Source organism: Paramisgurnus dabryanus, chromosome 1, assembly GCF_030506205.2.
Source record: "Paramisgurnus dabryanus chromosome 1, PD_genome_1.1, whole genome shotgun sequence".
Taxonomy (NCBI): domain Eukaryota; kingdom Metazoa; phylum Chordata; class Actinopteri; order Cypriniformes; family Cobitidae; genus Paramisgurnus; species Paramisgurnus dabryanus.
In genome coordinates this window covers 24,496,215-24,568,303 of record NC_133337.1, presented here as the reverse complement: position 1 = coordinate 24,568,303, position 72,089 = coordinate 24,496,215, and the positions used below count along the sequence as shown (strand labels likewise).

The window sequence follows — 72,089 nt, the reverse complement described above, 5'->3', positions numbered from 1 at the left end:
AGCCTAATTTTCTGTGCATAACACCCATTGAGATATGTTTGGAATGTTTTTCCATGCTATTATATTTTTTACCAAGGGAACCTGATTTACTGTGCTCTGTACTACAAGAGGCAGAGTGTTCACAGTTAATACAGGAGGGTACTGAGAAGTGTGGGGACCCGTAAAAGGCGGATACAACCCACACTCCCCAGGAGGGCATACCCTGATAGGGCTTTATATATATATATTTGACAATGTTGGAGGCTTTAGGGATGAAGCCACTCATGGCAACATAAAAACATCCTCTAAATATAGCTAGCCTATTATGTTTAAAAGCTAGCTGAAGTGCTTGTGTAAACATGGTCAGATGGTCTTTTCCATGACTTGCATAATAATGGAGCTCAGGAAAGAAATAAAGCCTCTGGTGTTGAGATTGCACTTATTTTGTAAGAAAACTCTCATCTAATTTGCTGGATGATATAGTTTCTTTTTTTTTATATATATTTATTTATATATTTTATATTTTATATATATATATATATATATATATATATATATATATGCTGGTTCATACATATTAAAACTAGCAGTTACGAGAAACAACCTCGATAAACTTCTCATTTAATAGACCGGTCGAGGCGGGCCTCGAACCGCAACACACGCGAACATCGTCTGACACAGTCAAACAGTAAAGCACGGGCTACCGATCGGGGCGGGAGAAACCGACATGCGGGCTCCCGAATCCCTCCCGATAGCAATGATAAGTGCACACCGCCTTAGCGGACGCGGATCTGAACCGGTCGGTGAAGAGAAGGGCTGTGTTTACAACATATATCTCCTCGGAGGTAAAACATTGCATAGAGCTCCCGTTCGGGTTGGAAGTGACCGCAATGCGTGCTTCCAAACCCTCCCGAGGCAGAGCTTTCACGGTCAAAGTACACTTACACCACCTCAGTGGACGCAGGACTTAAGCCGCGAGAAACGCGATCGTCTTGACTCATCAAAACAACGACACACAGCCGGAGTGGTGTGTGGCTGAGTTTAAACATTTTGGAAGTGCTCTGGCAGCTTATCGTGCGGACGCTCTTCCGGCCATTCGGATTAAACTTCGACACATGCAGCTCGTATACTGAGCTTGATTAAATCATTACATTGCGGAGGGAGGATAGCTATGCGTCCTCACCACCCTGTACTCGAATACATCAAACCCCTCGGGGGAAGATTACACGAGATCACGTCCCTCTCAATGAGGGGAAGTGACTGCAGTGCAGGCTTCCACACCCAGAGGAGGAACAACGGAGCATTTTGAAAGGTAGATTATCATAATGAACACACGTCACACCGCTCCCTCAAGAGCGGCGTTAGCGTGCTCAGCTCCTAAACTTTCTGATTTCTTATTTTCCTTCATTATCAGCCACACAGTTAAACTATTCAGTCACACAGTTTTTAAGCTATTCAGACACTCTTTGACACACACACACAGATAGCCGTCTGAGGCAATAGAGATAATGTGGGCGTGGTTGTACGTCGCCTTTTATGCTTTCCGGCTCCTGCGTCACCCCGCCGGTGACGTCACGCCCCACCATTGGTTGGATTTGATATACACATTCAGACGCACTCACACCTGAAGGCGTTCCCATAGCGTCTCTATGGCGACGCAGCGCGAGTTCCCTCGAAAGGGAACCAGGGGGCGGGGTTGGAGATAGATCCAACTGCTCCCACTTTATATACTTAGCTCTGCCAAATGAACCAGTACCGGTTGGCTGTACATTATCCCACTTAATACAGGGCTATTTCTACAAAAGTAAATATAAAAACGCAATTTTATTTGATATCTTTTATTAGCACACTTGTAAGAAAAGTAAAGTACCTGCAATGAAACCTAGCTGTTTCCTAATGGCTGTAAGCAACTACGCTTTAAAACAAGTTCAAAGTCTACAAGATAAACACTCAATTTATTAATTTCTAAACAACATGCCATATATTTTAATAATTATGCATATTTATACTGTATACATTCATAGGTATTAAACTGCACGTGGTAAGATTACTCGTAATACGCGAAATGTTTTACTCCAAAACATTTGAGTGAAAAAAAAACTTACATTTTACCTTAAAGGCACTAGTTTTATTGTAGTCATAAGTAAAGTTTGTTCCCTTTTAATACGGTTCACTTCGCATTGCGTCAGTTAGCTGACGCTATGGGGGAAACTCCTGTTTACTCCGTGACTGAAGCTTATTGGTTAACGTCTGTACAAAGTACAGACTAATGACGTTTGAACCCGCGCGCGGGATGCACACGTCATTATATAAGCGCGGTTCAATCGTCAGGGGCTCATTATTTTCTCCTTCAGCGCGAACCACTCGCTGCTATGAAGAAGAAGAAGAAGCCTTACCTCGCCGTTGACAAAAGCCCTGCAGCGGAGTTCAGGCCTAGCGTCTTCCCCTGACGCTTTCCGGCCGAGAACCGAAGATAGCCTTCGCTTGCCGTGGTACGAGCTCGTGCAGCGGACACATGCCTGACGAGGTCTCCCCTGCGGCTGCCCGGTAAGATCAATATTTTTAATATAAAGCTATAAGCTAAAAGAGCAGGCGCTGTTGTAATAGCGTCCAGCACAGCGGCTCGGTGAGCCTCTCTGCTATGAATTCCCCCCGAGCGCGTTACCGGTCTGGCACCTCCCACATCGGGACTGCGCTTATATGCTTTGGTTGTCTTATCCATGTTTCGTGCTCCCCCTGCTGTTCCTCTCTCGCCGGGATGATCACACGGCGAGCCATGAGACTAGATGGATGCATAGACAAGCACACACGGGCTAACCCCCCCTGTGTTCTGTCACATCGCAACCATTCATGCTTACAGAGTCCCTTCGCTCCTCTCACATTCAGTGGCGAGATCTCTGGCACATATATTAATCCCCCGAGTGCATCGGGTGATACCGTTCATACGACGCATGGCTGTTCTGTCTGTTTTGCTGCTCCCCTCTGCCGTTCCTCTCTTGTTGAGATGAACAAGCGGGGGAACCGTGGAACTAGATAGATGCATACGACAAGCAAACACGGGCGGTCTGCCCCTGTTCTCTGTCATAGCACAGCCACTCATGCTCCACGCTCGCGGAGTCCCTCACTCCTTTCCCCACAGTGGTGAGGTCTCTTAACGGCTTAGTTAGCACGCGGTCTTACGGCTCGCTGCCTCTAAATGCAGCTGTCTGGTGTTCAACGATAACAGAGCTTCATGCCCCTCCCCTCCTGGAGCGGCGCGATCTCATTCGTCTGCTCGATAGGGCGGATTCGCCGCTATTGGAGCACCAAGAACACTCATTATAAGAGCTTCATGCCCCTCCCCTCCTGGAGCGGCACGATCTCATTCGTCTGCTCGATAAGGCGGACACGCCTCTATTGGAGCGCTAAAACACTTATTTTAGAGCTTTACTGGCCTGAGCCTGTCTTACTTCGGAGAGCTCACTATTCGTCTGCCCGTTTATTTCTCTCTGGTTTAGACATAATCAGAGGCAGAACGAATTTGTTTATTATATGTTTATGAATATTGGTACATTCTAATATACCCGTTTTTCTGCCCTTTTAATAAATGGCAAAACCGCGGGCCTCACGGCAGACTTCCTCTCTGCGATGGGTTCAGTCTGATATTAAACCACCTAGACATACTGCTCTGCTCCATGAGCCGTTCGGTCACCGTCACTACTGAGGCTCGTGCACCTGAACGGCTGAGCTCTGGTCTTCGCAGCACAGCTGCATCAACAGAGAACGAAACTGTCTGGGAAAAAAAGGGTAAAGTCGCGCCTCGGCTGGACTGCCCTGAAATGTTTTCTGTGTGCTGTTTATCCAAAACATACTGTGTAATACTGTCGGTTATGCAACCTCACTATTGTGGCGAACGGTATTGAATTCCTCTAAAAAGAGTAATTTCCGTGCTTACTATACTGTGTATTGACACCCACGGTTATTTATGGATCGTTGACGTTATCACCTCCCGTGACAATTATGCTCACTCGTGGTTAGTCTACTCCATGTATGGATTAGCTACTCGGGCATGGTCTTAGAGGTTTCTCATTTGACATTTGTGACATGGCCGGCTGGTCCCCGACGTCCACGTTGTCAGTTTACAGCTTCGACATCCCTGCTTCGCGCACTACTGAGGTTTGTTGCATTAAAGGTGCGCCCATTAGCTCACCTGTATGCACGATATGGTTTTTAATTATATGCGTCCACCGTGCGCTTAGAGTAGCTCACATATGCACGCTATAACATTTTGGTATACACTAAGATGCGCTTGGAAAAGCTCACCTGTATACACAGCTGTGTTATGCTTTGTGACACATACATTGTTGTTCATCTGTGTACGTTCACGGTGCGTTGGGTGCCCACTGTTACGTTCATCAATCATATCTGTACACATTCACGGCGCATTATGTGCACTGATTTATCTATACGCATTCACGGTGCACTGAAGGGTTCACCCGTGTGCGCACAATTTATTATCAGAACACATGACGGCACGCTCGAGAATCTTGCTGGCCTGTGCATTATAACACTCTGATTCATCTATATGCATTCACGATGTATTCAAGTGTTCACCTGTGGCCGTGCAATTTATAGTCAATACACATTTACGGCGCGCTTGGAAAGCTCACCGATCTGTGCACTATAATACTACGAATATGCATCCCGATGCGCTCGAGGGCACACCTGGGTTCACACTATTGTGGTATCTGTATAATCCCACGCTACAAACCGTTCTGCCCCATATTATAGTCAGATCGGCCGTTCGTGAGCTTCGCAGATCACTCACTACGTATGTCTGTTGCTAACAGTGGTTATTTAGATGGATCGTTGAAACCAACGCACTGGCTCACGCCCCTCTATGAGCTATGTCCTATATAGAGCCCACTCTGTGCGAGTTTGGCTTCTTCATGGACTTGGTCTACAGGGGTCTCTATATTTGATATCTGCTACGCGGCCGGCTGGTCTTCGCCGTCTACTTTGTCAGATTGTACAGCTTAGACGTCCCTGCCCTACGAGTGCAGGTTCTCTCGGCTCAATCTTGCACGCTCATGCGTTTTATGTGTACACCACGGTTCGCTCAGCGAGCTCACCAACGTGACTCTGAATTTACTTATCTCGCACAGCCGCGGCGCGCTCGGTACCTCGCCGTCTTGTGCTATGTTATGTGCCCCCGGTGCGTTTAAAACCCCACCGTGTGCGCGTCAACATTTTATATGGTGCTTACACATTTGCTTTAAATCTGTGAATATGCCGGGTATAGGGCCACACGCAGTGTCTCTCCGGTAAGGCACTTCAGTACGTTGTGTATGCACGGCGTGATGGGATACTGTTCCCCCATAGCGTCAGCTAATTGACACAATGCGAAATGAACCGTATAGAAAGGGAACGGTTAGGTTACTCACATAACCCCGGTTCCCTGAAATAACCGGAACGAAGCATTGCGTCTTTTGCCGTGCTACAAACGTCTACGCAGCGAGTGTTATTCGGCCGCGCATTAGTAGAATAATAATGAGCTCCTGACGATTGAACCGCGCTTATATAAGGACGTGTGCATCCCGCACGCGGGTTCAAACGTCATTGGTCTGTACTTTGTACAGACGTTAACCAATAGGCTTCAGTCACGGAGTAAACAGGAGTTTCCCCCATAGCGTCAGCTAACTGACGCAATGCTTCGTTCTTGTTATTTCAGGGAACCGGGGTTACGTCAAAAGAATAACTTAATTTAGTAACGACCCAATGCGGAAATGATAACGCAATAACAGGTGTATGAAGTGTCTTGTGATAAAACGGCAGACCAATCAAAATACATTGGGAAGAGATTTCTGTACTGTGATACAGAAAATCCCCCTGTACTTTGATTACATTTAGCACTGTACCGTGTATATTTCTGGGTGTGTTTTTATTTGGTTATTAATGTGGTGACTTGCCTGTTGACTTTATCTTGGTGTGGCTCACTTTGATGATTTTGTGGATTGGTATGTTAGTATGAGCGCCCACCACACACCAGCTTATTAGTGGAGAGGAGACCGAGTGATGTAGACAATTAGTATACATGGGGATGATTAGTAGGCCAATGGGCAAGTTTGGCCAGGATGCCGGGGCACACCCCTACTTTTTTTCAGATGACATCCTGGAATTTTTAACGACCACAATGAGTCAGGACCTCGGTTTGACATCTCATCCGAAAGACATTATAGATGTCTGCTATGTTCACAATCCGAATCGGTGCATTCGTTTTCAAAACTACATTTGTATTGATTTTTTGTTTGTTGAAAAAAATGGGTAACTACACGGTAACTTTGCATAGCTTTTGTGTTGTTATTTTGGAGGTTGAAAGAACATCGGTGTGTGGATGTCAAATAAAAATCACGTTTTTGATGTCAGTTTGATTTGCGTTTATATGTTTGATGTCAATTTTCAACACCGGGGTGCCCACTGGGAACAGCTCAGAAATAAAACACATGTGTGACCTTATATTGGTAATGATTACTAATGAATAATAATAAGATATGTAAATGTTATTTTATAATATCTTAAATATTAAAAAACAAATATGATCATAAATATTTTTTTTATATTTTAATTGTAGTGTGTGGACAAAGCAGAAACAGATGGATGATCCAAATACAGCTTTTAAGTTTATTCACACACAAACAAAAAACTAAATCCAGTCATGATAAAAACAAAGCTAAACCAAAAACAAGCCGGTGCGCATGTAACGTTTATAAAAGTCAACACCAGACAAAGAACCCAGGGCCTTTACCATGAAGATGGTTAAACTCAGTGTAGGTGCGTGATTGTCCATTTTGAGGTCTTTGTTCTGACGGGTTGTTTGAACTTGAAAATGGATAGGCAATAAAACAATGTCCATTACTTACCAATCCATTTATTAGTATGTCCTCACTTTGATTCCAAGATTAATCAGCAATAAACAATTAAGAAAATAAATAAGCATCTATCTACTCAAGTTCAGAATCAGAAATGGTGACAACGGTGAAGGTCATTCCCTAGCTCCCAGGGTCGTAAACCAGTATATCGGGCACTGGTAAGATCACTAGCTCACTAGACATTGGGACACTGTTCACATATTTTTCTGTCACGTGGCTGTGCGTTATGTTCACTCACAGCATCAACATCTGGCAAAATCATCATCTTTCTGACTTAATTTTTAAACAGGACATTGTGAAAAAACGCTGTCATTATTCTCTTACATATCCGTGCAAAAAAATGGAACATAATTACATTTTAAATAGATATTTTTTACAATTTAAATAAACATTATTTTAAATATTAAGTAGATTGTGGTCCCACTGTGTAGCGATGTGTGGTTGGTTATATTTAAAACTAAAACAAACGTTTGTCTTCATAAAAGTTCTGTCACATTTCATAAAGTTTATTGAGTTGGATCACATGATTTTCAGTTGGCGAGCTTCAGAAAAGGTCATGTGATTTCTGGTAAGGGAACATAGGGACCATAATTTTTTTGTTGCATTGTGGGAATTTTAGGGAACGAACATTCTAGTGCACTGGACAGATTTTGTAATTGAGACAGCCCTTAAAATGGCCGACTCCCTGATCAGTGCCCTGACTCCTGAACAAGGGAGATGATTGAGATACCATCAATACATTAAGCGCCCTCTATTGGCGTGAAAGAAAACTACAAACCCAACATGACCAAATGGCTCCTACACTCAGGATTATATAGGATTCATTTCGAGTTGACAAAACTACTATGAAGCTGATCACCAACCTTTCCTGTCAACTCAGGCTTCGATCTTTAGCTTATAATTATTAACATTCATTACAATTAAACAAACCTAAATCATTCACCACAATTTAACAACCACACATTGTAACAAACATAAAAAAGGTTATTTGATCATGTGTATAAACAAATATTAAATCAAACAGCTCCTTTTTCCATGCCAATTGTAAAGTTATCCCAATCAGTTCAGCTCTGCCCAAACCTGAAAACGGCTTGTTCAACACATGAGGAATGCAAAGGGACAACTCAATTCTTTTCTGGTCTTTATTTTTCTCTACCAGATGGTTTTGATGACATTATTAATCTTAAATATATTAAATGAGTTGAATGGCATAGGATTAGGGCCTACAGACTAGGGAATAGGCAATAATAGGCAGCCTTAAAGATAATAAATATGCATTACATTACTTAACACAATAAACAATGCATGACAAAGCAACAAAGCATTGCTTTACGTAAAAGGATTGTTTAAACATCTCAATGTAATTACTTTCACTGCCACATTATCTGCCCTTAAAACACATTCAAAATAAGAGTCATCACTACTAGAATTAAACATTTAATTTCTGCTAAACACTGAATGCAACATAGTAAATCATTACATACCAGTCGCATCTTTAGGGTTGAACAATAAGCTGTGTGTTTATGTTTTTTCTGTGTGTTTTTATTTATATTTGTAGATCTATTAGTGAGTTTGTTGACTTTAATGTTTGAGTTAAAGGCGTGTAATTAAACAAAGATTAAAGTTAAAGATATCCCAATGTTATGTTATATTCTGGTTGTGTCTAAACTTGTGTTTTAATAATTGCATAATTTTATTAAAACGTGTTAATCAATAGTGGTGATCAATCAATATTATTTGTTTAAAAAACACAAATGATCTTTCAATTTTTCCATCTTTTTTTTTTAAAAAAAGCAAAAAATCTGAGAAAAAAAAAAACGTTTAATCGTGGATGTTGGTTCCTGTAAAATAGATGTGATACAACAAACATTACTGGGAAACAAGGGATATAAACAGATGTGTTCTAACAAAGGGAAAATAAAACTAAATTACATAAATAATACGCTTCTAAATATTATAAAGACAAATAATCCAATGATTATACAGATTATACACTCATTGTATCCGGTAATTTACTGTAATTTATGTTTATTAATGGCAAGAGTTTGTTCAAAGTTAAATACATTTTAAATATTAACAAATCTTCTTTATCTTTACAGAATAAAACATATATACAATAACAGCCTCATGCAAAGCATTCTGGGAACCAAAAATCATCATCAACCTTTTTGTGTTTTTGCTTCAGATTTTTTTTCAGATGAGGGACGGACATGTTTTCATTTTGTAAAACTGTGCATAATCATATTTTTATTAAGAGATCAGAATGAAAGTGTCGTTTGAGCTTTTATAAAAATACAAGTTTTTAAACAAATAAAAATAAAAAATAAATAAAAGTCAAGGGGTGGGTGTGGAAAAATAACAGTGCAAGACAATGGAGACATAGACAGAGATCATAGTGTGACTGAAACTTTAAGATATTAAATGACTTTTATTAAGGTTTAAATGTGTTACAAAGATTTTTTACAATCAGTACATAACATTTTATAATAATATTTGTATTAATTATTTTTAAAAGTTAATTTCTTAAACTAAATAGTTAAGCTTAAAAGTAACACATAAGCGTCTTTTTAAAAAATTACTATTTAAACTAAACAGTTGAGCTTAGTTACAGCAGTATATATTTGATATGGTTAAATAAAAATACTAAACCAATTTTTAAATGCCTTAGATTATGCACGATTAATTTAAGTAATTAAGCTATATAATAATATTAATTGAAACAATTTTAATTCAGTTAAATTAAGTAAAACATGTGTTTCAAATATATTTCATTTAAATGAATAGCAGTCCTTAAAGGGTAACTAAACCCCTGTTCAGAGCCTGACTCCACCCACTGGCAATATTTGAAAAATGCAAGAAAAGTGGGCAGATCCCAACGGAGATAGAGGGGACGAACTGAGCTCATACCAAGGGTGTGGGGAGATCGTAACAAGGGGGTGGTGAGCTTCAAATTGCTTACGTAGGCTCTAACCACTTACGTCACACGGTACCGCAACATTCAATAGGAAAATTCAAGTGCAGTAGCCACCGTTCAACCTGAAGAGGGCAGCACTTAGATGTTTTTACACCATATATTGTAGCATTGAAACACTTTATACCCAAATGTCAAAAAAGTTACTCAAATCAATGAACAGCACTAATAAAGCCCCATTCTTGCAGATCGTTAACTAAAAAAGTTGGTTTAGGGTTTAGTTACTCTTTAATATCATCAAATCTGGTAACTGTTATATTTAAAAGGAAGGGTCTGAACAGTGTTTTTGGCCCTTTTCACTTTCATGTTTTGATGAGAAAACATTTCCATCTGGCTGAACTCTCCATGTCAATGTTGTGTCATTCCCTATCCCACGATCCTTCAGTTTCTTCTTTATCTGAAGAACAGAATCAATCATGAGTACTGATCACACACACACACACACACACACACACACACACACACACACACACACACACACACACACACACACACACACACACACACACACACACACACACACACACACATGTTGGTGTATGTGGTTTACGGGGACATCTCCATAGACGCAATGCATTTAATACTGTCCAAACTGTTATATTCTATTCCACTAGGGGACACTCTCTGTGTCCCCGTAAACCACCTTCATATCATAATAAACATGTCATTATACACTATTCATGTCCTCGTAAACCACATAGACCAACCCACACATATTTGGCCTAAACAATCCAACTGACTAGATATGTTATAGTAATAAAAACATATGTGTCAGGACTCTGCCTTGAAGTCTTGTTATATTTGTATTTTGTCATGGTGGCAGAGTTCTGGCAGTCCCTGGCCTTGTGTGGAGGTTCATGCCTTGTTTTTGTCTTTGGCATGTGCCTCCCGTGTCTTGTCCTGTGACCCCGCCCCCTCGTTCTCCTGCTTATTAGTAATCATTGGTTTTCTCCCATCACCTGTTCCCGCTCGTTATCTTGTTTGCTTTCTTCTATTTAATGTCAGTGTATCTTTAGTTCTGTGCAGGATCATTGTGTTGTGTCGAGTTCTCTAGTTGCTTGTATATTTAGAGTCTGGTTACCCAGTCAAGTTGTAGTGTTATCTGTTTAGAATTTCGTGTTTCATGCCCCCTCGTAGGTCTTTGTGTTTTGTTGTTAAATAAAGTGTTTTCTGTGTTTCTCCGACATCGTCTGCTCTTGGGTTCATCTGTTCTCCAAATCCTCACAATATGTTTCATAAAGAATGGGATAGAATGGGAAAATCATGACTAAAAATCATCAGTCAAGTATATATCGATTTATTTAACTAGATTTGTTAATAATTTGAACCAGTAGTTGACCAATATATGTGGCGATATATTGTCACAGTTGGTATATGGGCCAATATTTGGGGGTTAGATTAGCGGCATGTGCCTATTATTTTTTTCATGTCATTATTTCTACTCAGCAGCATTAGTGTTTTGTTCTTTAAGAAAATAAACTTAAAACGTAAAAATCCAACCACTACTCTCTTTAATCCCCATAATCCCTTTGGATTTACATAATAGTTTATTCAGAAAGATGAGTCTACACCAACTGTCCGTGATACCCAAATAGGGGCATTTTTGTCATGCTATAATAAATGATCGGTGGGACTTCCCAAACACATTCCGGGCTCACCCGAGACTTATATTACATCTTGTAAAAGTGGTATAATAGATCCTCTTACCAACTGTAAGATTCTCTCCATCACCGCAGGGTCATTTAGATTCTGACTCGATTTCAACTCCACTCTCATGATCTGATTCTTTGTATCTGTTAGAATATTACATGAAGAGAGCAACAAAAACTTACATCTTTAAAAAAATTCATTTTAATGTTTACTGACAGTTGTTATTTTAAATTTCAAAAATAGTTTATACTTAGATGTTTTTAACAGTTGTGACTTATTTAGGTGAATTTTCAAAAAACGTTGACCAGTTTTGATCTTTTAACTCAAGAAACTTACGACGTAAGCAGATAAATGGAAGGGTCTCTGGGCAGAGTCGATCATCAAATCCATCAAGATTTGTAGCGCCACAAAGCGGGTGTGAGCCAGTAATGTTAGGTTGTCCAGCGCTCCAGGTTAGGGGGAACGTGTAGATACTTGTTCCATCTAACCACCACCACCAGGCCCTATAGAGGCCAATCCATGCTTTTTCATATCCTACCATCATATTCACCAGCAGATCATTTTCAGTTTGATTCCGAATCATGGCCAGGTCTGTGTGATACGTTTGGCAGTAACCCAAAGCAAAATTCCATGACATGATTTGAGAGATAAAAACAAACTTGTCTGCTATGCTCACTGTAATAAAATGAGAATGAGGTCATTCGTTACAATACTTTTTTACACTAGATTGTCTTGTTTAAACACACCTGATTCAACTGATTGATTTTTATAAAATTAAGACCTATTTTAACAATCTAAGTGAGTGGTCTGAAGCGTATTGGGTAGGTGCACTTTGTGCATATCTGAATCCACTTTTACTAGTTTAATGACAAAAGAAAGGGTCAGTGTGCCAGTCTCATCTCCCCTAATCTGCTTTAAAAGTCATGTACTTTATGTACACAATGATAATCTTTTACATTGTAATTTTTTATATTATTACATGTTTGTGTGCTGCTGCTGCTGCTGCTGCTGCATGTACCTGTGTGTGTAATAAGCAGAATGTACAGGCATTGTGTAACACAGCCTTTAAATAAATGCAAATACTGCACCATCAACTTTTTTTATTTCCTCGAAATAGTAACATGTGCTATGTGTCTGAACAAACCTCTTTTTTAAACCAGCACGCCTATGGGCAAACAGATGGGCATAAGTGCATTTGCTATTACAAAGGCTGGTCGTGAAAATGATAACAGTGTCAGGCTGAAACTAGCAAAACAGGGCTCAATATTTCTACAATGAACATCACTGTCATGAAGATTTGTCTACACACTCAGATTTGTGCGGTCAATCTGTCTGCGGTCTCTTTGTCGTTTAATCAAAGCCATGCTGATATAGACCAATTTCGTGTTTGCAAACAGAGATGACGTTTTTTGTGGGCGGAGCCAAACTGGTTGCAGAAAGTAACTGCTCCGCAGTAGGGTTGTGAAGTGTTTTAGCATTAAACCGTGATTTTTATGGATCCGGTGTTCTGTCGAAGTCTGATTCCTTTATGTTTCCCTTTAGTGCAATGTTTCTTATAGCGTTTTAATCACATTACGTTTATTTTTTTAGATAGATAAAAAGTTTAAATGGCTTGGCTACTGATATGCATGTATGTAATGTATATGTATTGTTCTTTTTTGCTAAATCAAATATTTTTACAGTCTGAATCGCTAAAGTACATGTAAAAGCAATACTATCATGTATTATATATAATAGCGTTTATTAAATATTTCATAATTTTCCTGTTTTTTATTATTTCTTCCTTAATAAATTATAATTGTAACATGATAAAAGCGCTATAAGAAACACATGGAGGGAACAGACTTCGACAGAACACCGGACATCTTCTCTACTTATTTTCTATTCTAATTATTAAAAGATTTCCAGATGATTTCCTTGCTCCATTCTGTCCGTTTAAGGGCTTATTGTAATCATAAACACCTACGTTTATCTTCAAATGATGTCTTCGACGATGGTATTCTATAAAAATGAAAGCCATCTTTTTTGGCATTCTTATTCTGACACTTAACAGCACAACCGGACATTTTCTAGTGAGTTATCTTGCTCTTTTCACTCGTGTCTAATTCATTTCCACTGTTTTTCTGCAACCGCATTGCGCGCGCAGCTTGCAGTGACGTCTACTCTAAATTGGTCTATACAGACTTATTACACGGCTCTCTGGAATGCTTGATTCTGATTGGTCAGTTGAGACATTTGCAGGTTCGTTCTTTTCAAATAATAACCGCTCCAAAATAATAACGCATAGCCGGACTACTTGCACAAGTAAAATCGTTCCGCGCCAATAAAGATCAATAAAGATTACTGTCTGTTTGGCGCCATCTTGTGACAAACACTCGACAACCACGACAAGACACAGACAGCTTACTGAGACTGAACTTGACAAAATAGAGCATGACAGCTACGAAGCCAACACACAAAAAAATACAGAATGGGCATTAAAACTTCTCAAAGACTGGCTAAAAGAGAAAAAATGGAGACAAGTATGAAGCAGAGGATCTTAATAAGGTATTACGATCATTTTATGCATCTGTGCAAAGTTTCGCGGAAGGATAAAAATGTTAATTTAAAACAAATATGCCAATAAAATTTTTCATATTCATGTCCAGTTTTTTTTCTTATGTGGCAAGTAGCCCCTTCAGTGTGATACAAGACCCTCCGCTTCGCGTCGGGTCCTAATCACACTGTCGGGGCTTATTTCCCAATAACTACCGGCTGCCTCTACATTATCCCTTACATATCACACTTCTACAGAAGCAATATCGCTTCAGTAAATAGGATTCACCAGTCACAATATATACATTATATAGACATGTTTCTTACCATTGTAGCAAAAAAATGGAAACAATTGATCGCATGCCATATCCTCCCATCCACTGGCACTGATGACACCACAATCCTCTTTTCCACTGGGGTTGTCTGGCTTTCCAGACTTCCAGAACGTGAATGTCAATATATTATAAGTCCACCACCAAGTGTTATTGTCTCTGTACATTCCAATCCAGGCCAATGGAGGCAGCGCAGCGCTAACCGCTTCTCGTAAACTTGTCTGATCTTCATTGCTTGCAACCGTGGCCAAGTCAACGTGATAATTTCTGCAGGCAACTAGTGCATCAGCCCAGGTCTTATTCTCCTGGATGAGAACAAATTTATTTGAGTTGCTCTGTATGAACGTCCAAAATCCTGTTGAGGTAAGAAATAGTAGACAGAAACATCTGAAAATTAACTGTGTCAGACCTCCTTAAATGAATCTTTCTGCACAACCAAATCCCAGATTTTAAATATGTGTTTGTATGAGTCCACTATACAGAGTATTTAAAGTGACAGTGCACTGACCTGAGAAAAGCAGAAACTGAATCAACCTTTCCATTGTTGATGGATTAATAGAATGCAGCAAATCTTAAACAATAAACAAAAACAGCATAATAAATCAAACACATTTATAAACTTTCATTTTGTCCACTCCTCGTTTTTGGCTGTCCACTGGTAGTTGGTCATTTGCGGTAATGCTCCTAAATTATGGAATTCACTACTCCATACACTTCATAATATATCATCTTTGCCTACCTTCAAGACCCAGCTAAAAACATATCTTTTTAATATATATTTTGGATAATGTGGCAAAATGTTGCCCTATTTGTTTGTGTATGTGGCCTTATGTGTTCTGCATTGTGCATGTGGATATGCAAATAAATTCGTGATGTTAACCTAAAACAATCAAGAAGAATGCTTAAAAAATAATTTGTTGATACAGTCATCAACATCTTACCAGAGGATGCTTAAAGGGGGGGTTTAATGGTATTTCAAGCATTCTGACTTATTAACACAGTTATAGAGTTGTTTCCTCATGCTAAACGTAGGCAAAGTGTCAAAAATGCAGTTGGGCGTGTTTCAGAGTATTTCTGTGCCGAATGCACTTCGCCAGGGTTCGTACAAGTTTCGGCTAATTTTTTTCGATTACGGTTCTAACTGACGTTTCAGGGGTTTTCGATACGTATCACTTCTTTATATGGGCTTCCGCCGGAAAACTTCCCCCGGAAAACCCCGCCCAGCCGTCAGTCAGCGGGAGACGGTAGAGCTTGCTAACAGCTTATCACGCCACTCAGCTTTGTTTAATTTCAAAAGTCAACAATGGCACAACAAGAAGTGTGTTTTTGGATGTAAGGAGAAGACATCCAGCCTTATGGAAACAATGGATATAGTTTATTATCCGGATTAGCAGCGGAGTTTTGCGTGTGTGTTTGATGCGGTGGATTTTCATGACGAGTTACACGTGGTAAGTAAGACTTCTGTCTTATGTTGGAAATAGGCGCGTGTATATTATATAAATGACACGAACATGTAGTGAATCATAAGTTAAAACAGTGTTGTATAGTGTTGCATGACTCGTACTCGCTCCTCCCGTGTTATAACTCCTCCTTCTTCATTTTTTCGTATGTTATCGGAAAGATTCGGTAAAGCTAATCTTTCTTTTATAAATCTGATTAAACTAAAGACTCTTCAGAGATATAAAGGATGTCATACTACTCTATAGCTACTTGGTGGTGGTTGAGGAGATTCCCCCGTTCATATGTAAAGCGCTTTGAGTACTGAGAAAAGCGCTATATAAATGTAACTAATTATTATTATTATTATTACTCCAGATTAACATCAGAAATGCAGAAACAGCGTGTGTTACGTGAGCTTTAAAAAAAAACACCCACCATAACCATCTTCACTTCAGTTTGACTTCATTTAATAAATGCACAAACGTCCTTAATGAGAATTAACAGAGGATTAACTTTAGATTTAGTTTAGATTATATTGAAAATAAGTTTTGTCTGAAGTCAATATTATGGTGATCAATGTTTCTGTTTAGTTGTGCAGTTGAATTTCATTAAAATAATCAAATGTTTGTTCAAAACATTTGTACATTTGTACAAGTTACTGTCATTGTTGAGTTCAAAATATGCCTTTTTTTAGGATTTAACACTTTATCAACATCTTAATTCATAAAAATACTTAACAGTGCAATAAACGTGAAAGTTTAGCTAACCTAATTCAAATCAAAGAATCATTTTTAACAGTGAACTAATAAATCAATGCTATATCTAAAAAAAAACTCTACACAAGTTTAATGAAAGTGTGCAACACTAGCTTACTATTACTATTTTAATTAACTAAGGTTTTTGAGCAATTGGCTTGCATTATGTTTTTATAACTTAAGGTTAACTTAATGTACTTTATAGTGTGCAACTACAACGATACAGTAAAAACAATACACAAAAACTTTTTGAATGATAATGAAAACCTTCATGATTACCTGCAGGAACAGTGAAGACTGAAGCTGTGGTGGTCTGCACTGTTTCAGTCTCTACATTTAAGGTTTTATTTCCTTCAGAATAGCTTCTTACACAAATAAATTATATGTAAAACATTTATTTGAAACTAATTTCCATTCAGATTTACAGATTTTACATTTAGATTTCTTTTCAAATGAACACGATTCAAGGAAGTGCAAGACATTTACACAAACTCTGACTTGAGATCAGTGGTGTAGTGGTGCTTGGAGAGGTGGGTATACTCTTAATTTTGCCCACAATTTTTTTAAGCGTCCAAAAATAGTTAAACGCCCTTTGTTATAAACAGCATGTAAATAGTCTTGCATGTAGATCACCACAAAATGGGCTAGTAGTATTTTCACATCGTCACTTAATTTCTGATGCTTGACTTCTTAGAGCAAGGATCATTGTGAAAATAAACCCACAGAGAGGTGCAGATTTTTCAGAAAATAGGCCTGCTATAGGAATAAAAAACTAATTATGGATTGTGAGTACTTTTTTAGCCTGTTTACACATTAAAATTAAACAACTATTCTCTCACCTTGCACATAGTCTGGTCTAGTAGTTATTAGTTACAGTTTATTCGTTTATTTTTTAACAAACATTAATATACTGTATACTTTGTAATGCACTGTAAGTCGCTTTGGATAAAAGCCTCAATTTTTCATAAAAATATAAAAATAACAGTATTTAATCTGTATTTAAATACATTTTACAACATATGACACTCTTAACCCAATGCAGGGTTTCTAAATTGATGCTATAGGTTTTCTTGACTAAAATATATATGTCAAGTACTGTAGTTGGGTAGTGCAACACTATCTAAATATAATATGTCATAACAAATAACTGATTTAATGATTTTAGCTACAAGAGAAAGTGGGTATACGGCGTATTTCCACTGGACTACAGCACTGCGTGAGATTGACATAAAAAAAGACTGCTACAAAAAAAAACCATCAAATATCCAAATCTTGATACCCAGACTATTTCACATCCACACACGCATATTATTGGCAGAATCTGCTTCAAAAACATTAACAAACCATGATTTTTGTGATTTGTTTGTTATTAGTCTTTTAACATAATGCTGAACACTTCATCTTAGCAGTTGGCAGTATTTGCACCTAAAGCTGGCTTGCCAGCCACCATAACCATTAAAAAAAGAAGAAAAAGACTTTAGGTGCGTTCAAAACAAGATATTTCCCCCTTCTAAGGGCACTTTAGGAAGGGGATGGCACAAACTTTACACATTTACAGGAACCTGTGTTTCACTGAAATAAGACTGATTTTCGTAGTTTTTGTGTATGCACGGCTGTACTGTGGTACAGAAAATCCCTCTGGATTACATTTAGCACTGTACCGTGTATATTTCTGGGTGTGTTTTTATTTGGTTATTAATGTGGTGACTTGCCTGTTGACTTTATCTTACTGGTGTGGCTCACTTGAATAAAACTTATTTTGTGAATTGGTATGTTAGTATGAGCGGCCATTTTGATGCTGTAGTTTATAACAAGTAATACAAGTTATTGCATCTTATCCAGGTGCTGTACAGCAGTCAAATCCAGCATCATCTGAGACTGACATCAACACAAACAGATCTGTGGTCAGATACGGCCGTATGGGACACAGAAGGACCAGACAGTTATAGATGTCTGCTATGTTCACAATCAGAATCGGTGCATTCGTTTTCAAAACTACATTTGTATTGATTTTATGTTTGTTGAAAAAAATGTGTAACTTTACATGGAAACTTTTCATTGCATTGCTTTTGTGTTGTTATTTCGGAGGTTGAAAGAACATCAGTGTGTGGATGTCAAATGGACATCATGTTTTTGACAGCAGTTTGATTTGCGTTTATTTTATGTCGATGTTTGATGTCAATTTTCAACATCTAAAACACATGTGTGACCTTATATTGGTAATAATTACTAATGAATTAGATATGTAAAATGTTATTTTGTAATATCTTAAATATAAAAAAACTAATATGATCATAAGTAGTTATAGCGGGCCACCTTTCGTCAAACTTTTATGACCCCCTTGACAGGTCGTGTTCTGACGGCTCATGTTTGACAGGGGGCGGGACTATCAATCAAACGGTGTACAAGCTGTCTACTTTAGACAGCGAGTGTGTAATCGTTTTACGACGTGTCATTTAGTGGATTGTTTTTCCCTGTGTGTGTTTTATGTCAAGTGTATGCTGTCATGTTTAATGACAGCTCGTGTTTGACAGGTTGTGTTTTGACAGTTGCCGCCTGCGTCTCTCTCACCCATCCCCCCTCCTTTATCGCCCGGGGCGCGTTTCAACACTGCCTGTCTCACAGCGGGTGCGTGTTGTAAACGAGTAGAGATTTCTAAAACTCAATGTTGGTAAAATAATTTACCATTACGGTGACAAAAAGTAAATGTTTATTTTAGATTTAAACAAATCATGAACAAGGCTCTGATTAAAATTTTTGGTTGTAACATCACAAGATATTTAATTAAATATTCCGTATACGTGTATAGTTTAACCAATGACCTGAGCCATAACCTTCGTCGCCGTCAATACTACAATCTTTAGACGAAAGTCTAAACTAAATAAAATTTTAAACGGTTTATGAGTGCCGTGAATCTTTTCATGACCTGCTCTATAGTTTCACGCATATTAAAGATCCGACGGTGCCTGACAAAGCGCCGGGTGAGTGTTCATATATGCCGTTTTAAAATAACCTTAATAAATGTAATTCTGTCCACTATGGCAAAATAGGGGTTTATTTTAGATTTAGGGGATTCTTTAACCAAGTCTCTGATTAAGACATGTGTATACATGCACCGATGGTGACAGAGAACTTATATTTGACGTTAATAAACTTTTAAATGTTTTTAAGACGTGTTCATCCCATCTTACGGTGTTTATTTTCAATTAAATGATTCTTAAAACCATGTGTGAAAATGTGTATATTATACAATGAGTCTTATATTGTCTGCTCTGACAAAAATAAAGTATTATTTTAGATTTTAGGTGAAGTGCCACCGTGTATGACAAATATAGTTTGATATAAACGTTTGTTTTGTCAAAAGTTTCTTATAGACATTCAAGAAACAAATATTTTAGCTGTATCTGGTTAAACTTAATTCTGATATTTTCTATTGACTATTTTTCTGATCAGACACAAAGTTTCTGATGCTGAACTTATGACCGTATGTGATAGATAATTCACAGCAGGGGCGGTTTGTAATCTAGGTAGAGTCTTTTAAAACTGTAATGGTAAGATGTAATATGGTAACTCTGTCAAAAAGTAAAAGGTTTATTTTAGATCACAACCTATTTTATGGCAAACAATGCAGTATCTAAAAGTTTGTAACAACACAATTTTATTTAATGAAATACTCAGTACGTGTATAGCAATGAACTGTGACAAAATCACAGGGGACCCATCAATACTATATTCTTTAGACTAAAGGGTATTAATTTTAATCTAAATAAAATCTTAATCTTTTCATGCACAATATTCTGTTCACACCATTAGATTGCGTTCCTGCGTTTATAATAGAGAGCATACGCGGATGTGTGTTCATACCCGCCCCCTGTCAAACACGAGCTGTCAGAACACGACCTGTCAAGGGGGTCATAAAAGTTTGACGAAAGGTGGCCCGCTATAACTATTATCATATATTCTTTTTATATTTAAATTGTAATGTGTGGACAAACGAGAAACAGGCGGATGATCCAAATACAGCTTTTAAGTTTATTCACACACAAACAAAAAACTAAATCCAGTCACAAAAGAACAAAGCTAAACCAAAAACAAGCCGGTGCGCATGTAACGTTTATAAAAGTCAACAGCAGACAAAGAACCCAGGGCCTTTACCATGTAGATGGTTAAAGTCAGGGTTACAGGATTATTTTAAGTTGATAAAACACATAAAAAAGAGGTTATTTGATCATGTGTATAAACACATAGTAAAACAAACAGCTCCCTTTTCCATACCAAGTGTTTTTTGTCCATCCACAATCCACTCTGAATATACAAATATATACAAACAACTATGGGAGGAGTACTAAATAATTGTGTTGACAAAATTTGCATTCACAAAGCACTGTATGACCCTCGCATATATGCATAAAAAGTGACGTACACCCAGGTCTTAAAGGTACTGTACTTGAATACATTCATGCACTATTGAGACTCTGGCTTATAGGATTATAGACCACTGGATTATAGAGAGTTCAAAGCACAGCCCAATAATGACTTTGATTCCACAACTTTATTATGAGAGATGAGAAAATGTGCCATAAACTTGGATGTTTTCATTGGCACACTTAAGATATGAATCACTCATTAATCTCATTAATCATCATCATGTGATGAGTGTTCATGTCAGATGCCTAATTTTGTCACTAAAGTTATTTATTTTGGGTCCTGTACAATAGATGCGATACATTACTGGGAAACAAGGGCTATAAACAGATGTGTTTTAACAAAGGGAGACAGACTGAGCGTATTCACCTGTTTCTCTGTATTTACTGTTTGTTTTAATGTTTGCTTTTTAAAATGATGACCAAAAATCAGGGCTGCGTTTCCCGATAACGTTGTCTCTTAGCGCGCTACGAAGACTCTTAAGTTAAACCTTAACTACAGGTTTACCTTTTCTAGGCGTGTTTCCCGAACTGTACCTTAGCGGGATTCTTTCTAACGTACGACGTTACCAGGTGCTGTCCATGGCGATGGTGCTGAATAGGTTGATATCGATTGCTCGACAATCAATTATTCACTTTATGTAATAGGGACTTTGCTGCGTTATGAGATAGTGGTGTTCTTTATTAAAGAAACATTTCAGAAATAGTTACATTTATTAGGAATATCTTGTAAAAATATTTCAAACTGCAAACAACTAAATATAAACCTTGTATATTTTATTTTATATCAAATGCGTGCAAAACCCGCAACTTTATGTCCAAAAGTATCATGCATAAACTGCTCCAATGCATCCATTATTCCTTTACTTTAAAGGATAATTTATATTAGGGGTTCCCAATAAATGCGTTGCACAGGGGAAAGGTGGGTCGTGCAAGTCACCTGGCTTGGCTGTGCATTACACTTAAAATATATAAAAACAAACTGTTGTTCATTAGTTCACGCATTTATTGTGCTTGGACACTGGATGTGCAAGGAGCGCGTTTACAATGCGGATAACGCTTAATGGACGCATTTCTGGAGCCGCGCCTGGCTGTTTACCTTAAATATAACATAAAAATATATATTATATGATATATAAATATATATTATGATTGCTTTAGATTTAAGCTTTGATTAGATTTAATGTGGAAAATTTGTTGACCTATACAACCAGTAGATAATCAAGTGGAGCAGTTTCTTTTGAGTGTTTATAAAGAATATGGCATGCAGTTGCCTCAAAGTTAGAAAACATTAAAAAACTTCGATGCAAAGTCGACTTAAGATCAATAATAATATTATGGAATATCAACAATTATGATTTCGTGATGAATGTGCTCCCGTGGCATGCGATTTTTACTTGATTTGTTTAATTGCAGCTAAAATAGCCGGTAAAGTAAAGTATTAACGGATATGAAATGCACAAATGAAAGGGTAAGATTCGTTGTATAGCTGCCTGCCATAGTTTCACCAACTCCTCCACCCAAAATCTTTTTTTTTTTATAGTTTCTTAAGCCTGTAATAATAGTCCGCAGCTGATGTTTATTTGGAAAAAAGTAATACAAAATCTAACAACCATCAGTTTAATGATGTCTAATTATGTGAATGTTTTATTCTTTAAATTTAAAACTAATTTAACACGGAGTGTACTTCAACTTTTTTTTTACAGATATTTAGTTATATAGAATGCAATCTACACAAACTTTTATCACAGTCATGGCCCCTAGCGGAGTCAAGTGGGATAAGGTATAGCTAAGAGTGCTCCAGACCAACCTTCCGAACGAATGACTTACAGAAGGGATAGGTAACTAAGAACGTTTCGGGGAACACGTATTAACGATAAGGTACAGCTTAAGGTACAACTTAAGAACAACGTAGAGCTAAGAAGGTTTCGGGGAACGCAGCCCTGATCTATAGACATCCTGAAGACGGGACAAAGCTTCAGGAGGTCAACCATCACCGCACCATAACATGAACCATTCAGAAGTGAGGGACGGGCATGTTTTCATTTTGTATAACTGTGCATAATCATATTTTTATCAAAAGATCAGAATGAAAGTGAAGGGGTGGGTGTGGAAAAAAAAAACAGTACAAGACAATGGAGACACAGACAGAGATCATAATTTGACTGAACTTTAAGATATTAAATGACTTTTATTAAGGTTTAAATGTGTTACAAAGATTTGTTTTATAATCAATGGATAACATTTTATAATAATATTTGTATTCATTATTTTTAAAAGTTGATTTCTTAAACTAAATAGTTAAGCTTAAAAGTCACACTTAAACCATACGTCTTTTTAAAAGTTTACTGTTTAAACTAAACAGTTCAGCTTAGTTACAGCGGTATATATTTGATATGGTTAAATAGATAAAAATACTAAACCAGATTACAATTTAATTTTTAAATGCCTTCGATTATACAAGATTAATTTAAGTAATTAAACTATATAATGATATTAATTAAAACGATTTCATTTAAATGAATAGCAATCCTTAATATCATCAGATATGGTACCTGTTATATTTAAAAGGAAGGGTCTGAACAGGGTTTCTGGTTCTTTTCACTTTCATGTTTTGATGAGAAAACATTTCCATCTGGCTGAACTCTCCATGTAAATGTTGTGTCGTTCCCTATCCCACGATCCTTCAGTTTCTTCTTTATCTGAAGAACAGAATCAAACATGAGTTCTGATCACACAACACACACACACACACACACACACACACACACACACACACACACACACACACACACACACACACACACACACACACACACACACACACACACACACACACACACACGCATGCACGCACAAACACACACTTATTTTGCCTAAACTAACAATACAACTGACACTTTAGGCTAAAACATAGAACATACAAATATTTGACAAACTGAACTATAAGTAGATATGTTAAAGTAAAAAAATATAGTTTTCATAAAGAATGGGATAGAATGGGAAACACTAAAAATCAAAGTATATTTCTATTTATTTAACTAGATTTGTTTATAATTTAAGTAGTTGACCGATATATGTGCCGATAAATTGTCACAGTTGTTATTGAGGGTATGTATATGACGTCACCGTCTGCAAGAGGGACTGGGGTTACGCTCACTGAGTGAGATGGCGTCCTTCTAGTCAGACGTGCTTTTCCTTCGTCCTTAGTAAACGTGGAGTTTGTAGCTAAAAACTAACATACTTCCTGGCGTTTATTTTATTTCCTTTAGTATGAAGATGCCTATTATTATCATATCTTAATGACTTAATGAAGAAAAAGACATTTTGAATGGGCAAAAAGAGAAATAGGAAACTCTCCTCTCTTCACAACGCTGATGCTAACGAGATGGAACTTGCTCCCGAGTCCATTATGGAGTCCCGTTCCCTGGCTGATTTCCCTTCTCTGCCTGAAACACGTACCCCAAAAAACTGAATCGGTGCAAAACTGGATTACAAGAACACTTCCGAAATCCTTGAAGCTCTAAATGCACTCAGCTTAAAACTTGATCAAACCCATTTAAAGATTTCGGCGATCGAGAAACTACGGAGCTCACTTCGGCCAAAGTAGATAGTTTAGCAACTTCGATGCAACACCTCATCGTCGAAGTTAACTCTCACGACCAACGGTTATCCCTGATGGGAAAAGAAATGCAAGCTCTATAGGTTGAAAACGCGACGCTGAAGTCTAATATAGCAGAGGCTCAACGTTACACTCGACGATGGTCCCTCAAATTGCATGGCTTGAAAGAGGATGGTGATGAAAATGGCAGACGGATAACTATTTATGTTCTTGCAAAAGTTGTTCCACATATTCAAGACCAGCTTGATCAGGCCATGGACGCACATCAACACCACCATATGATACTCATACACGACCATTGTCGTTCTCTTTTCGATGCGCCGTTACCATGATGAAATTTGGAGGGCAGCCAAAAACTCCAGATTTTTACTGGACAACAAGCTATGCATCTCTGAGTTGCTATCACCTGAAGACAAAGCGACTAGAGAGAAACTGTGGCCAAGAGTGAAGAAGGCTAGAGAGGAAGGTAAAAGGGCTGTATTTCGTGGCCCATATGCATACATCGAGGGGAAAAAGATTGACGTTAATGACTGATTAAATTATGACTAATTAGCCATAAGGCGTCTTCAACCATTCCGACATGCCGGGCATGTTATTTATTTATTTTTGCTTTTCTGGTGCTGCTGCTCCGGGTTTTCAGATTTAACCTAGTACATTTCAGCTTCAAGGTCTTGGAGCTTGGTAAATTGTAATTTGTGATTTTTTGTTTTGTTTTGTGTTGTTTCTAATTTTCGTTATTGTTCAGGTTCTACATAGTTCGGAATGGACTTTAAGTTTAATTCTTTGAGCGTAGCATCTTTGAATGTAAGGGGCATCCGAGAAATTGCAAAGCGAAAGGCTTTATTTCTTTTTTTTAAACGGACTGATGGTGATATTATTTTTTGTCAAGAGACACATTCTTTGGACGTAGATGAAAATTTTATGAAATCTCAGTGGGGAAAAAAAAAATTTCAGTCACGGCACTTCTCATTCTGCGGGAGTTATGGTTTTGCTCAACAGATTTAAAGGAGACGTCTTGAACTTTGTTACGTGTGAAAACGTAAGATGGATTATTCTGACTGTAAACTGGACAATACTACATTTACAGTCATAATTCTAATCCATGGAACAAGTCCTTATTTGCAAAGGTTTCAGATATTATTCAAAGCAAATTTGATGCTTCATATGTTATATGTTCAGGAGATTTTAATGAATGCTTGGATAATTTGAGTGATAGATATCCTCCTCGTTCTTCACAGCGTGACGTACAATCAAACTTAGCTTCTTTATGTACCAGTTTATCACTTACTGATACTTGGCGGTTCTACAACCCTGGGATATCTGAATAATGGTTTAACAAAAACAAATCTTTACAATCTAGAATTGACATGTTCCTTATTTCGACTTCTGCTCTGCAAATGTCAATGAAAATTACCCATAATTATGCCCCTTTAACTGATCATAAGCTTATTTCTTTAACTCTTACAGGCACAAAAGAGAACTCTAGTTTTAAAGGGTACTGGAAATTTAATAATAATCTTCTTAAGGATGAGTATTTCAATAATGAGGTAAAAAAAAATGCTAATGAGATTTTGGGAGGATTAAAGGAAGGATTTAAATGTAAATGGGAATTTTTCAAATATCATGTTAGAAAAATTGCAATTAAACGTTGTAAAGAACTAAATAAAAATCAATAGACAAAATCAGTTAGTATTAATTGACAAATTGGAGAACTTGGAACAGAAGCAAAATCTTACTAAGGAGGAAGAAGCTGAGTTGGTCACAATTCAATCCCATTTAGACCTGATCTATTTAGACCTGGCTAAGGGTGCTTTTATTCGTTCTAGAAATTTTAAAAGAAATGCTTTATCCGCTTTAAATATTAATGGGAATTGTTGTATGGATCCAAAAATTATTTCTCACTTTGTTTACTCATTTTATAAAGAACTATATAATTCTCGATTTGATCTATCTAATTGTGAAGAGTTCATTCAAATAGTCTATCAACACATCCCTATTATTGATAAAGAATTTCATGACCTTTGTGAATCCAATATAACGTCCTCTGAGATCAAAGATGCCCTTATGAGAATGAAAAAAGGGAAAGCACCAGGTATAGATGGATTGACAGTAGAATTTTACTTACATTTTTGGGAACTGATAGAAATTCCTCTACATAATTTGTTTAATGAATGTATTAATAGTGGCGAAATGACTTCTACGATGAAACAAGGTATCATTTCGTTAATTGCTAAACCAGATAAAGATCCACACTTTATAGAAAATAGGAGACCAATCTCTCTTCTAACAATGATTATAAATGAATTACTTTAGTATTTGCTAATAGATTACGAGAAGGTTTAGCCTACATACAATTATTAGTTAATATCAATCAGGCTTTTTAAAAGGTTGGCACATAACTAATAATATTAGACTTGAGCTTGACCTCTTGGATTATGCTGAGAGTCTTGATAAAGGAGCAATATTTTTTTTTTACAGCATTCGAAACAATTGAACATGAATTCCTTTTTAAAACTATAACGCTTTTTGGATTTGGAAATAATTTTTTGAATGTAGTTAAAATGTTTTACAATGATATAAATAGCTCTATAAATTCTACCTCCTTTAAAGATTTAACAAACGTGGTGTTGTCACGGTGAAACCCGTGTCATGTCTTGTCTCTGTTCCGATTGTCGTCACCTGGACTCTTGTTAATTAATTACCTGCCTCATCACACCTGTGTATCGTTAGTCTGTTTGTATATATACCCCTGCCTGTTGTATGTGCACTTGCCGGATGATTGTCTCTGATGTCATGTTTGTTTCCAGTGTTCCAGTTGTTGTACTTACCTGCCCATGTTGTTTCTCGTGTTTGTTTTCATGTTATTTATATTAAATGTTACCCTTTCGTGTGAACCCTGCGTTTGTGTCCTTGCTCCCGCTCCCGGTCCCGGTCATGACAGGTGTACGTCAAGGTTGTCCAATTTCCCCCTTTTTATTCTTGTTGGTAGTTGAATTATTATCCATTGGTATTGTAAATGATGAACAAATTCAAATTTTTGGAAAATAAATTAAAATATCTCAATTGGCAGATGACACAACCTTATTTTTAAAGAACTTATCTTCTATTCCCAATGCTATTTCCTTCATCAATATTTTCTCTAAAGCTTCTGATTTAACGCTAAATTTATCCAAATGTGAAATCCTCCCATACATAATTTAAATTATAACGTTTTTAACAGAGGCGATTCTAGGGTTAGAGCTTTAGGGGTGCTGAGCACCCAATGAGCTCCGCTGCCACCACCCACTCTTTTTTCCTACAGAAACCAATAATATGTTTATTGTAAAATAACTATCATTTTAACATTGGTTCAACTAACTCCAAAATCCAGATTTTTTTGGAGACCTTTCAGGCATGAAAACGGGTCAGGGGTGAAAAAGATGAGAAGAAAATTACCCCTCTAGGGTCCGGGAGCATGCTCCCCCTTAGAACTTTTTTTAAAATTACATATTTTAAAGCATCAATCTGATGAGTTTTCAGATGCATTTTTTTGCCAACCTTTTTATTTCTAATTAGTGGCGAGCTAGCACTTCTTTGCCATTAATGCCATATTAAAGTATCAGGACAAAAGGTGGGCTACAGCAGCAGTGTGGGTATGGTTTTATGTGGATATACAGTGTGTCGTTTTAAGCCTTTGTCAAAATGACAAATCTCCTAATTTATAACTTTTATGCCTACAACATATGGTAGGTTTATTAATAGTTTGTTAATTTGCAGCTTTTCTTTTAACAGTCCTATAATTGAACCATTACCTTTACTATACTGTATGTCTAAAACAAAACACTTGTGACTCCTGCACTAAGGGTTAAAAACGTTATCCCCTTCATATTAATCTACATGTGACAAACTAAAAAAATATTTATTGTCTAGTTTGATAGTCAGACAGTAAGTGATTTGACACATAACTTACCAGTAGCCTACTGGTGGTATACAGTGATATGTAGTTTATTTCCACTCTGTTCCAAACACCATGTTTTCATGACGACTGACCAGAAAAGACGCACGTGACGTCATGTTTACATGACTCCCGATTGTTAAAATAAGTCTCAAATTAACGATAAATCATACAATAAACTTTAACAACGGAGACACACGTATGCAACTACCCACTGAGACGCACAAAACTGCATGCGTCTTGCGGAAGAACATTGTAACCGGCGCTACTTCTCTCTTTTTAAGTCTATGGACGAGTCACCCAAGTACTGTACTACTCCGCAGCGCGCGGGTAGTGTACCCGCTGGACTAAAATTATCCGAAAATAAACACTTATTATACGTGTACCATGGTGATTCAGTATAAGACAAAAACACGGCTTGAAAGATTGATTCGTGATGTACTCGCTCATTATAAACATAACGTAAACATTTTGTAAGATTTGAACAAAAAAGTTGCATCACAACACTTTTAACTGATTCTCACTCTGCGTGTGTTTCGCGCTCGGGCTAAGCGATGCAGTTACAGAGAAGTAAAAGAAGAGGATGACACCATTTGCTAAGCGGGGAGGTTTTCATTTTCTACCTTAACATATACATTTTAAAACCACAAACTACGGAGTATGTTTTGGACATTATTTAACCTTGTCAAAGACGAACGAACATTTTAGAATAAATACATTTCTTGCTCCAAGTTTTAGGGGTGCTGAGCTCCTTTTTAGGGGTGCTGAAGCACCCCTAAAAAGGGGCTAGCCTCGCCCATGGTTTTTAATAATATTCCAGTGAAACCCTCTGTCAAATACCTATATTGTAACAAAAGATGTTAATGAAAGACAAAACTTAAACTTCTCATTTAGATTAAAAAAGTAAAAACGGTTTTAAACTTTTGGTTACAATGTGATCTCTCTGTTTATGGTCGTGTCCTTTTATCTAAAGCAGAAGGCTTTTCTCGGTTTGTTTATCCCTCCCTATCTTTCTATGTTAAAGACTCTTATTGTAAAGAATTAGTTTTATTCTTTTATTTGGAAAAATAAACCTCAAAGACTAAAGAAAAGGGTGCTAACTAATAAGAAAGCTGAAGGAGGCTTGGAAGTACTTTATTTTGAAGATGTTAATAGAACTTTTAAAATCAGTTGGATTAAAAAGTGTTTGATTAATCGTAACTCCTTTTGGAACCACATCCCACACAGTCTCTTTAACAAAATATGTTGGTTAGATTTTCAATTAACCTGTGACTTTAATAACTCCAAACTTCCTCTTAAATTATTAAGTGCTTTTAGCCTGGAATATATGCTACTCACATAATTTATCTCCTCATACTTCCTACATTTGGAATAATGCCAACATAACAACTGGCAATAAATCTTTGTTTTTAAGAAATTGGTTTAAAAGGGATATGAATCATCTTATGAATATGTTTGATAATTATGAAAATATTTTACCGTATGAGCAATTAATGCAAATCCACAATTTCCCTGTGCATTTCAAGGTATTTAATTCAGTCTGTAAAGCTATTCCTCCTACTCTTATTCATCTTGTTAAAATCATGTTCTCTATAACTCTATAGTGACAATAAAACCCAAATTAATTTTAAATGGCATTGCACGACTGATAAAAAAAAGAAATAACAAACATATCTGCACTATATTCCAAAATCAAAATAAATTAATACCCAGAGGAAAATTATTTTGGATCTCTATTATCGAGAATATTAATTGGAAAACAGCTTGGTTAATTCCCTTTAAATATTGTATCAATAACAAAACTAAAGAAATACATTTTAAAGTTTTGCATACCATTTGCCTATTAAATCAATAATTTCAAGATATTCTGATATTGGTGATTTATGTTCCTTTTGTAAAATTGAGAAAGAAGTGTTAAAACATTTTTTTTTTTTTTATTGCAACATTACCCAAGTGTTTTGGAAAGAAATGGCAACCTATATTTTTAGTAAAGTAAAGGATAAATACTTTTTTTCTTTAAAGGATATCATTGTACACTATGAAAACAATGCTAACAATCTTGAGTATATCGTTAATTTATTCATACAGTATTGCAATCTAAATTCTACATACATAAACAAAAAAATATTTTTTTTCCAACATATTCATAAGACAAATATTCAAGGTGTTTTAGCTGAATTTGAATGTTTTATCTCTTCTCTAAAGACATAAAAAAACGGTCACTGAGTGGCAAAAAACAGCGAGTACAGCGTGACATCGGCGAAAACACGGTGAAAGCGCATCGAAATGGAAAAAAGTTGTTGTGTGATAGACTGTACTAACAGATTAACAAGAATTCTGAGCTATCGCTTTACAGACTGACAAAAACACCGCAAGGTGAAATAAATAGATTGTTCATGCCAACGTCCAGAGATCACAGGTGGGTTGATAAGTTGCTAGGGTCACTATCAAGCAAAGGTTTTACTTTCTACTTAAAAGTATTTTTCAAGTGTTTGTATTTTATCCATGTTTATCTTTGGAATACATACATGCCAAAGCATAATTTTTACTCTATTACATTTCATAAATAATGCTTTTTGTTTTACATTTAATATTTAAGTAACGTACTTTTACTCAAGTAAATGAACACAATTTAAATGTAATTAGGTATTAAATTAATTTTAATATGCAATATTAAAGAACACACAGAATGATTCTATGCTTCAGAATGTAGTGAAGTAAATTTTTTCCCAATACAAACATCCTAATAAAGCACAGATTCTTTGAAATGTCACTAATGTAACTAAGTATTGTCCACCTCTGCTATCAAGTCCAACCAAATCCAATTTAAGTTGATAATAGTCAGTTTTACTAGCATTTGCGCCAAAAGCCAGCAATTTTGTTGAAGGTTTGCCACTTGGGGGCGAGTTTCGGCGTGGTCACTGTGACGTCAATGCAAACCCTCTATATGGGCCAATATTTGGGGGGTTGGATTAGCGGCATGTGCCTATTATTTTTTTCATGTAATTATTTCTACTCATCAGCATTTGTGTTTTGTTCTTTAAGAAAATAAACTTAAGACATAAAAATCCAACCACTCCTCTTTTTAATCCCCAAATTCACATAATAGTTCATTCAGAAAGATGTGTCAACACCACTGATCTACATAAACAACTGGATTGCACATAGAACGGTTAAAGTAACAGCATGAGGTGAAGCCAGCGCAGATTCGAGCGGCCATCTTGGTATACCCAACCGGCAGAGGGCGTCATTGACTTCCATTCAAAATCATGATCTAATTTCACCCACTTTACAGCGTATCAGTCACACAAGGTTCATTTTTAGGATGTGTACGTAAATTAATTGTTAATTTTCGTGTTATTTTCAATGTTTTAATCGGTATGATAATGGATTTATAAAAAAATTGTTAAGGTGACTGTCTGCTGCATTCTGTTAATGACACGGGTATAAATAAAGTTTTTTTGATATTCAGCTACACGGTCAGCGTTATTTCAGAATAAGTTTAGGTAACTTGTAAAGATAACATAATTACAAAACCAGCAAATTATTGTATGCAGATACGGTACAAAGCATGAATATTTATTTAGATTTCAGAATGAGCACGTTTGTCTTTAATACTAAATATGATGCGGCCTCTGCTGATCTGATACTGTAATAAAGATGAATGTATAATAACTGTTTAAAAAACTAAATGTACAACTTTCAGTAAATAACTATGTACATGCTTAGGACGTTTGCATTGTAATAGAACAGGAGCAGGAAGACTTCAGATATAAAAACAGAGACTTGTAAAGTGATGTTTTATCATTAAAATCTGATAAGGTCCATTGATTTAATAGAATGTCTTGGAATACCAACATGGCGGCGCGGTGGCTTCACAGTTCTGACGTCATGCGCAATCCAGTCATTTATATACATCAGTGGTCTACACAAACTGTTCGTGATTTAACTGCACTTTCTATTATGGGAATGTTTGCAAATCGTCTTTTTAAATGTGTTTGTTAGCACGCTGTAGTGTTAATGTGGCTAAAACCATAAGTGCTCATCTCTGTATAAATTATAAACAAACATCTGATGGAGGACGGGGCACAGTAACTCATATGCACACACATACAAAATGTGTTTTTGATCTCACCCAAATAAGGGCATTTTTGTCATGCTATAATAAATGATTGGTGGGACTTCACAAACACATTCCGGGCTCACCCGAGACTTATGTTACATCTTATGAAAGTGGTATAATAGATCCTCTTACCAACTGTAAGATTCTCTCCATCACCGCAGGGTCATTTAGATTCTGACTCGATTTCAACTCCACTCTCATGATCTGATTCTTTGAATCTGTTAGAATATTACATGAAGAGAGCAACAAAAACTTACACCTGTAAATAATTACATTTTAATGTTTACTGCCAGTTGTTATTTTAAATTTCAAAAATAAAGTTGTTTATACTTAGATGTTTTTCAACAGTGAATTATGAAGGTAAAATTCCAAAAAGTGTTGACCAACTTTGATCCTTTAACTCATGAAACTTACAACGTATGCAGAAAAATGGAAGAGAGTCTGTGCAGAGTCGATCATCGATTCCATCAAGAGCTGTAGCGCCACAAAGTGGGTTCAGGCCAGCCACGTCAGGTTGTCCAGCTCTCCAGTTTATGGGGAAATTTTTGAAACTTGTTCCATCTGACCACCACCACCAGTCCTTAAAGAGACCAACCCATGCTTTTTCATATCCTACCATCATATTCGCCAGCAGATCATTTTCAGTTTGATTCCGAATCTTGGCCAGGTCTGTGTGAAACTTTAGGCAGTAGGTCCAAGCATCATTCCATGACATGAAGTCAGGGATTAAAACAAACTTGTCTGCTATGCTCTCTGTAATAAGATGAGAATGAGGTCATTTGTAACATTCATTTTTTACAAGATGTCGTCTTGTTTAAACACACCTGATTTAATTCATCAGCTTTTAATAAAATGCTCCTGAAGACCTGAAGTCGATGTGTCAAATAATGGAAACTTTCCCCAAGTTTACTGTTAAGAAGGCCTCCAAACATCACGTCAATGGTTGCTTGCTATCTAAGCATCAACTCTGACCTTTGGGTTGATTCGATCAAACACTGATCGAAGTTTTTAGTTCAAAAAACTGCTTCAAATGTCCTTAGTATAATGATGTTATGACCACCTGGCTAATATAGTGTTGATCCTTGGTGTGCACTGAATCAATGAGTCATAGACTCTAAAAGACCCCTGAAGGTATCTGGCAACCAGCATGTTAAAAAGCACTTGCCAGGACAACACCTTGAAAACACATCTTTATCATGTTTAACTATTCCTGAACAATGTATGCAGTGGTGTGTAATTGCACTGATAGACACACTGGGTCCTATTTTAACAATCTAAGCGAGTGGTCTGAAGCGCATGGGGTAGGTGCACTTTGTGCATATCCGAATCCACTTTTACTAACAAAAATAATCTTTCACATTGCACATTTTAATATTTTTGCATGTTTGTGTGCTGCCGCCACTGCGTGTACCTGTGTATGTAATAAGCAGAACGCACAGGCATTGTGTACCAGCCAATAGACGGTTTCAACAGTAACAACATAAACAAGCGGCTTTCTTGGTCCTCACAGTACTTCCGGTAAACTCCGCGAAGAATAAAAAAACAACAAAGTCCTTTTAAAGTAGTTTATTCATATAGGAAGCAAAATAAACAACACGTAGGATTCCCAAATATTTTTTATTTTCGACGAGGTATTTGTTTAAGAGTTCAGTTTCAGCAACTAGTCAGACTCTTAAACAAACAGAAACCGGAAGTAAAGTTCAGACCAGACGCTTATCGCGTCACCGCACGTGTGCCTGATGAAACGGTCAATCTATAGGCACATATTACTAACACGCCCTTGTAATAAATGCAAATACTGCACCATCAACTTTAGAGTACAATTGTTTTTTAGTTTCCTCAAAATAGTAACATGTGCTATGTGTCTGAACACCTCGTTTTCAAACAGCACGCCCATGGGCAAACAGATGGGCACAAGTGCATTTGCTATTACAAAAGCTGGTTGTGAAAATGATAAAAGTGTAGGGGCTGAACCTAGCAAAAAAAAAAAAAAACTTACAGGGCTCATTATTTCTACAATGAACAGAATGAAGGTTAGTCTACACACTCAGATTTGTGCCATCAATCTGTCTGCGGTCTCTTTGTCGTTTAATCAAAGCCATGCTGATATACAGACATATCACACTTCTACACAAGCAATATCGCTACAGTAAATAGAATTCACCAGTCACAATATATACATTATATAGACATGTTTCTTACCATTAAAGCAAAAAAATGGAAACAATTGATCGCATGCCATATCCTCCAATCCACTACTGCCATTGATGACACCACAATCCTCCCTTCCATTGGGGTTGTTTGGCTTTCCAGACTTCCAGAACCTTATTTTCACTATCTTTAAATTATGAGTCCAACACCAACTGTTATTGTATCTGAACATTCCAATCCAAGCCAATGGAGGCAGCGCAGCGCTAACCGCTTCTTGTAAACTTGTCTGGTCTTCATTGCTTGCAACCGTGGCCAAGTCAACGTGATAATTTCTGCAGGCAACTTGTGCATCAGCCCAGGTCTTATTCTCCTGGATGAGAACAAATTTATTTGAGCTGCTCTGTATGAACATCCAAAATCCTGTTGAGAGGAGAGTCAGAGAAACATTTGAAAACTAACTTTGTCAGACCTCCTCGATAATGTGCAACTTTAATGAATCTTTCTGCACAACCAAATCCCAGATGTTAAATATGTGTTTGTATGAGTCCACTATACATAATATTTAAAGTGACATTGCACTGACCTGAGAAAAGCAGAAACTGAATCAACCTTTCCATTGGTGATGGGTTAACAGAATGCAGCGAATCCTAAACAATACACAAAAAGAGCATAATAAATCAAACACATTTATAAACTTTTATTTTGTCCAATCCTCGTTTTTGGCTGTTCACTGGTGGTAGGCCATTTAGGGTTAATGCTTATAAATTATGGAATTCACTACTCTGTACACTTCGTAATATATAACGTTATAAAATAATTATCTTTGCCTACCTTCAAGACCCAGCTAAAAACGTATCCTTTCAATATGTGTTTTGGATAATGTGGCTAAATCTTGCCCTATGTGTTCTGTATTGTGCATGTGGATTTGCAAATGTATTGTATAGCACTATGTAAAACGATATTGGGCTATGGAAAGGCACTATAGAAATAAAACTTCTTCTTCTTCTAAATTTGTGACGTTTACCTAAAACAATCAAGAAGAATGTTAAAAAAGGATTTGTTGATCAAAATATTACCAGAGGATTCTTAACCTCTTTTCAGTTTGACTTTATTTCATACATGCAAAAATGTCCTTGATGAGAATTAACAGAGGATTAACTTTAGTTCAGATTATATTGAAAAGAAGTTTTGTCTGAAGTCAATATTATGGTGATCAGTGTTTCTGTTAGTTGTGTGCTTGACTTTCATTAAAATTACCCTTTTTAAACATTTGCAGTAGTGTTTTGTTCAAAACATGTGTACATTGACAAATTACTGTCATTATTGAGTTTGAATTATGCCTGATTTATTTAGGATTTTATCAACATCTTAATTCATAAACATACTTAACAGTTCAATAAACTTGAAAGTTTATGCTAACCTAATTCAAATCAAAGAATCATTTTTAACAGTGAACTAATAAATCAATGCTATATCTAAAAAATCTCTACACAAGTTTAATGAAAGTGTGCAACACTAGCTTACTATTACTATTTTACTTAACTAAGGTTTTTGAGCAATTGGCTTGCATTATGTTTTTATAACTAAAGGTTAAGTAACTGGACTTTATAGTGTGCAACTACAACGATACAGTAAAAACAATACACAACAACTTTTTGAATGATAATGAAAACCTTCATGATTACCTGCAGGAACAGTGAAGACTGAAGCTGAGGTGGTCTGCACTGTTTCAGTCTCTAAATTAAAGGTTTTATTTCCTTCAGAATAGCTTTCTACACAAATAAATTATATGTAAAACATTTATTTGAAACTAATTTCCATTCAGATTTACAGATTTTACATTTAGATTTCTTTTCAAATGAACACGATTCAAGGAAGTGCAAGACATTTACATGAACTCTGACGTGAGATCAGTGGTGTAGTGGTGCTTGGAGAGGTGGGTATTGCCCCCAATTTTTTAAGCGTCCAAAAATAGATAAATGCCCTTTGTTATAAACAGCATGTACATAGTCTTGCATGTAGATCACCACAAAATGGGCTAGTAGTATTTTCACATTGTCACTTAATTTCTGATGCTTGACTTCTTAGAGCAAGGATCATTGTGAAAATAATACCACAGAGAGGTGCAGATTTTTCAGAAAATAGGCCTGCTATAGGAATAAACAACTAATTATGGATTGTGAGTACTTTTTTAGCCTGTTTACACATTAAAATTAAACAACTATTCTCTCACCTTGCACATAGTCTGGTCTAGTAGTTATTAGTTACAGTTTATTCGTTTATTTTTTAACAACATTAATATACTGTATACCAGGGTTCCCCAAATCTTACCCTGGAGGGCCGGAGCACTACAGAGTTTAGCTCCATCTCTAATCAAACTTACCCACCTGTGATTTTCTAGTGATCATGAAGACCTTGATTAGGTTGATCAGGTGTGTTTGATCAGGGTTGGTGCTAAACTCTGCAGTGCTCCGGCCCTCCAGGGTAAGATTTGGGGAACCCTGCTGTATACTTTGTAATGCACTGTAAGTCGCTTTGGATAAAAGCCTCAATTTTTCATAAAAATATAAAAATAACAGTATTTAATCTGTATTTAAATACATTTTACAACATATGACACTCTTAACCCAATGCAGGGTTTCTAAATTGATGCTTTAGGTTTTCTTGACTAAAATATATATGTCAAATACTGTAGTTGGGTAGTGCAACACTATCTAAATATAATATGACATAACAAATAACTGATTTAATGATTTTAGCTACAAGAGAAAGTGGGTATCCGGCCTATTTCCACTGGACTACAGCACTGCGTGAGATTGACAACAAAAAAAGACTGCTACAAAAAAAAAAACAAACATAAAATATCCAAAACTATTTCACATCCACACACGCATATTATTGGCAGAATCTGCTTCAAAAACATTAACATACCGTGATTTTTGTGATTTGTTTGTTATTAGTCTTTTAACATAATGCTGAACACTTCATCTTAGCAGTTGGCAGTATTTGCACCTAAAGCTGGCTTGCCAACCACCATAACCATTAACAAAAGAAGAAAAAGACTTTAGGTGCATTCAAAACAAGATATTTCCCCCTTCTAAGGGCACTTTTGGAAGGGGATGGCACAAACTTTTAACATTTACAGGAACATGTGTTTCACTGAAATAAGACTGATTTTCGTAGTTTTTGTGTATGCACGGCTGTACTGTGGTACAGAAAATCCCTCTGGATTACATTTAGCACTGTACCGTGTATATTTCTGGGTGTGTTTTTATTTGGTTATTAATGTGGTGACTTGCCTGTTGACTTTATCTTACTGGTGTGGCTCACTTGAATAAAACTTATTTTGTGAATTGGTATGTTAGTATGAGCGGCCATTTTGATGCTGTAGTTTATAACAAGTAATACAAGTTATTGCATCTTATCCAGGTGCTGTACAGCAGTCAAATCCAGCATCATCTGAGACTGACATCAACACAAACAGATCTGTGGTCAGATACGGCCGTATGGGACACAGAAGGACCAGACAGTTATAGATGTCTGCTATGTTCACAATCAGAATCGGTGCATTCGTTTTCAAAACTACATTTGTATTGATTTTATGTTTGTTGAAAAAAATGTGTAACTTTACATGGTAACTTTTCATTGCATTGCTTTTGAGTTGTTATTTCGGAGGTTGAAAGAACATCAGTGTGTGGATGTCAAATGGACATCATGTTTTTGACAGCAGTTTGATTTGCGTTTATTTTATGTCGATGTTTGATGTCAATTTTCAACATCTAAAACACATGTGTGACCTTATATTGGTAATAATTACTAATGAATTAGATATGTAAAATGTTATTTTGTAATATCTTAAATATAAAAAAAACTAATATGATCATACATTCTTTTTATATTTAAATTGTAATGTGTGGACAAAGGAGAAACAGGTGGATGATCCAAATAAAGCTTTTAAGTTTATTCACACACAAACAAAAAACTAAATCCAGTCACAAAAAAACAAAGCTAAACCAAAAACAAGACGAGTGCATGTAACGTTTATAAAAGTCAACACCAGCCAAAGAACCCAGGGCCTTTACCATGAAGATGGTTAAAGTCAGGGTTACAGGATTTATTTTAAGTTGATAAAACACATAAAAAAGAGGTTATTTGATCATGTGTTAAACACATACTGTAGTAAAACAAACAGCTCCCTTTTCCATACCAAGTGTATTTTGTCCATCCATAACACACTCTGAATATACAAATATATACAAACAACTATGGGAGGAGTACTAAATAATTGTGTTGACAAAATTTGCATTCACAAAGCACTGTATGACCCTCGCGTATATGCATAAAAAGTGAAGTATACCCAGGCCTTAAAGGTACTGTACTTGAATACATTCATGCACTATTGAGACTCAGTAAGACCACTGGATTATAGAGAGTTCAAAGCACAGCCCAATAATGACTTTGATTCCACAACTTTATTATGAGAGATGAGAAAATGTGCCATAAACTTGGATGTTTTCATTGGCACACTTAAGATATGAATCACTCATTAATCACAGTTGCTGCTAATGGGATCACCAAACAGTAAACTATAACAACACTTGACATTTTCTGAGCTCTGAAAGACAACAACTAGTTGTGGTTACATTTACTGAAATATCACATCAGAGGATACAGATACAGCTGTGAAGAAACTTTATAGATGTACTAGAAACTGAGGGCGTAACGCTGTGGACAGACGTCTGTCATTTAACCTCTGAATGTTTTATTAGGCTATCTTATTTACATTCATGCATTAGGCAAATCCTTTTATTTAAAGCGATTCAAATAAAGTATAGTTTATAAACAGGGTGTACATTTTTTTAATCATCATGTGATGAGTGTTCATGTCAGATGCCTAATTTTGTCACAGCTAAAGAAATTCAGGCGTTACTCTGCACCTTTAGGGAGAAGAGAGAATCACAGATCCCAGTACAGATTATAAAGATGACTTATCTGGAGAAAGATAAACTGAAATGACAAAAAAGCCAAAATAGTAGATAGATCTAGTGAATCTGTTGACTTTAATGCTTGTGTTATAGGTGTGAAATAAAACAAATATTAAAGATAAATATATCCTAATGTTATTTTATATTCTGGTTGTGTCTAAACTTGTGTTTTAATAATTACATAATCTTATTAAAATGTGTTATTCAATCGTGGTGATCAATCAATATTATTTGTTTCAAAATTAGAACCAATAAAATTTACAGTAAAACCAAAAAAACAATTAGAATTTTCGGTAATGGTTTTATTGTTTTTTTTTCAGCAGGGATGTTGGGTCCTGTACAATAGATGGGATACAAACAAACATTACTGGGAAACAAGGGCTATAAACAGAGGTGTTCTAACAAAAATAAAATAAAACTAAATTACATAACTGATACGCTTCTAAATATTATTAAAGACAAATAATCCAATGATTATAGAGATTACAACATCATTGGAAAAGCACAAATCACATGAAATTTGTCCTCTGCTTTATCCGGAGACAGAGGCTCGGAGTGGATTTGATCTGATTGTGTCAAAATAAAGAGTTTATCCTCGCGTAGTTTGGCCTGTAAATAAAGCTCTGAATCTCAGCTCTGTGTTCACGCTGTTTTCACTCCGATAAAATTCTTAAAGACCACGGTTTTTGCTCGATATTTTCAGAGGAGAAAACACAGTTACTCGCGACTCGAGAAGGCGCGCAGTCACAGACAGACTGAGTCTATAAGGTTCTCATTTGTTGTATAAGCGCGCGGCGCCTCTCGACAGTCCAGCATTACTGATCGACTTCAGTTCTTGTGACAGTTCAGATCTATTTAGAAGAATGGCAGAAACCGCTCCAGCTCCAGCTGCTCCACCGGCCAAAGCGCCCAAGAAGAAAACTGCAGCCAAGGCGAAGAAAACGGGTCCGAGCGTGAGCGAGCTCGTCGTCAAAGCCGTGACAGCCTCCAAGGAGAGAAGCGGCGTGTCCCTCGCTGCCCTGAAGAAAGCACTCGCCGCCGGCGGCTACGACGTGGAGAAGAACAACTCCCGCGTCAAGATCGCCATCAAGGGTCTGGTGACTAAAGGCACCTTGGTTCAGACTAAAGGCACCGGCGCGTCTGGCTCATTCAAGCTGAACAAGAAGCAAGCAGAGACCAAGAAGGCCGCTCCTAAAGCAAAGAAACCCGCAGCCAAAAAGCCCGCAGCTGCCAAGAAGCCCGCAGCTGCAGCAGCAAAGAAGACCGCCGCAAAAAAATCTCAAAAGAAGGCGAAGAAGCCCGCTGCCACAGCCACTAAGAAGGCGACAAAGAGCCCTAAGAAGGCAACCAAGAGCCCCAAAAAGGCAAAGAAGCCTGCGGCCCCTAAGAAAGCAGCAAAGAGCCCCAAAAAGGCGAAGGTTGCGAAGCCCAAGACGGCAAAGCCTAAAGCGGCCAAGCCTAAAAAGGCCGCACCCAAAAAGAAGTAAAGTCACCAGCTGAGGTGTTTTGCTCTGGAAACAAACGGCTCTTTTAAGAGCCACCCACCACCTCATAAAAGAGTTTCAGATCTGCATATACTGATTAAATGAATACCTGCAAGGGCATATCACGGAATTCTACTTAGCTAGCCGTTTCTTGTAATAATCAAAGTATTTGCATGTGAAATGAGTTGACAACGATGCTTATTACACGTGATATTACGATGAATCTGTTTGCTTTAATTCTTTAATTCCTAAAAAAAAAGAATTTGTATCTGTATTAACAAAGAAGTGTAGTTATTTTTTCGGGCTTAAAAGAACTTCATATATTAATTTCGTTAAGAAACACGTGGGGGACGACAGCTGAACTACGAGCCGATACAGGCAGATTGTGAGGGGGTGGGGTTGAAGTTTGGAGGGAAGATTACTGATTGGTTTACAGTTTTAACAGAATCCAACCAATAGGCGACTGACAGACGGGTTTAAATACGAGAGGCTCCAGCTGCAAGACTTACATTTCTCTTCTGAGTTTGTGGTTGTTGAATCAGAACTAAAATGAGCGGCAGAGGTAAAACCGGCGGTAAGGCGAGAGCGAAGGCCAAGACTCGCTCATCCAGAGCTGGACTGCAGTTTCCCGTCGGCCGTGTTCACAGACTTCTCCGTAAAGGCAACTATGGTGAGCGTGTCGGTGCCGGTGCTCCCGTCTATCTGGCCGCAGTGCTCGAGTATCTGACCGCTGAGATCCTGGAGTTGGCCGGAAACGCCGCTCGTGACAACAAGAAGACTCGCATCATTCCCCGTCATCTGCAGCTGGCGGTGCGCAATGACGAGGAGCTGAACAAACTTCTGGGCGGTGTTACCATCGCTCAGGGCGGTGTGCTGCCCAACATCCAGGCTGTGCTGTTGCCCAGGAAAACCGAGAAGCCCGCCAAGGCCAAATAAACGAACACAAGTTCATTTATTCACAAAGGCTCTTTTAAGAGCCACCCACTCGATCCATAAGAGAGAAATCAACAGTTTTGAGATACTTTTGAGTGTTTTAAAACTCTAATTGAATATGCATATTTTGTCACGGTAGGAAATCCACTGTTTCCTCCGTGTCATGTTTTGTGTTTGTGTTTGTACTCACGTTGTCTCCATGTGCTCGTTTAGTTGATGGTTGTCACCTGTGCGTTGATTGTCTCGCTCCAGCTGATCCTCATCTACACTCAGCTACAAATACTCACTCATCTCTCTTCCTGTTGTCAGATCCTCATTCATGTTCCAGCATTACCACTTGGATTATCGTCTCTCGTCTTCGTGTGTTTGGATCAGTGTTTCGTGTCGTCGTCTCCGTGTGAGTGTTTGGGTCCGTTCCTGGTTTCGTCCATTGGCCATCTTCACACTCTTCACCGACGTCACGCTTCAACACTCTTCACGCCACCGTAGACCTTCGATCACCATTGCCTACATCCTGGACTCAGTCACATACTCTGTTGTTTCTCTGTGTTTACATCATTTACAATAAACCTGTTCTGATCGCCTGCACTTGCTTCCTCCTCTCTATTGTGTCGTAACAGAAGGATCTGACCATCATGGAAGCAGCGGGCGATCGCTCCCCATCTCATCTAGAAGAGTTCTTACAGCGAACGGTGAGCCGTATGGATCGTCAGGACAGGGCTATAGATGAGATGGGTCGAGCCTTTCAAACAATGGTGACGAAGGTTTCCGAGCTCGCCCTTCAGGCTCAACAACCTCATCTAACGCCACCCACTGCACCACCCACACCGCCGATCGCCACCGGGGGTATTCCCCAGCCCGAACCACGCCTCCCGATTCCAGAGAAATATGCGGGTGAGCCGAAATTTTGTCGAGCTTTTCTCTCTCATTGTTCTTTGCATTTTGCATTGCAGCCCCGCAAGTTCACCACCGAGGAGATGAAGGTGGCGTTTGTACCCTCCTTGCTCACGGGGAAGGCTGCCCTCTGGGGGACGGCGGTGTGGGAGAACCAAGACAGCTGCTGTGCTTCGTTCCACGCCCTTTCGGAGGAGATCAGACGGGTCTTTGACCGCTCCGTCGCCGGGAGGGAGGCGGCCAGACTGTTAGCGGACCTGCGTCAGGAGGAGAGGTCCGTGTCAGATTACTCCATCGAGTTCCGCACCCTGGCGGCGGAGTGTAAGTGGAACGAAGAGGCGCAGTGGGATCATTTCCTGCATGGGTTGGCTGACCGCATCCAACAGGAGATTCGCGCCGTTGAATTACCCACTTCACTTAATGGTTTGATCGATCTTACTATCCGTATAGACAACCGACTCGACCAAGCTGCCAGACGGAGGGGGAGAACCACTCGCACGACCGGTTCGGAGGTTCAGCACCTGCGGTCGGAGGTTGCGGTCAGCCCACCTGGAGATCTGGAACCCATGCAGGTGGGGCGAGCTCAGCTCTCCCGGGAGGAGAGGATCAGGCGGAGATCCCTGGGGCTGTGTTTATACTGTGGCAGCCCAGATCATCACATCCAGCGCTGTCCAGTAAAAGACCAAGCCCGATAGTAAATCTGAGGCTACTATCGGGTGGGATCTCTGCCAGGAAGACCTCATCAACATCGACACTCCTTCCGGTGAGACTACGGTGGTCCAACCACGCACTGGATCAGCACGCTTTGGTGGATTCTGGGGCCGAGGGTAGTTTTATGGACATCGACTTTGCTAGTAAGAACAACATTCCTCTCACACCCCTCAGACATCCCATTGCACCCTTTGCACTTGATGGACACAAGTTACCAGTCATTACTCAGACCACCATCCCTGTTTCCCTCATCACATCTGGTAATCATACGGAGAGGATTTCATTTCTCATCACAGACTCACCTCAGACTCCCATTGTTCTCGGTCACACTTGGCTCCATAAACACAACCCCAGGATCGATTGGCGTCTCGGATCTGTTGTCAGCTGGAGCGAGGAGTGTCATTTGTCTTGTCTTTTGTCTGCTGGTGTTAATGTTTCTGAGTCTGTGTTTCAGGGAGAGGCAGTGGATTTGACTAACGTGCCCGCGGAGTACCACGACCTGAAGGAGGTGTTCAGTAAGTCTCGGGCTGATTCTCTTCCTCCTCATCGTCCCTATGACTGTGCGATTGAGTTATTGCCAGGTACCTCTCCGCCTAAAGGCAAGTTATATTCCTTGTCTATTCCAGAGACAGCGGCCATGGAGAAATATATATCCAGTTCTCTAGCAACGGGGTTCATTCGCCCTTCCTCTTCTCCAGCGGGGGCGGGGGGTTTTTTTGTGGGGAAGAAGGACGGATCCTTGCGACCTTGTATTGACTACCGAGGGTTGAACAACATAACGGTAAAGAATACTTATCCTTTGCCGCTTATGTCTTCAGCTTTTGAGAGGTTGCAGGGAGCGTCCGTTTTCACTAAATTGGACTTACGTAACGCTTATCATTTGGTCCGCATCAGGGAGGGGGACGAATGGAAGACTGCTTTTAACACCCCTCGTGGCCATTTTGAGTACTGCGTGATGCCTTTCGGGCTCACGAACTCGCCAGCGGTCTTCCAAGCACTCGTTAATGACGTGTTGCGAGACATGGTCGATCTATTCATATATGTCTACCTGGATGACATATTGATTTTTTCTTCGTCTCTCCAGGAACATGTGCAACACGTACGACGAGTGCTTCTGCGGTTGCTAGAGAATGGATTGTTTGTCAAGGCGGAGAAATGCGTTTTTCATGCACAGTCTGTTTCTTTTTTAGGACACATCATTTCGACTGAGGGTGTTCGCATGGATCCTGAGAAGGTTAAGGCTGTGGTAGATTGGCCATCCCCAGAGTCTCGCAAGGCCCTGCTGAGATTTCTGGGGTTCGCCAATTTTTACCGGCGTTTCATTCGCAATTTCAGCCAACTAGCCGCGCCTCTGACCGCTTTGACCTCCCCTAGTTTGACGTTCAGGTGGTCAGACGCAGCCGAGGCTGCGTTTGCCAAACTGAAAAGCTGCTTTGTTTCAGCTCCTATTCTCGTAACCCCTGATCGCTCACGTCAATTCATAGTGGAGGTCGACGCGTCAGAGGTGGGGGTAGGAGCAGTGTTGTCCCTGCATCCGTGCGCATATTATTCTCATCGTTTATCTCCTGCGGAAGTTAATTATGACATTGGCAATCGAGAGTTGTTGGCTGTCAAACTGGCACTGGAAGAATGGCATCACTGGCTTGAAGGGTCGGGTGTACCTTTCATTGTATGGACGGACCATAAGAATCTCGAATATATTAGAACCGCCAAAAGACTTAACTCCAGGCAGGCTCGGTGGGCATTGTTTTTCGGTCGTTTCGATTTTACACTTTCTTACCGGCCGGGTTCCAAAAACATCAAACCCGATGCTTTATCCCGTCTTTTTGAGTGTTTCGATCGTACTGCTACTCCCGAGCCCATTTTACCGGAGACCATCATTATCTCCGCGCTCAGATGGGAGGTCGAATCGAAGGTTTTGACAGCCTTAGAAGGGGTAACGCCCCCGGCTCGTTGCCCACCGAACCGATTATTTGTGCCGGAAGGGTTACGGTCAGACGTTCTCCAGTGGAGTCATTGTTCCAGTGTTGCTTGTCACCCAGGGGTTAGTAGAACTAAATTTCTAGTCAAGCAACGATTTTGGTGGCCTGGTATGGCTCGTGATGTCCACGACTTCGTCTTGGCTTGCTCGGTTTGTGCTGTTGGTAAGACTTCCAATCGACCTCCAGATGGGCTACTCTTACCGCTGTCTGTCCCTTCGAGACCCTGGTCCCACATTTCGCTAGATTTTATTACCGCCCTCCCACCCTCTAAGGGTAATACGGTGATTTTAACCGTAGTGGACCGGTTCTCGAAGGCGGCTCATTTCATCCCCTTGCCCAAATTACCATCAGCCAAGGAGACAGCGGTAACTGTCATTGACCACGTCTTCCGTATACATGGCCTTCCGACAGACGTGGTTTCTGACAGGGGTCCCCAATTTGTGTCCAAATTTTGGCGAGAATTTTGTAAATTGTTAGGGGCGACTGTTAGTCTTTCATCCGGGTTCCATCCCCAGAGCAATGGTCAAACCGAGCGAGCCAATCAGGACGTCGAAAGGGCTTTGCGGTGTTTGGCTTCCAACAATCCTTCGTCCTGGTGTCAACAACTCTCAATTGTGGAGTACGCACACAATTCTCAATTCTCTGCCAGTGTCATCTACGGGCATGTCTCCATTTAAGTGCAGTTTAGGGTAACAACCACCCAATTTTGTCAGTACTGAATCCGAGGTGTCGGTCCCCTCCGCTAACGCACTAGTCCAGAGGTGTCACCGCACCTGGACCAGAGCTCGCAGAGCTCTGCTCCAGGCACGGTCGCGCACCAAGGCTAAGGCCGATCGCCACCGGTCGAAGCCTCCCCGTTACGTCGTCGGTCAAAGAGTGTGGCTTTCAACCCAGAACATTCCGATGCGTTCCGTTTCGAATAAGCTTGCTCCCAAATTTATTGGCCCGTTTTCTGTTACCAAAATCATTAATCCGGTAACAGTGCGTCTTAGCCTTCCACCGGCGTACAGGAGGGTTCACCCCGTGTTCCATGTGTCCAAAATTAAACCGGTGATTTTTTCCCGTCTTAATCCGCCTGCCCCGGTTCCCCCCCAGCCTCGTATCGTTAATGGGGAGACCACATATTTGGTTAATCGTATTCTGGACTCTAGACGGAGGGGACGCGGTTTTCAGTACTTGGTGGATTGGGAAGGTTACGGTCCGGAGGAGAGAAGGTGGGTTCCTGCTCGGGACATACTGGATCACCGCCTTATTGATGATTACAATCTTCAGGTAAAGCAGGCTGGGAACGCCAAGAGGCGTTCCTAGGGGAGAGGGTACTGTCACGGTAGGAAATCCACTGTTTCCTCCGTGTCATGTTTTGTGTTTGTACTCACGTTGTCTCCATGTGCTCGTTTAGTTGATGGTTGTCACCTGTGCGTTGATTGTCTCGCTCCAGCTGATCCTCATCTACACTCAGCTACAAATACTCACTCATCTCTCTTCCGGTTGTCAGATCCTCATTCATGTTCCAGCATTACCACTTGGATTATCGTCTCTCGTCTTCGTGTGTTTGGATCAGTGTTTCGTGTTGTCGTCTCCGTGTGAGTGTTTGGGTCCGTTCCTGGTTTCGTCCATTGGCCATCTTCACACTCTTCACCGACGTCACGCTTCAACACTCTTCACGCCACCGTAGACCTTCGATCACCATTGCCTACATCCTGGACTCAGTCACATACTCTGTTGTTTCTCTGTGTTTACATCATTTACAATAAACCTGTTCTGATCGCCTGCACTTGCTTCCTCCTCTCTATTGTGTCGTAACATATTTGCATACTTTCCTACAAACTGCAAAATGTCTGCACTCTTTTATTGGATTAAAACGGGATATAAAAAGACAAACGTTTTGGTTTGAAATCATCGTCAGCGTTATGTTTGTTTTACTGACCGACTTTTAAGTATGTTTGCAGTTAAATTTGATTTAAGGCTGGTGTTTTGTGATTCAGAGAAAACTTTTCCCAGACATACTGTGTGTGTGCGCACGCATGTCGACGCACAGAACTCTTATAAAACAAGACGAAAAATAATCACACGTGTATCCATAAACATTTAAACACTACCAGATTGATGTATAGGATTGAGTTTTCATGTGATATTAACAGCTCCGTTACTGTTCTAATCAGCAAAAGTGCAAATATATTTAAATAAATGTGAACTGAACAAAGGAAACGCCCGCCATTTTTTTTTAAACAGATATCGCGCAGCCATTGGTCCTCTGTCTTGAGCAGGCGTCACACATTAGCCAATCACATGTCTCTGTTTCGCTGACGTAATTCGCATTTAGTCTTTAAAAGCGGCCAGCAGAGACCGAATAGGCATTGTTTCGACGAACGCACGAGAGACATCAGCAGCAATGGCAAGAACCAAGCAGACCGCTCGTAAATCTACTGGAGGCAAAGCCCCAAGGAAGCAGCTCGCTACTAAAGCCGCCCGTAAGAGCGCCCCGGCCACCGGTGGAGTGAAGAAGCCTCATCGTTACAGGCCCGGCACCGTGGCTCTGAGAGAGATCCGCCGTTATCAGAAATCAACCGAGCTGCTGATCCGTAAACTTCCCTTCCAGCGTCTGGTGAGAGAAATCGCTCAGGATTTCAAGACGGATCTGCGCTTCCAGAGCTCTGCTGTCATGGCCCTGCAGGAGTCCAGTGAGGCTTACTTGGTCGGTCTGTTCGAGGACACCAACCTGTGCGCCATCCACGCCAAGAGGGTCACCATCATGCCCAAAGACATCCAGCTGGCCCGCCGTATTCGCGGAGAGCGCGCCTAGGACCGCATTACAACATTAACCCCAACGGCTCTTTTAAGAGCCACCAAATCCACTGAATTACACGATTTCCATTCATTTCTGATAGTGACGTAATGCACAATGAGCCCGTAATTTAATCGGGAGATAAACGCACTAGTTCAAGAGTTTTGGCCCGTATTTCATATACATTTCCCTTTATCTGATTTTTCAGCTGTGCCATAAAAACCATGACGCCGAGGTGTCTCGTTATAGTATGATTAAAACATCAGTTCTTATCTGCCATGTACTGTCCTTACCAAGACCAGCGGTGACCGTATCTATCAAAAAGAGATTGCATTAGATTTATATGTAATACAGTTACTGTCATAATCTCTAAATATAATAGACAATTATGCTATATAGAAATTAAGGTTACACTTTATTTTAGTGATACCAGCGCGTGAATGTTTTCTACTGTGCAACATCACTGTCATTGATCGTAATGTCTAGTTTATAGTTTCATTACTTAAGTTATTTTTTTTAAGATCTTCAACATCGGCCTTGTTATGCAAATTGTGGGGAATAATAATTGTGATACTGTGACGTGATGCTGACCCCGCCCTCGTGTGTGTGTTTCTACAAGGTCCTGTAGGCAAAAGTAAAAGTCATCCCTGCCCTGAAGACTACACATTCTGTAGACAGCTTATCTTGATCAGTTCATTATGTCTGGAAGAGGTAAAGGCGGTAAAGGACTCGGAAAAGGAGGCGCTAAGCGTCATCGTAAGGTTCTCCGTGATAACATCCAAGGTATCACCAAACCCGCCATCCGTCGTCTCGCTCGCCATGGTGGTGTCAAGCGTATCTCCCGTCTTATCTACGAGGAGACCCGCGGTGTGTTGAAGGTGTTTCTGGAGAATGTTATCCGTGATGCCGTCACCTACACCGAGCACGCCAAGAGAAAGACCGTCACCGCTATGGATGTCGTGTACGCGCTGAAGAGACAGGGACGCACACTGTACGGTTTCGGAGGTTATACGAATAAAAGAAAAACAAAACCCAACGGCTCTTCTAAGAGCCACCCACATTATCATACAAAGAGCTGAACGTTCAAAACATAATTATGTGATGTAGTAGAGTAGTGTTTATTTCACACAATTAGTTGTAAGACTGAAAACGTATTGTCTGTTTTATAAAAAATAAACAATAACCACCTCGCTGAAAAAGACAAAACCATTACATCAAATTCTGATGATTTTCATTATAATACCAATAAGAGCCATTAGCTTTTACCACTAAAACCACTATACTGTAGTTTGTTTTGGGCCATATTCCATTAGAACCAATAAAACCAATAGAATTTCTGTGATGGTTTCTATTCTTTTTTTAGCAGGGTTGTTTGATTTCCAAAAAAATGGCGACCATAAAACATGAAAAATGAACAAAGAAGTATATCTTTCTGAGACTTTGATATAGTCATGGATAAGTTTTGTTTTCTAAGCATTGTGGCGTAAATAGAAAATAGTAAATCCTTGCACTCTCTACTAAACCCTTTCGGTAAAAACCTGTAATTGATTACGCACAATAATGTGAGTTTAAGACATTTTATGTAGATAATCACAGAAATAAACTCACAAAAAGAGCGGGAAATAAAGAACTGTATCACGTGGGGGAGGGTCTGTTTCAAACGTGAGGCTGTGGGTGGGCCTATTTCATTGGCTGTCTTTTAGCCCCGTCAAACTCTAAGCTAACCAATAGAAACATTTTAGGGGTTGGGTCAACAAAGACATCCAATCACAACACGGGTCCTGTTTGCTGAACATTTACATAGAGCTGGAGATAAATAACCCTGCATGCTAACACTCGATCATTCAATTTCTTATTTAAAGAATTAAAGTATCATCATGCCTGAACCAGCAAAGCCCGCGCCCAAGAAGGGCTCAAAGAAAGCCGTCACCAAGAGCGCCGCCAAGAGTGGAAAGAAGCGCAGGAGGTCCAGGAAGGAGAGCTACGCCATCTACGTGTACAAAGTCCTGAAGCAGGTTCATCCCGACACCGGCATTTCTTCAAAGGCGATGGGCATCATGAACTCTTTTGTCAACGACATCTTTGAGCGCATCGCCGGTGAGTCTTCTCGTCTCGCTCACTACAACAAGCGCTCCACCATCACCTCGAGAGAGATCCAGACCGCCGTGCGTCTCCTGCTGCCCGGTGAACTCGCCAAACACGCCGTGTCTGAGGGAACAAAGGCCGTCACCAAATACACGAGCTCCAAGTAAAGCCGAGAGTACCCAATCTGAACCCAAAGGCTCTTTTAAGAGCCACCCACAGTTTCCAGGAAAAAGTCTTCTATGGTTGTGTTAAAAACAAAATTTCATACTAACAAAGACAAGTGGTGGAGGTGTTCATTGTTAGCCAGCATTAGTTTTAAAGGTGTTAAATTGTGATAGGAGCTGTTGGTAACATATGATTGCTAAACCTTTATGCTTAATGCTTTCACTTGGCATTTAACTTCAAATAATCATTACAAAGAAAATTTGGACTGAATGATGCCTTCACGGAACTGGGTGTCAACATCCACATTTACCAAAGCAGGAAGATTGATTAATTTATTCAGGATTTCTTTAGTGGTGTAACTACAGACCTATTACTCCACCTTGTGAAAGAATAGAAACATTGCAATAATAAGTGTTGTATGAGAGCGATGTTGTTGATTTGATGAATGAAGGTGGGTAATTTACACCGAACAGATATTTGAAAAATGTGTGCGTGTTTAAGGTCATTCTTCTTTCACTATGAATACAAAACACTTTCACATGTAATGAATTCTGATTGAGAGACAAAATGTTTGAATGTTGCAATATGTAAACGTTTTCAAATGTAAGATTCTTGGGGCCAGATTTACTAAACAGGGCAAATTAGCGCATGAGCGCAATTCCAAAAATGCGCTGATGGGAGTGGTGATATCTGCGGGTTATTTACTAAAAAAGCGCTTTTTAAATAACACAGGCGCAACAGCTGATTTCCATAATGACCAACCAATCTACTAAGAGCAGCGCAAATTAGCGCATGGTTGCAAATAAGCAGAGATGATGCTCCTGCAGGTGCATGTGATATACAGGCCGATAAATAAAGGCAGAGAGACGCGTGAACTTATCTGGTAAAATGATCCTGGAAATCCTCTCCCTTCTACCATGCAGTCTCTGATTTCTGCGATGTCTCCTCCTAGCAACAACAATTGCAGCCATTTCGAGCGCAAAATGATTTAAGACATGCTTTTTTTCGGCGTTAAATAGTCGCGCAAATGCCATACATAACACATGCGTAAACATTAGTAAATCGCGTTGCGTGAATCATTTAAATAGTCTCCTCCCAAAATGTTTGCGTCTGAAAGGGAAACTCCTAGAAATGCATATGCAATCAGGTCAGTCGCAAAAAGAACTAGACCACACCTTTTCAGCGCTAATGATCCACTGCGCGTCTTTAGTAAATTCCGACATCGCTATTTACCGCCAAAATGATGGTTTACGCTGGCGCAAGTGCTTAGTAAATCTGGCCCTTGGCCTGATTAATGTTAAATGTACAATTTTGATTACTGTAGGGAAATGACAAATGGAAAACAATTACAAAAACAACCTTGTGTATTTTCATCTAAGTGTCTGTTGCTTTTGTATTCAACAATAGTGTGCAAAGATAGAACATATTTTCCATGGATTGATGGATGGATATATATAGCTTATCTTGTGATTGATTTAAGGTATAGACATCAGTGTGGTAAGTTCAAATATGGCAGCTCATTGATTAAATTAATCACAAAAACCAATGGGATTTAATGTTCATATGCATTCTTTTTCACATGACATGCAAGAACTAATAAGATTTGACGTGCTGCCATACTTGTTTACACAGCAATATGCAGTAAGTTCATGATTTAGCAATATTTTAATGAGCTCAAAATATTTGTTTTGTTCAAGTAAAGAGGCATCTCATCTATCCTGTGTTTTTTGAATTGTTTAAAAATGTATCTAGACCAGCTGGACATTAATTAATAAGTCTAAATATTTTGTATTACTTAAATGGATAGTTCGGCCAAAAATCATATTAAACCCATGATTTACACATCCCCAAGCTGTCTGAGATGCACATGTCCATCACTTTCCAACAAAAACATTTTCAGTTATTTTAGAAAATGTTTTAGATCTTTCAGTTAATCGAGTATAAATTTATGGGGTCCACCTCCTTCAAGTCCAAAAAAAGTTGCATCCATCCTTCACAAAATAAATCCAAATGGCTCCATGATGATAAACAAAGGTCTTCTGAGGGTAATCCGTGCCATTTTGTTGAATAACTATTCGTATTTAACCCTGTAAAACCCTTGGTTGTAATATAACAACATCAGTTTAAAATCTAAAAGTATACCTGTACAGGTTTTTTTCTCTTTAAAACCACATTTACACAACTAAAAAGTCCTAATGTTTAACCCTACAATGATTTTGAATGGTAGACTTTGTAAATAGGTTTGTTTTCCTGGCCGTGAACTTACAAACCCTGCAAACCTGTCTTGAAGAACATGACCTTTTTTACTGGATTAAATAAATAAACAATCACGTAAGTAAAATGCCTAAAATATTTTTTTTCTGTGATTAGTTATGTGTCTAGATCATGCAGATTTTAAGATACAGCTGAATGTTTTGATTATATTAGATTTTGAGCTTGTTATGTTAATGTTGTAATTTTACAATGTTGGGGCTGTAGGGTAGCAAAATGTACCTGTGCACTTTGCACATTACATGAATTTGCTGTACTTCTAAACTGTTAAAAATGTACTTTTTTTAATCATTTTTTTGTAGCAACAAAATATAATATTAATGTTCAATGTCTTAGAGTGAAACTCAAAATAGAATCAAAGTTTTAAGATTATTAAGTATGTTTATAGGAAATTTGAGAAATGTATGTGGCAATATTTGAAACTATCTGTTTTCTTGTCTGGGTTTTGTTGCTCAAATATCTGTTTACTGCACGAGGGTCAGGTGATAATGTTCTGGAATGTGGGGTGGGGGTATAGGTGATATTAGCATTATAAAAAGAGGACAAAAAGCTTGCCAGATAGTATTGTGTGAATTCTATTGAATGGGTGAATCCTTTGAAATGTATAAATGTGATTGGAAATGATTTGCATCGAGATTAATAAGCATGAAAATAATCAGTGTTTTTATATCAGAATTCTACCAGACATGTAGTCTTATCAACAGTGCGTATGATGTAATTTATATCTTCTAAATTTGAAAAAGTGACTTTGAGATGGGACTCTGATATAACTGATGAGGAGGAATATGATGATCCCTCTCAACTATAAAAGAGAAATTAAAAACTTTATGTCTGCCCATATGATGATTATGTGGACACGATGCTAACAAAACCAAGCCATTCATGAACACAGACCTTGCCCCATGACAGGTATAACTGTCTGTAAAAGGATTTTATCAGTCTCACTATTGATATTTCTGGTATTGGCATCACTAATGATGCCATCTCCTGTCATATATCACTGGAGAACCTCTGAAGGTTTGCTTCAGAAGACATGATCACGGCTCTGACAGATAACACCAATGAGTATGGTTTCCAAAAGAAAATATAGGATACTATTACTGGGGTACTTAAGCAGTGCACCCTGCAGAGTAACTATTAGATGTTATTAACATTTGTTAATCACAGCAAAGTTTTAAATTTGAATATTGGACATTTTCTAAAATAAATAAAAATGTGTTTGTCTGAAAAATGATGGACATATGCATCTCGGACAGCTTGGGGGTGAGTAAATCATCAAACTTTTCCTTTAATTTGTGTTGTATGTGCAGCAAGAGTAGCAAACCAAACTGAACCTCTTATATCTAGGATGGGATGAGGACAAATAAGAACACAATTTTTATATATTGAGATATATTGTTTTGGGTGAATTAATACTGAAATCATCTTAAGAGGTTTGCCTGCTAGACACCTTTCAGTTGTGCTTACACAATAAAACATTTAATTTAACAAAAAGCTAAGAGAAGACCTTACTTGACAATAAAACAGTTGTTAGTATTATTTGTTTGCCTAAAGATATAAATAAAATGCACTTACTGGCTATGTGAAAAACTGCTCATCTTTATAGACATAAATAAATGTTTACTGGTCACTATTTTCTTACCTCAAATCCGACGAATTAATACATACCTAATTATTTTTTCAATGTGTACCCTTAATCTTTGTAGAGTGCGTCGTAAATGTCTTATGCTGGGTACACACCAGAAGATTTTTTACATCTTATAAGATTTTCAAAATGTGATAGACCACAAACATGAGCGGAAGTATGAGGGGGAGGAGTCAGGTGTGATGATGTTACTGCGCGCCAAGGTTGAACTGCTGCAAATAGTGATGGTCAACCCGGATCTTTTTAAGGATTCGGGTTATTCTGAGTCACTCACTAATATGATCCGGGTTGTGCGAGTCACTCAAGTCACTTGAGTCACTTGGTCAAAATCTCCCAATTCCAATCGCTAAGTCATACTAATGCCAACCAAGCAACTCGGATCACGCGTGCAGCTACGAGTTTATGACTCCTCTGCTCACAAAAAAGGGCTTATGTGACCTGAGGAACTCGTAAAAAACATGCATGCCCGTGGTAACATTATCAATAACATAATTGTAAAAGTTTGGTGTGTTTAGTTTCATTTCATAACGACAAATATATCAACACCACATTTGAAGATGTCAGGCTTGGTTGACTTTGACGTGAGAGGAACGTGTCCTGTTTCAGATTGACTTAAAAGATCAACGATAGGCTTCGGTTAATCTTGTGAGTGAGTCCCAGACAGAGCCGCTCGCCCGCTCCTGCACGGGTCCTGTTAGTGAACCACTCACGTCACTCTGAGTGACTCAGTCAACAAGAGGAGCCGTGTACGTCCGTCGGTGGCGGATCTTTCCAGCAGCACTGCTGCAGCAGTCCTCGTATTTAAAAATGTTAAACATTTGCAGCTTCTACCCAAAACATTGTGCCAGTCAAATATTTCAACAGATTAGCCTACATGAGTCAGTGGGTTAACAACACGAGCAAGGCTTGTTTCTCCTAGCCCCGGATTCAAGCTCCATGAGTTGAGTCACTCTCTGTGTGAATCCCCGAGCCGCCGACCAACTCATTGTCGCGCGCACGCATCCCTTTGTACTCGGACTCGGAGCTGCAAGAAATAATGATCCGGAATAGCAGCTTTTGGTTCACTTGGTACCCCCAGTCGACATTTGGTGATGTAAATTAACTCGTTGTTGCAAGTTATAGAACAGGGGTTCTCAAAGTTTACATTCAAAGGTCCAAATCTGAATTCTCATCATTTTCATAGGTCCGGAAAAAATGGTTATTACAAAAATTGTCAAGCATAGTAATAACTTTATGTAAATCATTTGTTTATATAACAAATCAACACAAATAGTTTGGGAAAAACATAACAAGTGTTATGTTAACAATTTTTTAAACATAAACACAAGAAATATGCCAAAAGTAACCAGGTGCAAGATACAGAGCAACCTAATGAGAGAAATGGCACTGTTTGTTTTCCATCAGATGCATAAACCATGGCAAAAAAAGTGTGGTTGGTAGGCAGAGACACTGACCAAAATTAGGGGTGCACCTATAAATTGGCTGATGATGCTTGCTATGCATCTCAATGAATTACGATGAAATGCCGCTACATCCAAAAGCCAGGGGGCGCTCTCGGGCAGAAACTTAATATCTGCTGCAGACGAAGAACTAGACACACGCAGCTCAAGGAAATGTCTTAAGGATATATTTATATTACTGTTCTTCAAACCTTTTCAGGTATTTTCATGATAATAAAGAATATGTATAAAGATTATGTTTGACGAGTGTTGCTTTTTCAAATGCATGTTATAAACGACTCAAACCAACAGTGATTTCAGATTGATAAGGACTTAATGATCAAAAGCCGTAGTACATGAAGTAGCTGTGCATAATATCTGGGTGTGATGGCTACAGCGTGACACAGGAATTTTTTTAATAACTCGTTTTATTTTCGGACCAGGAATACTCTTAAATCTAAAAAGAAAAGAAAACTAAACGAATGGTTTACAAGTTTAATATGCATTTGTAAAGTAGCAAATGCACACATTTAATCAATCACATAGAAATTAATGCACTTGTACTATGAAGTGGACGCGGGTCCGGATCAAGTTCCCTTCGGGTCCGGATCCGGACCGGAGTCCGGACTTTGAGAACCCCTGTTATAGAACCTATGGCAGCTTATGTAGAGTTATTTGTTGTAATTCTGTTGTAAACATTTGAAGAGCTTTGTGTTTGATACAATTTCTCATTTTTAATGCAAAATCTGAGAGGACTCAACTGACTCCGGTTAATGGTCACTAAGGACTCATGGTTCTCGAGTCATTTTAGGGATCGGGTTAAATTATCCGAGTTTCGGGTGACTCGCTCATCACTAGCTGCAAAGAAAGTGCTCTTCCGCCATACATGGGTTATTTAAAAAATATAAAAAAAATAAAATTAAAGTTTATACACCAAAATGTTGTAATAAATGACAAAGTGTAATCATCTTTCTGACCATCCCAAACAAAAGCTGTTTTGCTGTTGGGTTTCTTTCTCTGTAACCATATTTTGTTATAAGTGCCCATGCCCAACAACTTTGCATAAGCTGAAGCAAACCATGGTTTTGCAAATAATAATCAAGTGCCCAGGTAAAAATAAAGCATACACTTTAATTTAATAAAAAATATGCTTAAATACCAGCAAGTACATTCATGTTTTTGCTAAGTAAAAGTATTTAAAGAATATTTTTACTATACCAGTGCATCAGTGTACTTGAAGAAGTATATCAAATATTAGTAATACTTCAAAAGATTTTAGTGTCCTTAAATAAATAGCACAGTTGAGTACATGTAGATGTTCTTAAGTTTATCTTTTATTAATACTAAAGTCTTACAACTTTTATTGGTACAGAATTAATGCATGAAAATAGTATAATAACCAAATAAAGTGTACTTATTTTGAACGGCACAGATGTTTCACAGAGGTCACATATTTTCTTTCTCTTAAATGTTATTTGAATGAAGAGCCTCATACAGTAAACAACATCTGAAGTGAAATCAATCTCGGCATCTTCAAACTGGAAAAGGTTTTGCATAAAGATTTGTGTTTGAGATAAAAGCCAAAATGTAGAGATCAAAACATGACGACCATTTTATGTTCAGGCGTGGCTGTAGATGTAAAAGCATGTAAACTAAAATTCCTTCTTGTTTTCATTTTTTAGGGTTTTTTATGGCTTGGTTTGTATTTAGTTTTGTATTTTCACCACAGAAGGAACAATGTTACTTCAATGAAATGACACAACAATCACTCGTCTTTACTGATCTCTGGCAGTCAGCAGTTCTTGGTCTGCTCTTTTAAATGATGACCAAGAATCTGAAGACCACGTAGTCAACAAATGTGTAACTTTTCTTTTCTCTCACAGACAGCACACATAAACATCTTTCTGATAAAGTGTGATTTTAAAAAGATAAAAAATGCATCATCTGTTTCATTTTGTACAGAACATCACACAAAGATATAACTTTTTTTGATAAATAAACCTAATAAATAACAAATGTGATCCTGCCTTGAAGCCCCGACTAGTTCAGCGATCTCATGTAATTTTGAGATTAAGTGCGTCAAAGTAGTTATGACAAAAAAATAACTAATGAAATATGATTTGTCATTGTTACTGTAAAAGATAAAAACAAATCTTTATATACAATTTCTTAAACGTTAATTTATAACAAGAAAAATACTGAAATTAATGATTTTATAGACACTACGCTTTAATTTTTTGCACAGAAATACCTGCTTGCTTTGACTTTGATCATCTCTGTATTTACTTTAGGTACAGAAACACCTGATCTCAATTTTTAAATCATTTGTTTCAGGAATCTCTTTTTTCATCATATAAAATGAGGATCGGTGTTTGGTTTTCACTTTTAAAACACATAAGATTGGTAGTCAAATCAGGCTTCTCTTATTGAAGCATCAAATCTTCTACTATTCGGGGTCATCCATACAACACACAAACATCAGACACCAATGTACGACAGAAGTTTTACCATAGTAAACACAAAACTAATGCAGCGTTGAGTTCCCTCGAACAGGAAACATGAGACGCGCATAAAACAAATCATTATATATTTGAATCTCATTTCTTTCATTTGAAAGTGAACAACGACCATAATATGAAATCATCATTACAACAAAAACAATAAAAAACGTACAGACTTAAAATGGATCAAAATTTACCTTTACAATAAATAAAAAACAAAAAGTCAGATTCACACTGCAAAAAAAAGACATTATTTAGTTTATTTTTGTCTTGTTTAAGTAGAAATATCTAAAATTCGAAAAAACAAGCAAAAAAAATCTGCCAATGGAGTAAGAAAAAATTCTTATATTAAGTTTTTATAAAAAAGGAAACTTATTTCAAGAAATTTTTTCTTATTCCATTCTAATTTACTTAAAGTTTATATTTTTTTGTCTAAAAAATAAACTTATTTTCTTTGGTAAATTTGCTCATTAAGAAAATACATCTGAACATTTTTTGATGAGTTGACATGAGCAGACAGATTGTACCTCAAACTTCAACAAGCAGTCTTGTTGAATAATTTAAATGAGTATAGAGGTCATTATTTAAATCATATTTATTTCATCCTTTTATTTAAGAAGTAAAGAAAACTAGAAATTGTGCCACTTTTATTTTGTTTTGTTGCAGATGTGCATGTTTTGGTTTTGTAAAACTATATGCATAATCACAAAAGATCAGAATGAAAGTTTCTGTTGAGCTTTTATATAAATAATGTCACTGTTTAATCAAAATACTTAAGCAAATAAAATAAATTAAATAAAAGTGAAGCGGCCCTGCATGCAGGTGTAGGTTTATGGTAATAATCTAAACTAAACTAAATACAGGCAGGGCAATAAACTCACAGAGAAAACTAATAAACTAATGAATTACTATGGCAACAAACAGGGTTGTGGCTAGAAGGGATACAGCTACGGCCAAAATCTCATTAAAATCTCCTTAAATCATTAAATGTGTTGTCCCTGTACTAACACACCTAATGTGTTATTATTTATTGTGCCACTCACCACAGTCCTGTGATGTTAAATCAGAAATGTCAACAAAAAAAAAAGTGTTTATTTATCACAAAATAGAGTAACGCGAGTAACCAACTCATTTAAATTTCAGTAATTGTAACTGCGTTACTTGATTAAAAAATACTTTGTTACAGGTTCATTACCGCTAAAAGTAGTGGAATTACAGTAACGGAATTACTTTGTAAACCGTTACTGCCGTCACTGTTTTTAACACAACTTGTGTTGTCCCGTTTATTTATTTTAACATGAAATAACGCCTTAAATGGCATGACACACACAATGTGTAAAAAATGAACACATCATTTTTTTGCAGTGGAGCTGTATCCCCTCCCTTTAGCCAAAACCAACAAACATGGAGATGGGTGTGACTAAATTAATGATCAAGGTAATGAACAAGGAAAACTGGAGGAAAAATTACAAAGAACAACACTTATAACAACAAAATAACAGAACAAGACAGTGGAGACAGACAGGGTTAAGTATATCAAATGACTTTTATTAAGGTTTAAAAGTTTTACGAAGGTAACAAATCATTACCGAACATCTTATAATAATATCTTTATTAATTATTTTAAAAGTTGATTTCTTAAACTAAATAGTTCAGCTTAAAAGTTACACTTACACTAGGATAATAGATTTATTTAAAAAAAAGTCCAGTACTGACTTTTTAAAAGTTTACTACTTAAACTTAATATTATTATATTTTTACAAATTATATTTGATATGGATAAATATGAAAAAATACTAAACCAAATTACAATAGAATGAAATGTGTAAGTAAATTCCATAATAAACATTTTATATGATTTGAGCGATTCAAGTTTGAATTTTTTATTAAATGCATAGCATTCTTTTACAGACTTTACAGTCAATGCATGCAGACCTTGCTGCTACTACAAGCATCACACCCCAACTAAAACCTGCTTATGTGTATATATAAAGAGACAATAAAAATACAGACCGCAAACGCAACTCTGACAAAGTTTACTGTAAAATAGATTGCTGTGAAATGAATTTAAATTAAAACAATAATAAAAACAAAAATTGACTTCTAATGCTGTGTGCACATCACCAGGGACTTTGCTGCTGTGTGTCACTCGTCTCTTTCAATGAGGTCATGAGAAGGCGTTCATAAATAAAGTTGAGCTGTTCTTGATTTGGTCGAGTAGACAGACACGTCCACTTCCTTTTGCCAATGTTCACAGTCGCTTGTGTTGCCGAAAGTCACCAAGTTTTGATTTAAATGAACTGACGGTGTGCACGCAGCATAAGACACATTTTGTCAAATTAATTTTTGAAATGCCTTAGATTATGCAACATTAATTTGATTAAATGAAATATAAAATGAAGTAAAACTAAAAATGTTAAATGAAGTAAAAATTCTATTAATATCATTTTTAGAGAGATTTGATTTAAATTAATAACAGTCCTTAATATCGTCAGATATGTTACCTGTTATATTTAAAAGAAAGGGTCTGAACAGGGTGTTTGGCCCTTTTCACTTTCATTTTTTGATGAGAAAACATTTCCATCTGGCTGAACTTTCCATGTCAATGTTGTGTCATTCCCTATCCCACGATCCTTCAGTTTCTGCTTTATCTGAAGAACAGAATCAATCATGAGTACTGATCGCACAAACAAACTTATTTTACCTAAACTAAAAACACAACTGACACTTCACACCAATAGGATAAAAATATGACATACAAAAATTTAAAGAAAAGCTAAACTATAACTAGATATTTAAAAAAAGACTTGGATAAGATGGTAAACACTAAAAATGACCAGTCAAGTATTTATTGATTTATTTAACTAGATTTGTTAATCATTTAAACCAGTAGTCAACCGATATATTCATTGCTGGATTTGCATAATTCATTCAGACAGATGGGTTTAAACAAACTCTTCATTATCAAACTGCACTTTCTTTTATGTGAATGTTTGTTAGCTCATTTGCATTTAAAGGTACACACATGAAAACCATGTGTTTCTGATCTCACCCAAGTAAGGAAATTTAATAAATCAATGATCTGTGGGACTTCACAAACACATTCTGGGCTCACCCAAGACTTATATTACATCTTATAAAAGTGGTATAATAGATCCTCTTACCAACTGTAAGATTCTCTCCATCACCGCAGGATCATTTAGATTCTGACTCGATTTCAACTCCACTCTTATGATCTTATTCTTTGTATCTGTTAAAATATTACATGAAGAGCAACAAAAACTTACATCTGTAAATAATTACATCTTTAAATAATTTCTGCCAGTTGTTATTTTAAATTTCAAAAATAAAGTTGTTTATACTTAGATGTTTTTAACAGTTGTGACTTATTAAGGGGAAATTACAAAAAGTGTTGACCAATTTTCATCTTTTTACTCATGAAACTTACCACGAAAGCAGAAAAATGGAAGAGTCTCTGTGCAGAATCGATCATCAAATCCATCAACAGTTGTTGCGCCACAAAGCGGGTATGCGCCAGTAATGTTAGGTTGTCCAGCGCTCCATTTTTGGGGGGGAATATTTGTTTTATCTGACCACCTCCAAGGGTCCTTAAACATACCAATCCATGCTTTTTCATATCCTACCATCATATTCACCAGCAGATTATTTTCAGTTTGATTCGAAATCATGACCAGGTGTGTGTGATACTTTGTGCAGTAGGTCAAAGCATCTGCCTGTGACTTGTTTTGAGGGATGAAAACAAACCGGTCTCCATTTTTCACTGTAATAAAAGGATAAAGAGGTCATTGGTTACATTCCTTTTTCACACTAGATGTCTCCTTGTCTAAAAAAACCTGATTCAACTCAGCTTTTTATCTGCTTTTAATTAGGATGATCATACTGGCCATTCTTCTCGGACGCATCTCCGGAAGTCGTATTTGTCCTCAAGGTTAATATTTCAGGTTCTATTTCAGACAAGCAACCGTTACATTTCAAGGTAAGAATGAAATGACGATTGTATGTTTTATGTTTTTAATTGAATTGTGAGAACCTTGATGACGTACGCGGTCGACAAATACGACTTCCGGAAGACACACCCAAAATCCTGTCCAGGACGCGTCTGGGATGAATGGCATGTATGGTCACCCTACTTTTAATAAAATGCTCAAAGTGTCAAATAAAGGAAACATTCACCATTTGTACTGTAAAGGAGGCCTCCAAACATCAAAATCCACAGTGTTACATTAACATTAAAACATTAATTTAACATTAAATGGGGGTACAAATATGATGTTTAGGTTGCCATTTTCACCGGACACGTCCTGACCAGGATTTTGGGTGTGTCCTCTGTAAGTCGCATTTGTTGACCACATACGTCATTGAGGTACTTACATTTCAGTTAAAAACATTATAAAATTAAGATTGATATATTTCTCTTCAGACATACAATTGTTGTCTTTAAATGTAATGGTTGCTTTTCTGAAATAAACCTGATATATTAAACCTCAATCACGTATGGTCACCCTAATGATGTTGATTCAATGCAATTAATGTTGATGCATTTACACTGATTTAACATCACATCATGTTTGTTTGCTATCTAGACGTGAACTCATTCAGCCAAACGCTGATTTGAATGTTCTTAGTATACTAATGTTATGACCACTTGGCTAATCTTATATACTGGTATATGATGGGCGTAAGTGCATTTGCTATTAAACAGTGTGTGGCTGGACGTGAAAATGATAACGCTTTGGGCTGAAACTAGCAAAAAAAAATATTATTGTACCAGGGGTAAGGCCCATTATTTCTACCATGAACACCACTTTCATGAAGAATTGTCTACACACAGATTTGTGCCGTTGAACTCGTGTCTCTGGTCTAATGCTGCGTTCCAGGCAACCTGTAACCCGTAAATCACAACTTTAAAACCACGACTCACGACTCTGAACTGGGAGTACATCGATCTACTACGAGTTCACGGGTGGGAAGTCATGGGTTTGACTGCCGTTCCAGTGCACTTTCACAGGTTGAAGGTTGTAAAAACACGGGTTACAGGCTGCCTGGAATGCATAGAGTCATGAGTCGTGGTTTTGAAGTCGTAATTCACGGGCTGAAAAACCTGCCTGAAATGCAGCATTATCACAGCCATGCTGATGTACAGACATATTACACTCCTACTCAAGTGATATCACTTCAGTAAATAGTATTCACCACTCACAATATATACATTATATAGACATGTTTCTTACTATTGAAGCAAAAAAATGGAACCATTTCATCACATGATATATCGTCCCATCCACTGGCACTGATGACACCACAATTCGATATTGTATCTGAGTTGTCTGGCTGTCCAGGCTTCCAGACAGAGAACATTACAGGATTTGTTGAATAAATCCACCCCCAAGAGTTATTTTTTCTGTACATTCCAGTCCAGGCCAATGGAGGCAGCACAGTGCCAACCGCTTCTCGTACATCTGTCAGGTCTGCAGTGCTTGCAATTGTGGCCAAGTCAATGTGATACTTTTTGCAGTAAGCTTGTGCATCAGCCCAGGTCTTATTCTCCTGGATGAGAACAAATTTATTTGAGTTGCTCTGTGTGAACGTCCAGAATCCTGTTGAGAGGAGAGTAATAAATAGTAGACTGAAACATTTGAAAACTAACTTTGTCAGACCCCCGGTGTTAAATGAGTGCTGTCCTGTGTCTGTATGAGTGCACTGACCTGAGAAAAGCAGTATCTGAATCAGCCTTTCCATTGGTGATGGGTTAACAGTCTACAGCGAATCCTAAACAATAAATGAAAAGAGTTTATTAAATCAAACACATTTTAATAATCTAAATAAACTTTCAATGTGAATTTTAACAGCTGCTCTGACCTATACTGTATATAATTAGTCAACTTTACTTAAAGGTGCTCTAAGCGAATTCACGCGTTTTAGACCATAAAACATTTTTTGTGACATACAGCAAACATCTCCTCACTATCTGCTTGCTGCCTGCCCGCTGATCAAACTGTAAAAAATGTGATCTCTGTAGACAGCCCAGGCTCCACAAACTGCTATAAAACAAAGTGGCCAATCCTACAAACAGAAACCATAACAAAGTGTTCCAGCCAATAAACGACAAGAAGGATTTGAGGGTGGGGGTTGGACGCTTTCATAAAAGCACAGAAGGGAGGGGGTGGGGAGGAGTTAGCTACGCTCCGTTTGTTTGAAAGCAGTTCAAACATCAACAAAAAGTGACGTCACACAGATTCGCTTAGAGCGCCTTTAATACAAACTAGTAAGAAGTAGGGATGTAACAATACTTCACAGAACGATACAAAAAAATGCCACAATGTTGCATCGTGCATGATGAGGATATTTATACGATACAATCCCATGAATTCCCTAGGAGGAGTATTTAAAAGTTCACTGCATTCACTTTTGAAACCATCCAATATGGCTGACTTCCTGTTGGGAGGAGCTAATAGGTTTGATTAGGAAAGTTGTTCGGGTCAATGAGATCTATAGAAGTACAAACTCCCATACATGTGCGTACATGTTTGTCCGATCTCTGCACAAATGTTTGTTTTTGCATTACAGGGGGCGCTACAGAGCCCTTCTGCCATGCCTGTGTTCCAGCCTTTGTCCGGTCCTAATGACAGATGACTCTGACGTCTCTGCCAAATTTCAAAAGTTTTCGAGTATGATAACTCTTTCGCCGCCATTGACGAGATATCTCGTCCATCAAGAGAAAACACTTCCCTGCCAATGACGAGATTTTCCGCTATTCGAGCAATACCGCTATTATCCACCAGGTGGCGCCCTTCTGCAACTTTTTAAACCTGGAAGTATTGCCCTATGGCAAGCGGCTGCATGTCCGTGTCTGTTTTACAGATCGCTCTGAATGGGATCTCTATGAAAAGATGGAATTATCTCTGCTTTTTGCTCAAAATGTGGTGTTTTTGCAGAAACCTACCCATATTCAAAAGCTGATTACAAAAGAACCACTGAAGGTAGGATGAAACGTTTTTTTTTTTTTTTTTTGAAAGCAGAGGGTCTGTTCTTTCATTTGGTATATTGTATGTTTATATATTTAAAGAAGAACATTTTCTGGAAGGCATTAAACTTTGGTGAAAATCATGAAAAACGCTGGCTCCGGCTGGCAACTTTAAAAAAAAACGCTGGCGGTGAAAGAGTTCAGGCACCCAAAGTGCATGACAAGAGCTTAAATATGACTGAAAATGAAAGTAAGTTTGACTCGTTGCCATGGGAACAGCGTTTCGAAATATCAAAAATCCCTACGCAATTTAGCATCTACCATGTTCACCAACTTTTGGTTTCAATCGCAGGAATTCTCTAGGAGGAGTACTTAAAAGAACATCGCATGGAACATACACCTTTGTGACTGACACACTTTCTGGTGCCTGTTGGTGGCGCTATGCCCGGAAGTACACAATAGGCACATCGATGCGATCAGAATCCTTGGCCAAACATACACACTGCGTGTCATCCCAATAAGACATTTTTTGCTTTAGATATTGGACACTTCCTTTTTCTATGAATTTGTCGCCTCGCCATGGCAGCACCATTCAAGATTTAAAAAATCTGTTCGCAATTTAGCAAGTCCAATGTCTCTGCATCATGTTCACCACGTTTGGTGTCAATTGAATGAATTCCCTTGGAGGAGTATTTAAAAGTTCACCGCATGCATTTTTTTAAACAATCCAAAATGGCTGACTTCCTGTTGGGCGGAGCTAAAAGGTTTGAGGGCAAACGTTGTTCCGGTCGATGAGATCTATATGGGTACCAACTTTCGTACATGTATGTACATGTTTGCAGGATCTGTGCACCAATGTTTTTTTTTTTTTTTGCATTGCAGAGGGTGCTACAGAGCCCCCCTGCCACACCCGTGTTCCAGCCTTTGCCTGGTCGCAATGACGGACGACTCTGACGTCTGTGACAAATATCAAGAGTTTTTCGAATATGTTAAGGCACCTAAAATGCCCAAAAGTGTATAAATATATATATATATATATATATATATATATATATATATATATATATATATATATATATATATAGCTGCACACATGAATATAAACTGAATATAAACTTGTCATCTTAGACCCACATATTAAAAATATAAGAACACATATTTTCAACAGTTACTCACTGATGTGAGTCCTAAGGCTACGAGAATTTTGAAACTCTTTGAGATGACGAGATCATGAGATCAAAAGGTTCAAACAGCACCAGAGGCGGACATTACTTGAGTATTTTAAGTAAATTTTCTAAGCATCTGTGCTTTATCAGAGTGTTTGTCTTGGGAAAAAAATTACTTTACTAAAAACTGTTCACAATATTCTAAAGCATAGAATCATACTGTGTATTCCTATCAGGGGCGCAATGAACAGTTTCAAGGGGGGTATGCAAGACAGAATTTTGGGCCCCTTTCTTTAGATGATTGTTTGATTTTCATACCATTATGTGTAGCTATAAAAAATTACTCAGTTGAGTGCGTTTATTTAATTTTACAGGTCGCATTTGTAACTAAAAATAAATGCATGAAGCAAAAAAAAAACAGATTTAATCGAAAAACGAATAGCCTATCATTTTAATATGGAAAGGCAGAAAACATTGACGTGATTTTAAATAGATCACTAAAAGAAGAATAATGCATGAAGATGCATTTGTGAATCGATGGAAATCTCTGGAAGGAGCTTTGAAAGTCGCGGCAGTCGAGTGTTCTGCGCGGTTTTAGAAGCGAAATGTGTACAATTATGTTTAGCCTAATAGTTTATTCTTCAGAGTTCATATTGATGATCTTATAGTCCATTTAAAAATGTTCTTACGAACTGACTGTATTCGTCAGAAAAACGCTAAATAACTTCTATTCTCTTTATGTCGCTGTTCTCTGCGTGTGGTATGTGTTCCGTCCTCCACTCATGACAAAAAGTGTGGCCGGCAAAATTAAAATTAATATTACGTTGATCTTTAAGAGTGTGCGCTTCGCCGGCGCCCGCCCTTCGCCTGTGACACTGAAATTGCAAAAAGCACAATCGGCTAAATTTTTAAATATGACGTTGATTTTTAAAAGTCAAAAGCATGCCGCAATCAAATGTGCTGCTGATGGGCATGCAAATTTTATTTCTGTGCACTGAAGGCTGTTTTTGAAAAGCGATTAAAGTGATATACTAAATAATATGATTTTGCACATCCAACAACAACTATATCAATACAAAGATAATACTGCATGTTTTGGCATTTGGTAGTATATTGCAGTAGTTTATATTTGTTACGTAATGAGATGCACGTTGTTCTTTTTAATGTTCTTTTTCTTTAATATTCACAACACTTATCAACAAAACATTGATTAAAACTAAGAGACAAATTATATTAAACGAAATTAATTTGAAGCAGACATTTGAAGCAAACAAAACTTAATTTAAACTCGAAAATTATGTCACTCCATTTGTACCATCATATTAGCCTTCAATCCAATACAACAACCAATATATGGCGTTTAAAATTAGAGTCTTAATAATCGGATTAAATTAAAACAAAACATTAACAACATTACAACGATATTTAAACACAACAATACTCAAACATAAATATAGCGTACAGCGTCAGTTCAGGCAGGCCACGTAGTCAAGCGATGCTATCAGCTGATTGTCAAACCTAAACCCAGCCTATCAGCTGATCCGATTCATTCCTATGCATCAATTGGTCCCTTTCAAACAGGGCGCCTTATTTAAATGGATTTTCAGTCTGTCTGCTTGGCTGCTTTCACTGCTTTGCTGCAACCCACCTCCTCCCCTAGCTCCTCCTTTAAACTCTGTTTAACTTAATCAGTTTCATTTCATTGTCACTGATGCACGCTCTGTTCTAATTGGGGGGAATTTTGCTGCTATCCCAGTTTATATGGGAGATTGTCCCCAGAAGCTGCTGCTGTTCCCTGACTAGCTTTCATGGAGCTCATGAAAAGGTTGGGGAATTCAGAACAGAGCCATACCGCCAAATGTAATTTTAACATCTTGCAAATAAACATTTTAAATGGCAAAGATTTGTTTTATTTTTGACTCAAGTGGTCCTGACTGAAATATAAAATAGACATTCTCTATTAGGATATGTTAAAAACAATCTAATATGGCGTTTATAATAGCTGCACTAAGTTTACTATTTTGGGCAAAACCTCCGTTGCAAACCTGAATAAAAATGAATCACTTTCATTTTGAAAATGATGCGCTGTCACATTAAAACCAGCTCTTAGTCATTTAAAATTTAACTCAATTATGGCTTATACAATTCTCCTATTCATGTTATTTAGAAAATATTATTTTTAACTACGCCTATTAAGTTATTGTCCGTCTTAGAAATGCAATAGTTGTCAGCAGTCGCTATGCTAATATTTCCCTAAATAAAGCTCTTGCTGTCTTTTTGTATTAACACAAATATTTTTTATTTTTCATGAAACATACAGTTTACGGATCAGCGTGAACACTTTTTAGTGGCATGATCTTACCTTGAAATGCTAAACAGTATAGGGCTGTCGACTATTTGTCGAAACTTTGCATTGCAAACCCACCAAACTGATCCCAAACCAAAATGTTGCCTACCCACCCATATCCATACCCGCATCAATCAAATTGAAAACCACCAGAACCGCCAAATATGTAATTACATCTAGTAGGTCATGCACGCTGTTTTTTTAAAAGTGTCTCAATTTTACTTAACACAAAGTCATTCACCGTAGTTTTATATTAATTTACTTTACATTTTACTACAGTGTTAATAATTAAACGTGTACAATAAAAAAATAAAAAGGGAAAAGTGATGACGGTGCGGCCCCCTAGCTTACTCATGGGCCCATATGCCTGGCATACGCTGAACCCCCCCTAACGGCGCCCCTGATTCCTATTATATTTCATATTAAAATTGATTTAATACCTAATTTGCATAAAATTGTGTAATTTTACTTTTCTTGAGTAAAAGTACAAAAGTACTTTTTATTCAAGTAAAAGTAAAAAAAATACTAGATGTTTAATGTACTTAAATATTAAATATAAACCAAAAACTTACAATTATGAAATATAGTGGAGTAAAAATTATGATGATATGCTTTGGAATAAAACACTGATAAATTACGAATACTTAAAAATTTACTTTTATATTTTACTTTTATAGTAATTTATACTTTAGTAGTGTCTGCCTCTGAACAGCACCACCTGAGGTTTAATTGATTTACACTATCTTCTTCATAAACAGACCCAAAGTTGATCATTAAACTTGAAAGTTTATGCCAACGTAACTCAAATCAACAAATCCTTTCTAACAGTAAACTATATTTTATACTATATTTTTATGTAAATTTGCTTCAATAAATGATCAGTTTTAGCACAGCAACCTACAGTATTCCTATTTCACTTTGCAAAGTGTTTTTTTAAGGCATTTGGTTTGCAAGTTGTTTAAGTAAGGTAAATTTACTGGATTTTAGTGCAAGTACAAAGATAAAAACAATACTCACAAAAACTAATTGAATTGTAATGAAAACCTCCATGTTTACCTGCAGGAACAGCGAAAACTGAAGCTAAAGTGCTTTGTATTTTTTCAGTCTCTACATCTCGGGTTTTATTTCCTTCTTCCTACACAAATGCAGTATATTTTATGTAAAACCTCTTAATCTCATTTACATTAAGATGTTTAGATTTTCTGTTCAGATTTTGTTCAAACGAACATGAGTCAAGAAAGCATTTCCATGATCTTCGAGTTCATACAAGTTCAGCCAAATAAGTTTGCCACATCTTGTTATGAAACGTGTCTGAGTAGCCAAAAGATGTGAGATTGACATCAAATGTTGCTGCCAAAAAAACAGATCAAATATCCAAATCTTGATGTCCAGACCTTTTTACATTCACACACTCATGTCCTTTGTAATGCCCAAAGCTTTTGCTATAGTGACATTGCAGCCTCTGCTTCAAAAACATTGACAAACCGTGAACTTGTGTGCTTTTTCTGTTATTTATTCTGTTTGCCAACCACCGTAAAACATAAAAAAATGTATGTAAAAATGGGTAAAGAAATTGTCAATTTATCTATGGGGTCGGTCGGGGCGGGTCATTAAAAACAAAATAAAAAGCCCATGTATGTTGCGTGCCTTTCATTTTAGAATGTATTAAATATCAGGAATATATATTTTCATATATTTGATAGTGTTAAAATATGTATATATTGCGTGAGGTCCCCAAACCTTTTGGCCTCATGTCACGAAAGCGCCAAACAGCTCACACTGCCAACCACAGCAACGAAAGAAATGTAGAAATAAAAGTGAAGATGAAAGACGAGATGCAGAAGAAATTAATGTCAGGGATTTATGAATAGATAATACAAACACTGTTTTGTAAATGTTGAAAATGTTCATCATTACCCTTTATCATCTTGTTGTTAATATGACAGTGCTGGTTTCTGTGGTTCATAAGTGTACGTTGTTGCCAGTTTACAGGGCGATGTAATCAAGCATTCAAATCAAGATATTTCTCCCATTGAAGAGCACTTTAGGAAGGGACGACACAAACTTTTAACACTTTCAAGAACATGTGTTTCAATCACATATGACTAGCTGCAATATGTTTGGTAGTTTTTGTGTATGCATGGCTGTACTGTGGTACAGAAATCACTCACTTCTCTATACTTTAATTTCATTTAGCACTGTAGCGTGTGTATTTCTGGGTGTGTTATTATTTGGTTATTAATGCGATGACTTGCCTGTTGACTTTATCCTACTGGTGTGGCTCAGTTGGATGAAAAGTGAGGATTACTGATAGGTGGTAATCCATGCTTGTTTAGAGAGCTTTACTGATTTTGTGTATTGCTATGTTAGTGTTGTAACGATACAATAAACGCACAGGAATCAGTCGCAGGAAATATACACACAAGAGTCCAGATGATGTTAGTAGTAACGAAGGACCACGGTGGTGATCGGGTGCTGGTGGTTGCTGGTGATGTTGGTGAAGTGTGTAAGGAGCCACCCATTGGCCCAACGACGGAATCCAATGGCCTGGGTGAAGGGATCTCATGTTCTTTCGTTTCTTTGTGCTTCTAAAATAATAATTCCATATCAGGATTAATTTAATTTCTTTGACCTCTGTGTTTAAATTATAATCTGACTACAATTTAATATAGTAAGAATTTAGTGCATTATTCCAATTATCTGTTGATCATAATTTAGATATTTGATTATTTATAAATTCCCATAGTCTTAGTTATTTGTTCATTAGGGACCCGATATCGCACAGGATATACGTCGGCCGTTGCGTACATCTCACGGACACAAAATTGCCAGTCTGATCTTAGTCAGAGGTTGCCGCGTAAACTAATACTTTTAGGTCTGGCGGCCC

The 72,089-nt window shown here is 37.9% G+C and overlaps 5 protein-coding genes across 5 annotated transcripts; all 5 read left to right on the top strand.

Annotated features, from left to right (window-relative positions):
• Positions 1-40,672: 40,672 nt before the first annotated feature.
• LOC135779321 (histone H1-like) lies at positions 40,673-41,296 on the top strand. The gene has a single exon (XM_065290049.2). The coding sequence runs from the start codon at positions 40,673-40,675 to the stop codon at positions 41,294-41,296; it is 624 nt and encodes a 207-aa protein (XP_065146121.1).
• A 546-nt stretch (positions 41,297-41,842) lies between these two features.
• Positions 41,843-42,229, top strand: LOC135779298 (histone H2A-like). Its single transcript, XM_065290025.2, has one exon. The coding sequence runs from the start codon at positions 41,843-41,845 to the stop codon at positions 42,227-42,229; it is 387 nt and encodes a 128-aa protein (XP_065146097.2).
• A 5,965-nt stretch (positions 42,230-48,194) lies between these two features.
• LOC135779303 (histone H3) lies at positions 48,195-48,616 on the top strand. Its single transcript, XM_065290032.2, has one exon. The coding sequence runs from the start codon at positions 48,206-48,208 to the stop codon at positions 48,614-48,616; it is 411 nt and encodes a 136-aa protein (XP_065146104.1). The 5' UTR covers positions 48,195-48,205.
• A 680-nt stretch (positions 48,617-49,296) lies between these two features.
• Positions 49,297-49,677, top strand: LOC135779018 (histone H4-like). The gene has a single exon (XM_065289649.1). The coding sequence runs from the start codon at positions 49,297-49,299 to the stop codon at positions 49,675-49,677; it is 381 nt and encodes a 126-aa protein (XP_065145721.1).
• A 798-nt stretch (positions 49,678-50,475) lies between these two features.
• On the top strand, positions 50,476-50,896 carry LOC135779421 (histone H2B-like). Its single transcript, XM_065290142.2, has one exon. The coding sequence runs from the start codon at positions 50,476-50,478 to the stop codon at positions 50,848-50,850; it is 375 nt and encodes a 124-aa protein (XP_065146214.1). The 3' UTR covers positions 50,851-50,896.
• Positions 50,897-72,089: the final 21,193 nt, after the last annotated feature.

Coding starts and splice junctions, on each gene's coding strand:
- LOC135779018 (XM_065289649.1), top strand. CDS start 49,297: ATGTCTGGAAGAGGTAAAGGCGGTAAAGGACTCGGAAAAGGAGGCGCT.
- LOC135779298 (XM_065290025.2), top strand. CDS start 41,843: ATGAGCGGCAGAGGTAAAACCGGCGGTAAGGCGAGAGCGAAGGCCAAG.
- LOC135779421 (XM_065290142.2), top strand. CDS start 50,476: ATGCCTGAACCAGCAAAGCCCGCGCCCAAGAAGGGCTCAAAGAAAGCC.
- LOC135779303 (XM_065290032.2), top strand. CDS start 48,206: ATGGCAAGAACCAAGCAGACCGCTCGTAAATCTACTGGAGGCAAAGCC.
- LOC135779321 (XM_065290049.2), top strand. CDS start 40,673: ATGGCAGAAACCGCTCCAGCTCCAGCTGCTCCACCGGCCAAAGCGCCC.